General features: G+C 34.2%; 2 protein-coding genes and 1 pseudogene across 3 annotated transcripts in view; all 3 read right to left on the bottom strand.

The window, feature by feature from the left end:
- Nucleotides 1-1,167: 1,167 nt before the first annotated feature.
- LOC142628521 (putative disease resistance protein At4g27220) lies at nucleotides 1,168-36,526 on the bottom strand (annotated as a pseudogene).
- On the bottom strand, nucleotides 6,583-8,758 carry LOC142626892 (uncharacterized). The gene is made up of 2 exons (XM_075800602.1): nucleotides 7,905-8,758; nucleotides 6,583-6,929 (listed from the first exon to the last, which is right to left on the bottom strand). Exons 1-2 carry the CDS (start codon nucleotides 8,538-8,540, stop codon nucleotides 6,861-6,863), a joined length of 705 nt encoding a protein of 234 aa, XP_075656717.1. The 5' UTR covers nucleotides 8,541-8,758; the 3' UTR covers nucleotides 6,583-6,860.
- Nucleotides 36,527-55,830: 19,304 nt separating the features above from the next.
- The window catches only part of LOC142626679 (putative protein S-acyltransferase 17), a 5,683-nt gene continuing 565 nt past the window's right edge, over nucleotides 55,831-60,948 (bottom strand). The window contains exons 3-10 of one of the 2 annotated variants that reach the window (XM_075800386.1): nucleotides 59,783-59,877; nucleotides 59,513-59,680; nucleotides 59,360-59,432; nucleotides 59,194-59,246; nucleotides 58,663-58,754; nucleotides 58,515-58,567; nucleotides 57,011-57,136; nucleotides 55,831-56,386 (exon numbers count right to left, since the gene is read on the bottom strand). In XM_075800386.1, coding sequence (XP_075656501.1) covers nucleotides 56,111-56,386; nucleotides 57,011-57,136; nucleotides 58,515-58,567; nucleotides 58,663-58,754; nucleotides 59,194-59,246; nucleotides 59,360-59,432; nucleotides 59,513-59,680; nucleotides 59,783-59,877 — 936 coding nt within the window. In that variant the 3' untranslated portion in view covers nucleotides 55,831-56,110. The remainder of the gene's footprint in view (nucleotides 56,387-57,010; nucleotides 57,137-58,514; nucleotides 58,568-58,662; nucleotides 58,755-59,193; nucleotides 59,247-59,359; nucleotides 59,433-59,512; nucleotides 59,681-59,782; nucleotides 59,878-60,948) is intronic. The other variant, XM_075800387.1, reaches the window with a different exon arrangement.

Here is a 60,948-nt window from a genome sequence, read left to right as displayed (position 1 = left end):
ATCACCTCACACATTTTGAATCTTAGTGAGTCATCCTCCAAGTCATCACCAACATTTTCCTTTCCCATATCACTTGAATCTTAAATTGAGTCACCCTCCAAGTCTTCAACATCATTTTCCTCTCCGTCCTCCCTTGTGCTTGCATCAGTCTACAATAAGAGAAGTTCAAATTAATGGTCTACAATAAGAGAAGCTCAAATTAATGGTCTACAATAAGAGAAGTTTAAATTAATGGCTTAAACGAAAAACTAGTGCAAAAACAACCTGAGATGAAAGAGAAAATTAATTCCAAGTATACATGCAATTGATACCTAAGTCAGAAAATCCAACAAGCAAAAGAACAAATATCAAGTCTTTTCAAACCAAATTCCTGAGAAACAAACATAAGATAATTGAATTTGTGTTTCTATATCCGTGTAAGCAAATGATATATGTTTATGTAAAATAATCTTGGCAAAAATATTATTTTGGTTTCTACATTTTGGGGTTACTGTATATATAATTCATATATTTTGATATCTGTCAATTTGGTTCATGTTATTTTCAATTTGTGGTCAACTTGTAGGAAATTTTTGTTAATGAGTTAAACAGTAGGAACTAAGTTGAGGATGACCCCAAAATGTAGGAACCAAAATGGTATATATTTTCATCAAAACTTTTATCATTTTCTGATTATATATAATATAGGAGGACTTTATGGGGAGAAACAGTGAGTTCATACATAAAATGGAAATTTCTATGTTAGCTAGATGGTAAATATGAAAAATTAAAATTAAAAATAAAAAAATGATTTCCAAACTGGTGTGTGCTTTTGTGAACAACTTTTTCTTTTATCTTTGTAACATAGAACTAAGTAAAACTCACTGTTTATTTATTTTTTAATATAAAGCAATCCAATATTAAAAAAACTCCGATTGATTTAGATTTGATGTTCTTTACACAAATTTAATTAAATTAATTATAATCTCTTTTACGAATCCTCTAATTTAACATTTTATTTGTTAACACTTGATGGTTATATATGCATCAAAATTAACTTTTTTGATAGCTTTTTAATATTTCTAAAATTACCTTCTAAACCAATGCTCAAAGAGCATTCGGTCAACTTTTTTCTTTAAGAATTACATAAAATAAAAGCGTTAGAACATTACCTTCTCAGTGAATAATTTATAATTGTCGCACGCATGGATCATAGTTTTCCTCCCAATATCTTTTTATGGCTATATTCACATCTTCCTCCCATGACACTTCTCTTCGAACTGCCAACCAATAGTTTTCACCCAGTCCAACTTCCTTTAGCTTCGGCATGCTTAAGACTCCATTAGAGAAGATCTTCAATTCCGGACATCCAGTCACAGTTAGATTTTCCAGTGATGGGAATTTGATGATGCAATTGCCCAAGTGGAAGCTTCTCAGACTTGGTAAATCAAGAAGCAACAAATATTTCAATTGATTGAAACAAATTTCATCTCCTGCTTCACCTTCTCCCTCACTTGTGACTATTTCTCTCATTCTTTTGCACTCATATAAAGTCAATTCTTTGAGTTGAACCAAACTTTTGACTGTCGAGAAAGTTGCTAAATTAATCAAGCCATGACATTTCGATACTCTCAAAGTGTTTAAATTTTGGAAATACATTGAGGATGGCACTAAATTTTTTAATTTGCTGCATTGTGATACATGTAGAATCTCCAAGATTTGAAATGCCCTACCTTGTTGAGAGTTTTCCTTCCAAAAATGCATCAACTTGGGCATTTTAGATAGATTCAATTTTGTCAAATGTTCGAATGTCCCAGCATATTGTCCTTTGTTATTGACATGAAAAATTTCTTCGAAGATAAGATTACTAACGGAAAGATACTTAAGGTAGCATAATCCTTCAACAAATACCGAAGGGACTACTATCAATCTATCATCTTTGCCGTACAATCTGAGAACTTCTAGTTTGCAAAAGAACTCTCCATAAAGTCGACTATTTGTCTGATTCTTGGTATCATCCCAATCCAAATTCAATTTTTTCAAGTTAGCGAATGTATCCTGGGAAAGATTGAAGTATTGAACAAAAGAAAGCAAAAGTTAGTGTTGTCTAAGCAAGTCAGGGATGATCTTCCCATCAATTTCAAGTGGGACTAAATGTATATAAATCAAGTGGCTAGGAGTGGACTCTCAAAAAAAAAAAAGTGGCTAGGAGTGATGTGCATCAATGCATCTACATTTATTGTCTTGTGCAATAATTGTATATAATATCTTATGTGGACGTGAATCCCCATTGCCCCTTAATGCTGAAATCCATTCCTATGAGTTGAGAGCCTAATATATAGTTTTTTTTTTTTTGTTTTATAGTTCCTTTTCAAGTGATTTGGTTCCAATCAGGACCACTCAGGCACAAAAGTATTAGTACATGAATGCACTAAGTTTTTTTTTTTTTTAAATTTTATTTTATTCTTATTATTGTTTTAAGGAAAAAATAAAAGGTAAAAAAGGATCTGATTATCAGTTCATGATACTAATTAATTTTTAGTGTAAATACGTAGATTCAAACCTAGCGCTTTCGTCTAAGGAAAAAAGTTTTACAAGTTAAACTAATTGGAACCTACTAAAAAATGTCCTAAGCTATGGATATAAATAACCAAATTTGAAATTCTATTAGTTTGAAAGATTTATATATATATATATATATATATAAAGGATTTTATCATTTGAACATCTCAAATAAGTCATTCATAATTTTCCAAAAAAGAAATCTAAAAAATTATTTTTAGGATTTTTTAAAGATAATATACTGAAGGTCATATCCATGTTAACAATTAAAGAAACAACTACAAGTTCATACCTTTTCAATCAGAAAAAGGGACTGTTGAATTGGAACATAATGGCCTAACCCATCTGAATATGGGAAGCTTAATTCATTTATTGTGTTTGTGTTGTGTTTTAGGTTCAGTTCATTTTCCTTTCCTTTTCTTTTTTTTGGAACGTGTTTTCTGATTCTCAAACAGTGACTTGTTATTTTTAATCATTGGTCTTTCTTTTTTCTTTCTTTTATCAAACAATAGGATTTTTTTTTTCTTTCAACGTGTTTTCTTTCTTTTATCAAACTGTGGTTTTTTTTTTTAATCAAGTCTCAACGGTTGTTTTTCTGTTTAACAATAGCTTTTTTTTCTTTTAAACTTTTTTGAATCAATGGTAGTTTTCATTTTTTAACCAAATGATGGATGGCTCCTCTATAATTGTCATATATAATATAATGTAATGTAATAATAAAGAAAAATAAACCAAATTGCAGGAGTATAAAAGTAAATTTATATTAACTACTTTTTTTTATCCCAATTTTTCTACTTAATCAAATAAAAAAGTTTTTTTTTTTTAAATTTTTTTATCCTTTTACTTTTCTATCTTATTACTTTTTCTTCTCCTCAACCCGATAGACCCTAACCCTTTGAATATCAGAAAATGTAGCCCCATCCATTATTTACCTTAAACTAGCCATCACGTTAGTAGGGCTATCCATTAGCAGTGATGTACCCCAACATTAAAACATTTAATTTAAGTCTGGAGGCTTAATGATAGGATGGAAAGTTATTAAAAACAAGCATATTTATAAAATATAAAATAAAATTAAGGACACATATATTCCAAAAACATTCAAAAGAAAAAAAGGACAAATGAAAATTAAGAAATCAAACGACATATCTATATTTATGACAAAGGACGATGCAAACAGTGGAAGTGAAGACAAAGCATGAGCTGTAAAACAATATGATCTATCAAAGTCACACCCCAATCACACCACATTGGCAAATATTTTTCAGCAGCTACAATTTTCAAAATTTACATCTTAAACACAAAGCATGGAGGCAGATGTTTTAGTTCTGATATTTATTTAATTAAGATCAAATCATATTATATAATATAATATAATATATGCAAGACCTTAGACTTTAATTCTTTTTTAAAAATAACTCAATTTTCTCATTATTTGTCAAAAACTATATTATATAGGTTTTAAAAAAAAAAACTTTTGCTCCATAATTTTTACATAATGAGTGCTTTTATAGTTCCTAATATTTTAAATGAACGCTTTTAACCACTAAATTTTCAAAATGAGTATAATTGGTTCCTTTGTCTATTCTCTTTTGTTTTGTTGTCTCTATGTGCCTAATGTGTGCACTACCCAACCCAAATGATATGGATCCTCTTCCCCATTTGAAACCCAAATCGGTAACGAGTGCCCTTCAACATCACTACCATTGAACCTTAAACCCAAATTCGAATGATATTGCTCCTCTCCATTTCATGACACAAGACCAGTTTAAGATAACCCTTCAAACTAAAATCTTAAAATCATTATTGATTCTGCCTTTTAACTTTCATTCAATTTGACTGACCAACTAGTTTTTATGGTCGATATTTTTGGAAGAACATGAAGCTGCCAGTGATCTCTACTCAAGGTAAAATTACCCCATTAGTACTTGCTTTTGAGGGCTACTGCTAGCATGCGCCTTTGCTTCATTTTTAGCTTCCAGTCTTCCGCTGCCATTGCCACTGCCAAGTTGCCAACTTATGTACTCTTGTCACTTGAAATTGTATTTACAGGAAAAAGTGCTACAATAAGTTTTAGGGTTTTATTAATTAATTCAAGGCAATATGGTTGCAATAGCATCTCCATCTTCACAAATTAGTTTCAAAAAATATTATTAGAACAAATACCATATCAATGAATCAGAACATAAAAACAGTGAAGAACTAATGGTTTAAGGAAGGGGCTAAATAGGGATTTGGGTGCACTCATTCTTAAGGAAAGTGTCGTTGTCATGGTGTAAGCTCATACAGGGATAGAGTCAAAACTTGAAGTTAGGGAGTGGCTCTGCTGCTCGCTGTGTACAGCATCTCCGGCCTTTGACTCTCCTGCTTTATTACTAAGGATTTTTGTTCAAAACTTTTTAAGAGGCTAAATTGTTTGTCTTGGGTAAAATAAGTTGCTTGAGCTTAATTTTTTTTAGCTTTATTGTTAATTTTTGTTGTTAGGCTAATTTTTTTGGGCTTGTATATTTTTTTTAGATTTAATATATTAATTTTTTATGGCTTTTAAAAGGTGGAAAATAATAAAACTACAAAAATTTTCAAAATTGCTAATGTGGTGAGTGATTATTGGTAAAATAAAAAGTAATCCAAGTGTGCAAACGAATAAAAATTTGTTACCTCAATAGTTTATAAAAATGTTATAAAAAAGTTTGCGACAATAATATTACTCTTAAAAGAATTGTTTGCATTGTTAAGGGAGGGCAAAGTGTAATTTTATTGAACAAAATTGCTAAAATTAGTACCTACTAATATACTAATATTAAAAAAAAAAAAAAAACTTTAGGGGGCCATTACCCCGACCTAGTCCATAAATAGCTCCATCCATGAGCCCACATGTTTGTGAGAGGACCACTCCACGAAGAGATAAATTTTGGAGCTAAGGGGCCCTATAAATAGGGATTTGGGTTTGCCTATTTTTATAGAAGGTGTCTTTGCATTGTGTAAGTACAAATATTAAACACATATTTAATATATGAGAGGTGCTACCTCTACAACATTTTTACAATATTTTCATAAATGGTTAGTCGTTATTGGTTCAAATTTGAACTTAACACTAAGATTACTTTTTTGCCCCAACAATAACAACCAATAACAATTCGTCACTTAAAATTTGTTGTAAAAATGTTGTGAAAATATTGTGGATATATCATTCCTCTTAATATATAGCTAGGTTGTTAGTAAAAGGAAAAATGTGTTGCAGACTTGCAGGTAAGTGTTTCACTATTTGTGTTGTATCAGCATTGAGTAGCAATATGCCTACTAAAGGCCTTGTTACATTGTATTCAAATTTGGCACTCTTCTATGTCATTTAAAACATTACACTCTTAGAAATTTTGCTATTTTCGTCTTGATTAAGAGTGTAAAGACCAATCATTTAAGTAATAAGAAGATAGGGTACAAACTTGGGATAGTGTTAGGCATCAAAACCAACTTTAATTGAATGGGGTGGCCTCTACTTGTGCTACTTAACCATTTTTTAACATGGGTCACTAAGACCAATGATTAAATTCACATCCTAACAGCTTAATCTCAATTCTCACACTTGTTTTTTTGGCCTAATAGCACCTCGATCAACCTTTGTTGTGTCTCAATGTCTAAGGTATGATCCCCATTAATTCCATCTAAAATAAATAAATATAAACATACTAAGCAAGATCATTAGCAAAGCAAATGTAAAATAACTTAGAACCTCACCAACCCAAACTAAACGGTAGGCTAGTATTTGTTTTTCACTTCTGTTTTTTTTTTTTTTTTGGCTGAATATTTGTATTTCACTCCTTAGATATGAGCTAGGGATCCTGCTATATGGTTTTCACCTCTTAGAGATGAGCAAGGATGAGTACAAAATTTACCACTTGATTAAAGCAATCCATCAATTTGTCTATGAAACTACAGTTTCACAAATAAAAATTCATATGATTTCTTGGACCATATAATAGCCTTGTCTTAGCTCCAAAGCCCCATAACAAAGCTACTATGAGTCTATGAGTCTCATCCTTATCCGTAACACACCAATATATTAAGGCGAACCTTTTGGTCCATCCAATAATGTCTACCACTATAACATCACCTCCAAAAACAAAAAGCACTACATCACTCGTCAACAATAAAAGTTATATTGTTCTAGAAATCAATCATTAATAAATTACAAGATCAATCTTCCTTTGAGTCATTCTCGAAGTCATTTCAATCATTTTTCTCTCCATTTTCACTTGAATCTTAATGAGTCATCCTCCAAAGCTATCACCGGCATTTTCTTGTCTCCCCTTACTTGAATCTTACATTGAGTCATCCTCCAGGTCATCAACATCATTTTCCTCTCCGGCCTCACTTGTGCTTGCATTGGTCTACAATAAAAGATGTTCAAATTAACGCCCCAAATGAAAACTAATCCCAAAAAAAATAAAAAGATGAAAGAGAAAATTAATCCCAAAACAACATAACACTAGATCATGATCTAATCAACAATCTCATTCTTATATACAATAATAAATGCAGTTGATACCTAAGTCAGAAGATCCAACAAGCACAAGAACAAATATCAAGTCTTTTCTAACCAAATTTCTCAAGAGCAAAAATAAGAAGATTTTTTTTTTTGTCAAACCCAAAAAAAAAAGAATGATTAAATTAGTGTTTCTATATCAGTGTAAACGAGTGAGATATGCTTGTGTAAAAAATTCTTATCATTTTGCTGTTATATATAGGAGAAATGAGTACTTCATCACCGTAGAAGAAAAATGAGTTCATATATAAAATGGAAATGTACTTATGAGTTATGTCAGCTAGATGGTAAATATGATAACAAAACTCCCACACTTATAAAATAAAGAAAAAAAAATGTATACCATATGTGCATGTCTGTAGATAAATATATGAAAAATAAATGTATATCTTATTTATTTGGATTCAACTTGCCAAGAAACCAAAGCATAATACATGGCAGTCGAAGCAAATTATTCTACCAAAAGCCTTCTAAAAATGATTGCCAAAGTGGCATGTGTGTTTGTCAATAACTTTTTCTTTTATCTTTTAATTTAAAACTAGTTGAATTCACTTTTGTTTTAATGTATAAACTAACTCAATATTAAAACTAGTTGAATTCACATTTCAGTGCATCGCACCTTTTAACGACCAAGTAGTGAAAAAGTATATTAACAATTGCAAGTGTTATACATATTATTATATTATTAACGTTATGTTGCCTTGGGATTTAGGATATGTGACCATTGGGTTCGCATCATGTCACTTTCCTTGTGTTAACTCCAACAAAAATGCTTTTAAGAATTACATAAAATAAAAACGTGAGAACATAGTCAACATACCTTCTGAGTGAACAGTTGTCGCAAGCGTGGATCATCTCTTTTCTCCCAACATCTTTTTATGAAGGTATTCACATCTTCCACCGGGAACAGATCACTTTGGTGTACCGACCAACGGTTTCCATCCAGTGTAAAAGTAATTAGCTTCGGCATGCTTAGGACTCCATTAGAGAAGATCTTCAATTCCGGGCATCTGTTCACATGTAGAAATTGTAGTGTTGGGAATTTCATGGTGCGAATACCCAAGTGGAAGAAGCTTCCTAGAGTGGGTAAATCATAAAGCGACAAATAACTCAATTGATTGAAACAAATCTCATCTCCCGCTTCACCTTCTCCCTCGTTTGTGACTATTTCTCTCATTCTTTTGCATTTAGATATCGTCAATCTTCTGAGTTGGACCAAACTTTTGACTGTTGAAGAAGTTGCCAAACTACTCAACCCATGGCATTTCGATACTTCCAAAGTGTTTAAATTTCGAAAATACATTGAGGATGGCACTAAATTTTTTAATCTGCCGCATTCTGATACATGTAGAGACTCCAAATTTTGAATGCCCCTAACTTGTTGAGAGTTTTCCTTGCACAAATGCATCAACTTGGGCATTTTAGATAAATGTAAAGTTGTTAAACGTTCAAACATCTCAGCATATTGTCCTCCGTTATTGACAATTCCACATGGACAAATTTCTTCCAAGAAAAAATTACTGATGTCAAGCTCCTTAAGATTGTACAATCCTTGAACAAATACCCAAGGGAATGCTGTCCACCTATCTTTGCTGTACAGCCCGAGGACTTTCAGTTTGCAAGAGAACTGTGCTTTTAATCGATCATATGTCTGATTTATGGTATCATCCCAATCCAATTTCAATTCTTCCAAGTTAGACAATATATCCTGGGAAAGATCAAAGTATTGAACATAAGAAGGAAAAGTTAGTGTTCCCTAGGCAAGTTAGGATAATATTCCCAACAATTTCAAGTAGGGATCGAATGTATCTAACCAGTGGCAAAGCTAGGATATCAACTCTATTGGGGAAAGATTAAATGACAAGATTGAAAGTATAATTAAATTGGAAAAATAATAATGGTATGAATAACAAAATAGGTACACAATACTATGGTACGTGATTGTCATACAAATCTCTATGATATTGTGATTGTCGGAGAGTCCATCGACAAGCAAAGTCTATGTCAGCGTAGTCCTAGAGTCATCATGTGACTTGATGAGTTCGGTGCAAATGTCGCAGGGTTAAGGTTAAGGATGTTCTGTCTTTTATGCTTGAACATGTGGAAACACTTCAACATGCTGCCTGATGGACTTTTAGAAGAGATGGGGTTTAGGATTTTGATATTATTAGTTTTTAAATGAGTTAAAATTAAAAGGAAACAAAAGAGATTAGATGGTGAGGTGGCAGTGTCTCATTGGTCTCTTAGAGATTACCTAAAATCTAATTAGGTAGAAAGTGATTTCATTAAGATAAGAGGGGTGGTTTTGGTTTATGGGTGTTGAAAAAACACCTAAACCAAAACCACCCCACTTAAGTCTTATCTTAATGAAAGGTTTGGGCATTGCGAGATTTCTCTCTCTTCGTGACTTTTTGTCAGAAAAAGTTTGCATTATTCTAAAAAATTGAGTTAGAGTTCCAAACACAATTTTTGTGTTTTCAGCCCCTAAAAAACTAACCTGAAAACATGGTGACAAACTCACTTTTTGTATTATGAGAATTTGAAAGCAAATTTTGAATTTACTTTTTTGATGACTGTTTTCACATTGTTTTGAAAACAAAAAACACCAATACTCTAACCATACAGGAGTGCGCCCACTATGAAAAGACAAAAACTAGTATGATGATATTTGTTTCTTTCTTCGAGTAAAGGGGCTTTATGTATGTGTTATTAGGGGCAATTTAACATCAAATACTAATATTATATATGATTTTGGGGAGGTCATGAGACGATTGCTTATATATGATTTTCTAACATCAGATACTAATATTATATACGATTTTCTAACATCAGGTACTAATATGTCATGATTGATTATCTTGTGAAATGATTGCATGTTATGTTGTATATATAGGTATATACAAGGATAAGTTGTAATAATGATGTTTGAGTTTTGATAATATTGTTTCATAAAGTTGTTAAAGTGAAAAATCAAGTTCTGAAATTTTCTAAGTGAAAATTCGAAGTTAGTTTCAATCGGTCTAAACTTTGGCTAGATCGATCGAAATGGTAAGAAAATAATCTTGGAGTTTCTGGATGTCTCGATCGCTGCTCGATTCTTGTTCGACCGATCGAAAAGAGCATTTGATTGATTGAAAGTAATTTTCGACCGATCGAAAATCGTGAATTAGGATTTTCTGCAGAATTTTCAAATGATTGTTCAGAGAGTCTGAAGAGGTTCAAGCCTTGTGAACAGTTTTATGAAACATTTTAACTCTCCATACATGCCTTCTGATGAAATATAACCCTATGGGTATAAATAGAGGCTTGTGTTCACTTAAAAAAATAGCAAGTTAGAGAGAAACACAAGAAATCTTGTAGTCATTCTCCAGAATTACTATCTATAGAATCCAACATCTTAGTTGTATCTTGGGGACAAATTTGCGATAACCTTCTAGCAACAATAGTGTGGGGGGCAAATATTGTCTAAGGAAAACGATATAGTGCCTCCAAGTTATCTATTTTTTTATTTGTCTTTTGTGTTAACCTTGTTCTTCCATTATTACTTTGTATAATATCCCCAACATGTAACACCATTGCATGTAACACCATCTCACACTAGAGTAAACCCCACAAATGAACTACTAATCTATATGTGAGAGAGGCATAGTGTGCAACTTGAGGATTTGGTTTCAAACAAGATCACTCACGCACAAAAATTTGAGTACAAATATGTACAAGGTGTCTTTTTTTTTTTTTTTTTTATAAAGGAAATATAAAAGTAAAAATGATCCAATTCAACTAGGGTTTGCCACTTGTGGTTTTAAAGGTGTGTTTAAAAGTTGGATGATTTCAATTTATAGTATTGATTGCACGATTATAGTTCTTTATTATCAGGTCAAGACATCTAGTGATTTTTTGTGTATGAAGAATTTTAACCTAGATCTTTTTTTTATAACAAACTTTATCAGTTGAAGTAGTTGGAAACTACTAGAAAAATTGTAAGCCAAAGACAAAAATAACCAACAAAATATGATGTTAGGATTTAAATATCTTAGTTTGTATGAGAAAACATGTGAATCAAAGTTTGTCTTGTTATAGTTTTTAGAGTTTAAAGGTATGTTAAGACAGGTGCTCAAGGTTTTGTTTCTCAGCGTGCAAGAATGAAAATTCGATTCATTTCGACTGATAAAAAACTTATAGTTTTATCAATCGAAATGCGTTTTCACTAATTTTCAGCCTAGCAGCCCATCAAGTGATTGGGGTTTCATATTTTATTTTACTCAGAATGTAAAGAATACTCTAAAAAATGTTTTTAGGGACTTTGGAGTTGCTCATTTGAGATCTAAAAGATTTTGTGCCTACTAGGAGCAGCGTTAGCTTTAGTCTAGTGTGTTCAAATGAACCCCAAGAGTTGGCAAAGAAAAAAAAAGAAAAAATTCTTAATTTTTCTTTTGTTTGACCTTCTAAAATAAAATTGTGAACATCCTGAGTCTCTAGAGAAATGATATGTACATAACATTTTCACAACAAATCCTAAGTAATAGGTTATTAATAGTTGTTACAAGAGTGGGCAAAATAGTAATTTTAGTGGGGGATTAAAATTAGAACAATAACAACCTATTGCCTAGAATTTGTTGTAAAATTGTTGTGATCATAGCACTTCTCAACTCCTTGACCTTAAATCTTTTTTAAGTCCAACTGAAATAATTAGTTTGAATATGATCCTATTAAAAATATATTCTTGCAAATAAAAGTTACAATTAATTTATACTTTTGACCGAATTTGTGAGTGGAATAGCTAATTTTGAATTTGTTTTAATTTGTTATTTGTTTAGTGGGGACTCAGGCATGGGCTAGTCAATTCGTCAGTGATTAGCAAATGTTAATACTAAAAGACAATTAAAGAATTAGATAAGGAGTGATTCATTTCTTCAATGATGCTATTGATGTTTATCTTATTTTTAAAGGCTATATTTATAATAAATCTAATTATCAACTTGGCCTTAAATGTGATTAATAATCATATATATTTGACAGTGGTCTAAACCCAACATGTGACAAATCATATGCAAAATTATGGTTATAATGGGTCGAGATAACCATCAAAATTGTCCCATTGTAATCCATATGCGTCAACAAGTTTTTTAATAAACTAAAAAAAAAAAATTGAAACTATCACGAGATCAGCAAAACATATTAGTCAAACCCAAAATTCTGAAATTATTTTAGAACCAAACTCAAATAAAAGTTTAGAAAATTAAACAATAAAATGGAATCCAACCTACCAACCATAATTAATTTGAAAATTATCTTTTGACTAGTAAAATGAAAGGCTTCTCTATATAAATTATCAAACACAAAAATGATACCCTAATTAGTTTTAAAAAAGATGATTTCGTATAAGGTTTTAGTCAGTTGGATATCTCAATTATTTCCTTCATTTTCCAAAAAAGAAATCTAGAAAATATCGTCAAGGTAGTCACGAACCTACCCAATGTATCTAATTTCTTATTTTGAACGTTTACTTGTTAGTTCGTATAGCTTCAACACAGCTACGGTACAGCTGGAAACTGGGCTCCTAATCCCAGTGTTATTAAATCCGGCTCGGCCTGGCTAGTCGAACTAGTGACCTAGCGACCTGGTCAAAACCAGTTGAACCCAGTGGGTTTTAAGCAACCTGTGTGACTCGGTTGGGTTTTATTAACCCAGTCGAGTTTGTTAATTGTGTAAAATTACATTAATAGATCAATTTAATTGACTCTTTTATTATTTAAATGTATGATAATATAGTAATTTAAATAAGAAAAAACCTAAAAAATCCAAAAAAATGCATTGTTTCCATTTTCAATTTTCACAATTCTCAAAACCTACTGCTACTGTGCATAAATTTTTTTTATGCTTTGAAGTCTGAAGAGATGTACTTGGCAATTTAACATCAGATACTAATATTATATATGATTTTGGGGAGGTCATGAGGCGATTGCTTATAGATGATTTTCTAACATCAGATACTAATATTATATACGATTTTCTAACATCAGATACTAATATGCCACGATTGATTATCTTGTGAAATGATTGCATGTTATGTTGTATATATAGGTATATACAAGGATAAGTTGTAATAATGATGTTTGAGTTTTGATAATATTGTTTCATAAAGTTGTTAAAGTGAAAATTCAAGTTCTGAAATTTTCTAAGTGAAAATTCGAAGTTAGTTTCAATCGGTCTAAACTTTGGCTAGATCGATTGAAATGGTAAGAAAATAATCCTGGAATTTCTAGATGTCTCGATTGCTGCTCGATTCTTGTTCGACCGATCGAAAAGAGCATTTGATTGATCGAAAGTAATTTTCGACCGATCGAAAGTAATTTTCGACTGATCGAAAATTGTGAATTAGGATTTTCTGCAGAATTTTCAAATGATTGTTCAGAGAGTTTGAAGAGGTTCAAGCCCTGTGAATAGTTTTATGAAACATTTTAACTCTCCATACGTGTCTTTTGATGAAATATAACCTTATGGGTATAAATAAAGGCTTATGTTCACCCACAAAATAGTAAGTTAGAGAGAAATACAAGAAATCCTGTGGTCATTTTCCAGAATTGTTATCTGTAGAACCCAACATCTTGGTTGTATCCTAAGGACAAATTTACGATAACCTTTTAGCAACAATAGCGTGGGGGGCAAATATTGTTTAAGGAAAACGATATTGTGCCTCCAAGTTATCTATTTTTTTATTTGTCTTTTGTGTTAACCTTGTTCTTCCATTATTACTTTGTTTAATATCCCCAACATGTAACACCATTGCATGTAACACCATCTCACATTGGAGTAAACCCCACAAATGAACTACTAATCTATATGTGAGAGAGGCATAGTGTGCAACTTGAGGGATTTGGTTTCAAACAAGATCACTCACGCACAAAAGTTTGAGTACAAATATGTACAAGGTGTCTTTTTATTTTATTTTTTATAAAGGAAATATAAAAGTAAAAATGATCCAATTCAACTAGGGTTTGCCACTTGTGGTTTTAAAGGTGTGTTTAAAAGTTGGATGATTTCAATTTATAGTATTGATTGCACGATTATAGTTCTTTATTATTAGGTCAAGACATTTAGTGATTTTTTGTGTATGAAGAATTTTAACCTAGATCTTTTTTTTATAACAAACTTTATCAGTTGAAGTAGTTGGAAACTACTAGAAAAATTGTAAGCCAAAGACAAAAATAACCAACAAAATATGATGTTAGGATTTAAATATCTTAGTTTGTATGAGCAAACATGTGAATCAAAGTTTGTCTTGTTATAGTTTTTAGAGTTTAAAAGTATGTTAAGACAGGTGCTCAAGATTTTGTTTCTGAATGTGCAAGAATGAAAATTCGATTCATTTCAACTGATAAAAAACTTATAGTTTTATCAATTGAAATGCGTTTTCACTAAAATAGATTTTTAGCCTAGCAGCCCATCAAGTGATTGGGGTTTCATATTTTATTTTACTCAGAATATAAAGAATACTCTAAAAAATGTTTTTAGGGACTTTGGAGTTGCTCATTTGAGATCTAAAAGATTTTGTGCCTACTAGGAGCGGCGTTAGCTTTAGTCTAGTGTGTTCAAATGAACCCAAGAGTTGGCAAAGAAAAAAAAAAAGAAAAAATTTTAATTTTTCTTTTGTTTGACCTTCTAAAATAAAATTGTGAACATCCTGAGTCCCTGGAGAAATGATATGTACATAACATTTTCACAACAAATCCTAAGTAATTGGTTATTAATAGTTGTTACAAGAGTGGGCAAAATAGTAATTTTAGTGGTGGATTAAAATTTAAACAATAACAACCTATTGCCTAGAATTTGTTGTGAAATTGTGATCATACCACTTCTCAACTCCTTGACCTTAAATCTTTTTTAAGTCCAACTGAAATAATTAGTTTGAATATGATCCTATTAAAAATCTATTCTTGCAAATAAAAGTTACAATTAATTTATACTTCTGACCGAATTTGTGAGTGGAATAGCTAATTTTGAATTTGTTTTAATTTGTTGTTTGTTTAGTGGGGACTCAGGCATGGGCTAGTCAATTCGTCAGTGATTAGCAAATGTTAATACTAAAAGACAATTAAACAATTATTTAAGTAGTGATTCATTTCTTCAATGATGCTATTGATGTTTATCTTATTTTTAAAGGCTATCTTTATAATAAATCTAATAATCAACTTGGCCTTAAATGTGATTAATAATCATATATATCTGACAGTGGTCTAAACCCAACATGTGACAAATCATATGCAAAATTATGGTTATAATGGGTCGAGATACCCATCAAAATTGTCCCACTGTAATCCATATGCGTCAACAAGTTTTTTAATAAACTAAAACAAAAAATTTGAAACTATCACGAGATCAGCAAAACATATTAGTCAAACCCAAAATTCTGAAATTATTTTAGAACCAAACTCAAATAAAAGTTTAGAAAATTAAACAATAATATGGAATCCAACCTACCAACCATAATTAATTTGAAAATTATCTTTTGACTAGTAAAATGAAAGGCTTCTCTATATAAATTATCAAACACAAAAATGATACCCTAATTAGTTTTAAAAAAGATGATTTCATATAAGGTTTTAGTCAGTTGGATATCTCAATTATTTCCTTCATTTTCCAAAAAAGAAATCTAGAAAATATCGTCAAGGTAGTCACGAACCTACCCAATGTATCTAATTTCTTATTCTGAACGTTTACTTGTTAGTTCGTATAGCTTCAACACAACTACGGTACAGCTGGAAACTGGGCTCCTAATCCTAGTGTTATTAAACCCGGCTCGGCCTGGCTAGTCGAACTAGTGACCTAGCGACCCGGTCAAAACCAGTTGAACCCAGTGGGTTTTAAGCAACCTATGTGACTCGGTTGGGTTTTATTAACCCAGCCAAGTTTGTTAATTGTGTAAAATTACATTAATAAATCAATTTAATTGACTCTTTTATTATTTAAATGTATAATAATATGGTAATTTAAATAAGAAAAAACCTAAAAAATCCAAAAAAATGCATTGTTTCCATTTTCAGTTTTCACAATTCTCAAAACCTACTGTTACGGGCTGCTACTGTGCATAACTTTTTTTTATGCTTTGAAGTCTGAAGAGATGTACTTGGCCAACAATTAGCATGTAAGTATGACCATATAAGTCTATGCTACCAACTATCTTCTTTTGTTCAAGTTTTTTTTTTTTTTTTTAGTACTTTATTTCTTGATTGCTTTTTAGTTTAAGCATCTTTTGTTTAATTCAATGTAAGTGTGTGAGAGACTGAGAGAAATACGCATTAGAGTTTGAAATTTTCCTTTTTATTTATTTAATATACATAATTTTTAGACATGTAACAAGATTTTCTTTAGTAAAAACTTTGTTGCAATCTCATGACATTTGTTTGTTTTCCTTGTGAATTTTATAGAATTTCTAATGCTATTGCTTATGAAACATTGATTTTGAATTATAATGGCAAGTTTAATTTAGGCATATGTCTATTTTTTTTTCTTTTTCTTTTTTAATTTACATATTCAGGTTATGATTTCTCAAACTTAATTTTATATATATTTAATTTTTAAAATCTTGTTATTTGACCGTGTAGTTCGACCGATGACCTACTGGTTGAACCAATGACCTGGTGACCCAGCTCATAGACCAAGTCAACGTCTGGTCCGAGTTTTTTTTTTTTTTTTAGAGAGTTTCAACTTATAGTGTCCGCTCCTGATGATAGTATTTTATCTCAGACCAAGACACCAATCATTTTTTGGTGTAGGCGGGGATTGAACTCCAAATCTCCTATATAACCATCAGAGACTTTACTAGTTGAGCTAATTGGAACCCACTTTTTAAGTTTTTTTTAGATAACCTAATCGAACTACTTATATGTAGTCCCACTAGTCATTTTAGTATTAAAAATTTGTTATTAAATTTGTTATTTTTATTTTATGATAATTACACTAGCTAGTATCATATCCATGTTAACAAAGAGACCAGTACAAGTCCATACCTTTTCAATTGGAAAGAGACGCTACTGAACCTGAACATGATGCACCAACTCATCTCTTTCTTGGAAGCTTAACTCATTTGAAGCAATAATTTTTCACTTTGTTGCAATTGTATATCCTCAACCTTTTCAGCGATGGCCACTCTGAAGTGTGTTTTCCTGGATAGAAATACTTGAATTCTGGCAGTGATTCAAGATATAGAGAGGTTATTCGTGGAAACAAAGGCTTAATCGTTGTTTCCACTCCTTCCATGGCAACAATTTCCTCCAATCCACATTCGCCTATTGTTAGACTCTCAATTTGTTCACAACTTTTGGCCACCAAGATTGGAAAAAACATTTCAGACTTTTACAATTAGAAACTTCAACTTCACACAGATTTTGATATGTCAAAATTGCTTGGGGATCCAAACTCCATACATGCTCAAGCTTCGGAAGATTGAATAACCTCAGGACTCTCAACCGAGTGGATATCGTATCGCATATTTCATCAACATTTACCCCTCTAATGTCAAATACCTCTTCTACCAAATTGCAATCCCTTACCTCCAATTCTTCAAGATTCTGGAGTCTTCTCCACATATTAGGCGGAAAAATGTTAATTAGATTTTTACATCAGCTAACATGCAACTCTTTTAATTTGCAAAAGGAATCTGGAATGAGTTGATGATTGTGCCACAACATCTTCAGGTTATCCATGTCATTGATGGATATATCAGCCAAGTTAGAAAATCCAACCTACAGTTCTCACGTATTTATTGAGTGAGTCAGTAACATAGCCTTTATATTCCCAAATAATTGAGAAAAAGAAGATTTATGATGGGAATAAGAAATAGAGACAGACATGGGAAAAGTTAAAATTAAATTATATTCTAAAAAACCACGTGGCTAGTACAACATGGAGCAAACTAATGAAAGCATTGAGGAAAAAAGAAACAAAACATCCTTTACTTGAATAGAGATTCTGTGGGAGTACAGAGGTTAGTTTCTTCAAGTTCAATTCTTTATAAAATGTGATGGATGTACTCTCGAAATTCAGATAACCAAAAATATAAAAACAAAAACAATTGAATTGCTTGGTTTTTAATTTTATTTTTGAGAATCAATTCTTATTTTTTCTTTTTTCTTTTTTGAGAATCAATTGAATTGCTTGATTTGCTTCTGTAAGATCTCGTGAGTTTAGGGCAAATTATTTAGGTAAGAGATTCTATATATGGTATGAAGTGGCTTTAAATCACATAATGAGAAATGATTAAGCGGTCACAAATTTTTATAAAATTATTTGGGATATTGTTTAACAATTGATTATATTAGTACTAGTATCACATCTACTCTAAACAATAGTCTCTAATGCAATGAGTTCAAAATAGTTCAACGGGTATGAGTTAACCTTAACTCACATGATTGAAATGCATGATTTCCCCTATACTAATTTATTCTCCCTTTGTACATTGTATCCCTATCTAACCCTTAATAAGCTCTCAACCTTCATATGAGGAAAAAAAAAAAAACTATGTCCACAATATTTTTACAATAGCAATAAAAAAAATGGTATATTCAAAAAGAAAGGGTAAACAAATTAATGTAGAGCTATTATAGGAGTGGTGGTGCACATTAACCAACAAAAAAAGAAGGAAAGAAAGAGGAAGTCATTTTTAATGGAGGAAGCCTTTAAAAAAAAAAAAATCATATGAAGGAAGGATTTTGATTGTACTGCACGTTAGGATAGCTGTGAAAATTCGGTGGTGTAATGTGTAAAAAAAAAAAAAAAAGAAGAAGAAGATTGGACCAAGGACTCGGTGGTGCACATTTAAAGGGGGAGGGGGGAAGCATATTTAATGTAGGAAAAATTAAAGGCATGTAACCGAAAGAAATTGGTAAAAAAAATAAATGGAGCAGTTCAAAAGCACCCCAAAAAGAATAAATAAATAAATAAATCATTTTTAATATTCAGAGCTCCATTTAGATTTATATGAAGCATTTAATGGAAATCATTTTAACAGGAAAAAAAAATGTTAACCGAACAATGTCCATCAAGTATAAAAGCTATACAATTCAAACATTTTAATTTTGTTTTTAAAAAAAATATATTCAAACATTTTGGTGGAATTATTTGTGTACCTAGACTTATTGATTAACAAATTGTTATAGTATTAATTTTAATTTTTGGATAATTAAACAACTTATTTAGCTAAAACTGAAAACTTTTTGCTAAAAGTACTGTAAATAAAGTTAAAAAGTAACTGAAATAGTACAGTGTAACTCATGAGTAGTACCAAAAAATGCAATAAGACTCATGTATAGTAGCAAAAATAAGCTAAATAGTAAAAAAACTGACTTTTTCAACCAATGCCAAATGCACACTAAGTGTTAAATACTTATATCTATGTTAACGAATGAACAAGTACAAGTCCATACCTTTTCAATCAGAAAAAAGGGTTGCTGAACTAGGACATGATGGCCCAACCCGTCTGTATCTGAGAAGCTTAATTCATTCGATGCAAAAATCTTTACTTTGTCGCATTTAGATGTATACAAAAAATTTAGTGATAGCCATTTTGAAGTGTGTTTTCCTGGATAAAAACACTTGAGTTCAGGCAATGATTGAAGCCATAGATTGGTTATTCGTGGAAACACAAACTTAGTCACTGTTTCCGATCCTTCTTCCATAGCAACAATTTCCTCCAATCCACAATCCGTTATTGTTAGCTCCTTAAGTTGTTCAAGACCTTTGGCCACTGAGAATGGAAAAAGACTTTTCAAACTTTTACAATTAGAAACTTCAACTTCACTCAGATTTTGAAATGTCAAAATTGCTTGGAGATCCGAACTCCATACATGCTTAAGCTTCGGAAGATCAAATAGCCACAGGACTCTCAACTTGTTAAACACCGTATCACATATTTCATCAATATTTACCCCTCTAATGTCAAATACCTCTTCTACAAAATTGCAATAGCTTATCTCCAATCTTTTAAGATTCTGGAGTCTTCTTAGCATATTAGGCAGAAAAATGTTCATTAGATTTTTACATCTTCTAACACGCAACACTTTTAGTTTGCAAAAGGAATCTGGAACGAGTTGATGATTATGCCACAACATCTTCAAGTTATCTATTGCACCGATACATATATCCTCCAAGTTAGAAAATATAACCTACAGTTTTCACATATTTATTGAGTGAGTTAATAACATACCTTTATAATCCCAAAATAATTGAGAATAAGAAGATTTATGTTGGGATTAAGACATAGAGACAATCAGAAAAACATGGGAAAAGTTAGAATTAAAATTTTAATATTTGAAAGAATTATCATATTGCTCATGTATAATATCTATTATGTAGTAAAATATTTAGAGAAGTAATTTTAATTATATTATATTTCACCAAAAAATAAAATAAAAAATGTAAATTGTTAAGATTAATATAATTAAAATGCAAATATTCATTTATTTCTACTAATTTAAGCAGACAACTACTTTTTGTTTATATTACTGGTTGTGTTATTAAAATCTTTTTTGTCTTTTATTGGGTTTTTTTTTTTATAGATTATTTATTATATGTATATATATTATATGTCATTAAAATAAGTTAGGAAATGTAAATTCTTTTAATATAACAATTTTTTTGGAAAGACCTATTACTAAAAATATGAATATATTTTACTTTGATGAATTCACAAATATTTATATATTTTGGCGAAATTAAGCACACAATATTTTTTTTATTAGAGTATCATGTATTATTGTATTTGCCTTTTCTTTTTGATGATTTGGTTTCAATTCTTGCGAAAACAAATATACATGAGGAGTTATGCTATATTTTCAAATATATTTTTATACTAAGTACTCCAAATAAATTATTTCTTATATGAATTTCAAAAAATAAATATATAAATCTATTTATAAATAATTAGTGCCACATACATATAATATACTTGATACTCAAGCAATTATTCTAACAAAAAGAAACCACAACTATTAAAAAAAATCTAATATACAGTAACTTGGTAGAGGATTGGTGGTGACATATGGGTTAAGAGTGGCTGACTCAAGAATCAAGACTATCACTAGTATTATAGAACCTCTCTTCCATATGTCAAACTCCTCAGTTTCTTTTCGAAAGAAGAAAAAGAATTGCTACACCGAGGTCATGATCCTGGTGACATATGGGTTAAGAGTGAGTGACTCAAAAATCAAGATTATGACTCTTGTATAATCAAATTTAGGACAGGAATTGAATCTTTAAAATGCTGTAAATACAGTATCGATCTTCATTTTTATGCTCGATCATTTTACGAACGGTATGATGTAACCTTAACTCACATGATTGAACTGCACGATTTCCCCTATACTAATTTCGTCTTCCTTTGTACATTGTACAGTGAGCTCTCAATCTTCATTTTTCTCAATCACAAACAATTAACAACTGTAATATGACAATTGCAGAAAAATCTATAAAATAAAATAAAAAAAGAGAGTTGAAATACTATATCACAACTAAGAAAATTGGAAAATCTCAATGTATATGTTAATGATAGGATTCCAACATCCAAAAGGAAAAAAGGGGAAAAAAGTGAAATTCTCAATGTCTAAAATGATGTGTTATAGGAATCCTAGGAAAAGAGTGGAAGAAGTCATAAGATTTGGAAAATAATGGGATTTAGCTATATAACTATTTTCAAGCGCACGTCGATCCTGTAATGGACATGTGAAAGAATAGAGGGAAGGTGGGAAACTATACTCAAATGCAATTTCTATTGGTGGTGTTTCCATTGGTGCTTGAATGGAGATTCTCCAGTAAGCTAGATGAAGAACAGACTTGGTGAAGTTGGTTGCTAGTTGGAGTTTGGAGGGCTTAAGTACACAGTGAGAAATATAATTAGAGGGTTTATGTTTATTTTAGTGGAGATTTCCGATGAGTAGTCAGGGGAGAGGTTATTACGCGCTGGTGCCCGGGTTTTCCACTTCTTAATCATGTTTTGGTGTTTAGTGTGGTTTCCACGCTTTTACCTCTATTTCCTTTACACTACTATACTGCCGTACTTTGTATAGTGTAGCTTGTTTTGTTTGGAAATTGGTTAAGTCATTTACACTTGGACTAATATATTTAGTTTAGGTTAAAATTGGTTAAATCATAAAAGGATTGTTTTGAATTTTTTAAATACTTGCTAAAGATAATATAGCACATTTCTGTTGTATAAAGGTTGAAAATACGATAGTTTAAGCTTGACCCCCAAATAACATTTCCTTGATTTATCTCTATTGAGAGGTGTTACGTTCACAATATTTTTTTTAAAAAAAATTCACATTAAATCCTAAATAATTAGTTGTTATAATATTGTGATCATAAATGTTCTCACATTTATATTTACTCGCTATTAAAAATAAAACGTAAAACGACGACAAATGACCTCGTCCCAACAGCACACATTATCCAAAATGAATTGCAAAACAGAGGCTGAAGAAGATACATGCACTGAATGACGAAAAATAGAACCTTTTGCAAAGCTTTATCCTTTTATTTTTATTTTTTTTAATCATTCGAAGGAAGAATTTTGACTGTAGTGCAGTTTTGGATAGATGTAAAAATTGGTGGTGTAGCCGAAGTTAAAAAAGAACGTACGATTGGACCAAGGGGCGAAAAAGCGTATTTAATTGGAAGCATTTTTAGTGGAAATCATTTTAACGGGAAAAAAAAATGTCAACCGAACAATGTCCATCAAAAGTATAAACGCTATAATTTACTCAAAAAAAAAAAGTATAAAAGCTATAAAATTCAAACATTTTAATTTTTAAGTTTTTTTGCATCAAATTCTGAATGTATTTCGTTTTTAAGTGTTCCAATGAATGAAAATTATTTTAATTGGGAATAAATGCCAAAAAGTAATGGAAGGAGTTTTTTGTATTTAGTGGATATTTATTGTTGACACAGCAATTTTGTTGTCAACAAAATTGACATATACCAATTATTGCTTGCCATATGACATTATCTTTCCAATTCATCTAAATAAATGTAGAAATTTGCCACATGTCAAGTGTTGGAAGCTTCATATATTTCACAATGGTATAGCCATAGACTAGGCTTTTGTAATAATATATTATAGTGTGAAATACTATTTTAATCTCCAAACTTTATCCAAAAAAAAAAAATTCATCCCTAAATTTTAAATAGTTTGTTTTTCGTCTCTAAACTATTGAAAAATTCGACTTTTTTCCCCTAAACTACTAAAAATGTTTTACTTTTGGAACTTGAACTATAAAAAAGATTTTTTTTTTTCATCCTTAAACTATTGGAAAAAGTTTTTTTTTTTTTTCCATCCATATTTTTGCCTGTAAACTGTTAAAAAAATTACAAAGTTTAAGGATGAAAAAAAATATCTTTTTAAAGTTTAAGGATAAAAAACAAACTTTTGATAAATTTTCAGGATTAAAAAAGTACTTTACCTTATACTATATATTAGACAAGTTGATAACCCGTGCAATGCATGACAAAATTTAATAAATTGTAATTTTTTTCTACTATGAAATTTGATAATAATTATAGTAATTATTAATATGTATTGATTATGTTTATATATTGAATTATCTATTATACTATTTAAAGAAAATAAAATATGACAAGATTCAAATGCAGGGTTTAAATAAATTAGTGATTATTAGGTACTATCGAACAATGATAATGTTGTGCTTATTTCTTTCACATTCATGGTAGATCCTACTAATTAAATTCATAATAGGATCCATCATAAATGTGAGATGATAGTGCACCACATCACCATACTACAGGAGTACCTACTAATTTTTTTGAATATGTTAACAAACAAATTGTTATTAATTCTAATTTTCAGATTATTTTAGGATAATTGTCATATCCATGTTAACAAAGAAACAAGAACAAGTCCATACCTTTTCAAATAGAAGAAAGGGTTGTTGAGCCGAAACATGATGGCCCAACCCATCTGTATTTAGGAAGCTTAATTCATTCAAAGCAACAATCTTCACTTTGTCGCATTTGTGTATCGTCCAATGTTTCAGTGATGGCCATTCTAGAGTGTGTTTTCCTAGATAAAAACACTTGAGATTAGGCATAAATTCAAGACTTAGAGAGACTAGTCGTGGGAACACAAACTTAGTTATTTCTGATCCTTCTTCCATAGCAACAATTTCCTCCAATCCACAATCGTATATTTTTAGCTTCTCAAGTTGTTCAAGACTTTTGGCCACTGAAGCTGGAAAGAGACTTTTCATACTTTTACAGTTAGAAACTTCAACTTCATGCAGATTTTGAAACATTAAAATTGCTTGGGGATCCATAGACCATACATGCTTAAGTTTCGGTAGATTGATTAACTTCAAGACTTCGAACTGAGTGGATACCATATCACATATTTCATCAACATTTTTCCCTTGAACTTCAAATACCTCTACTACTAAATTGCAATTTCTTATCTGCAAATCTTCAAGATACAAACACTTGAGTTCAAGCAACGATTCAAGATTTAGAGAGAGTAGTCGTGGGAACACAAACTTAGTCACTGTTTCCGATCCTTCTTTCATAGCAACAATTTCCTCCAATCCACAATCCCGTATTGTTATCCACTTAAGTTGTTCAAGACTTTTGGCCATTGAGATTGGAAAAAGACTTTTCAGACTTTTACAGTTAGAAACTTCAATAGTATGTAGATTTGGAAATGTCAACATTGCTTGGAGATCCGAACTCCATACATGCTTAAGTTTCGGAAGATCGAATAACCTCAAGACTCTCAACTTAATGAATACCGAATCACATATTTCATCAACATTTACCCCTCTAATGTCAAATACCTCTTCTACTGAATTGCAATCCTTTATCTCTAATTCTTCAAGATTTTGGAGTCTTTTCAACATATTAGGCGGAAAAATGTTCATTAGATTTTTACATCTTGCAATACCTAATTTTTTTAGTTTGCAAAAGGAATCTGGAACGAGTTGATAATTGTGCCACAACATCTTCAGGTTATCTTTGTCACTGATGCGTATATCCTCCAAGTTAGAAAATGCAACCTACAGTCTCACATATTTGTTGAGTGGGTCAATAACATACCTTTATATTACCAAAAGAATTGAGAAACAGAAGATTTAAGTTGGTTATAAGACAGAGAGACAAACGTGGGAAAAGTTAAAATTAAATTATATTCTAAAAAAACCACGACGCTAGCACAACATGGAGCAAACTAATGAAAGAACTGAGGAAAAAAGAAACAAACCAGCCTTTAATTGAAGAGAGATTGTGTGGGAGGACAGAGGTTCATCTCTTCAGGTTCTTTCAAAAATGTCATGCCATTGCTCTCGAAATTGAATTTGGTTATGTAAAATTTTGTGAGTATATATATATATATATATATATATATATATATATATATATATATATATATATATATATATATATATCACATAATGAAAAGTTAATGATCAATATTTTTTATAAAATTATTTTGGTATATCATTTTTGAAATAATTATCACATCCATCTGAACATTTGTCTCTTAGACTTTTTATTTCCAGAAATTATTAAAATATGCTACTAACTCTACATCTTGAACCCTTTCCTTTTTAGATCCCCGAGCAATTAGTGTATGGGGAGGTATCAATTTAGCTCTAAACTCTAATGCAAACGCTTCAAAATCTTTTAAGAGTCTGAATTCGGTAAGGATGAGGTGTAAAACTCATATTTTACACATTCTAATAAGAGAATGTTACATCAGCATTTTGCTTAAAAACCAATATTTCCTACCATACTTAATAATATCTTAATAAACTCTCAATTTAGTTCGATTTATATATGAGTATTAAAATTAATTGGGTGTGGTTGTACTTATTCTTAAATATGCGATAAGATGATATGACATGTTAGGATTGGAAGGGTAAAATATTTATTTTACACCATGTTCTTACATAATTTAATCTCATCTTTTAATAATAATTTAATATTTCCATACGTTATATATACATCCTTACTAAGTAGATGATAATTTTCATTATTAAAAATTACTCCTCAGAGTTCATAAATAAGTAATAACTGCCCAAGTTCCATGCGATGTGTTTCTCAAATAAAATTAAAAAAAAAAAAAAAGTTCCATGTAATGTGCATTACATCTTTAATATTTGAATGAATTATCGTATTGCTCATGTATAATATCTATTATGTGGTATAATATTTAGAGAATTAATTTCAATTATATTATATTTCACTAAAAAAATTGAGAAAATGCAAATTGTTAAAATTGATATAATTAAAGTACAAATTCTTATTTATATCCACTAACATAAGCGGACAATTACTTTTTTTATATTCTTGGTTGTTTTACTATTTTTTTTTTTTTTACCATGAATTTTTAGTGAAGTTTGTAGTGTGTTTGTATTAGAACCTCTTTCTCTCTCTTGCATGTGTGTTTATTACTCAAAAAAAAAAATCTTTTTTTGTCTTTTATTGGGTTTTTTTTTTCTTTCAATTGTTGGTTATATGTATATATATTATATATATGTCATTAAAAAAAGTTAGAAAATGTGAATTGTTTTAATATAAAAAAAATTTATTTTTTGGAAAGGACCATAGTCCATTACTAAAAATATAACATTTTACTTTGATAAATTCACAAATATTTTTATATTTTGGCGAAATTAAGCACACAAATATCTTTGCATTGAAGTATCATGTGTTATTATATTTGCTTTTTCTTTTTGACGAGGATTTATGATATACTTTCAAATAGGGGTGGCAATTCGAGTTCGCGTGTCGGGTTCGTGTCGTGTCAAGTTATGAGTATTCGACTACATAGGTCAACACTAACCCGACATGTTTATTAAACGGGTCAAGATTCCTTAACCCTAACACGACCCATTTATTAAACGGGTCAGTCGTGTCGACCTGTTTATTAGCTTTTATCAAAATGAAAAATAATAATTAATGAAAAAACAAACAAATAAATATTTTTAATATAAAATTCAGAATTAACGAATAACTGCATCACAAATAATCATTCAAAATTAAAACATATCACAATATCACAAATAATTAATCACAATATGTCAAAGAAAATAAATCACAACAACAACTAATAAGTTTATATACCAAGAGTTTGAAGGGCATATTGGTAAAATATTATTTAATTAAACGGGTCAGACGGGTCAAACGGGTTCTATGTGTTCAACACTAACCCAACCCATTTATTAAACGGGTTAGCCGTGTCAACCCGAATATGACACGAACCCGTTAAGCCTCAACCCATAACCTGCTAATTTCGTGTCGTGTTGTGTCGGGTTCACGGGTCTTGTCAAATTTTGCCACCCCTACTTTCAAATATATTTTTATAATAAGTAATCCAAATAAATTATTTCTTATATCAATTTTTAAAAATAATTATATAAATTAATATAGTTATGAATAATTAGTGAACCTTATACATACAATTAATACATTGAAATAAATATATTTATCCCATTAACATATGGCAATTAATTAATGCTTTGTTATAAATGCAATATTTTGATGAGATGCATCGAAGGCTAATTGAAGAGAATCTCTTTATGTTTAAAAGAATGCTCTACATGGTACAATTGTAGATTGAGATAATTGAGTTTTGTGCAGTATATTGTTAAAAAATTTATTTGTTTTAAATATAAAGACTTTCTACCAATATATAAGACACTAAGCATATGTTTGGTAACAATTTTTATTTTCTATTTTCAAAAACTTGTTTTTGGGAATATAAAGAAAAACAATTTTCTAGTATTTTTTAAATAAAAAACATGTTTGGTTAGTTGAAATTAAAAAAAAAATAGTTTTTTGAAGAAAAAAATAGAAAATATTAAAATATGTTGTTACTAGGATTTAAACTTTAATGTTAACTTATTAAATGAGACAGATTTATTAAATTAAATGCATATTTTCATTGACTTTTGAAAATTAGAAGTTGAAAACTATTTTTCATGTTTTCAGTTTCCTTCACAAATTGAGTTTTGAGAACAATTTTTGTTTTCTGTGTATTTTGGATTACCAAACAAGTTTTTTAATTTCAAAAATAGAAAATTGTTTTGAAAACAAAAAATAAAAGGGATAAAAACAGTTACCAAATATATCCAAATTTTTCTTTTCTTATACTTTGCTAAAGATTCCTCATAATCAAAGAAAACATCACCCAAAAAATAAAAAAGTTAATTAATAACATTACTTGACCTTATATAAATTTAAGAAAATTTTTATGATCTCCCATTCACTGGGCTACCTCGGTTAATCAAGACTCCAATGAGCCATTCTTCCTTGAGTTATAATAACCATCTACTCTTTGTTGGTCCTCCATGTATCAATTCTTAATGATTTTCTATGCCTAAGAATATTCCTAGCTGTTACTATTGAATTTTGCTTTAAAATATACTCAAGCAATTATTCTAACCAAAATATATATATATATATATATATATATGTATATATATATATATATATATATATATATATATATATATAAATACTCAAGTAATAATTCTAACAAAAAGAAACCACAACTATTAAAAATAAACAACTTGGTAGGGGCATGGTGGTGACATATGGGTTAAGAGTGAGTGACTCAAGAATCAAGATTATCACTCATGTATAATAAAATCACTCTCATCCACATATCAAGCTCGTTAGTTTCCTTGCAAAAGAAGAAAAAGAATTGCTACACTGAGGTCATGATCATGGTGACCTATGGGTTAAGAGTGAGTGACTCAAGAATCAAGATTATCACTCTTGTATGATCAAATTTAGGACAGAGTGAATCTCAAAAATGCTGTAAAATACAGTGTCGACCTTCATTTTTATGCTCGTTTTACGAACGGTATGATTTAACCTTAACTCACATGATTGAACTGCATGATTCCCCCTATACTAATTTCGTCTTCCTTTGTACATCCCTAACTAACCATATATATAGTGAGCTCTCAAACTTCATATCTCTCAATCACAAACAATTGACAACTGTAATATGATAATTGCAGAGACTCCAAGAAAAAGCGAGTGGAAATACTATATCACACCTAAAATAATTGGAAAATCTCAATGTATATGATAATGATAAGATTCCAACACCCAAAAGGGGGGGGGGAGAAAGGGAGGGAATGTAAAATTTTATTGGCTCTAAAGTGATGTGTTTGAGGAATCCTAGGGACATGAGAGGAAGAAGTCATAAGATTTGGAAAATTATGGGATGTAGCTATGTAATTATTTTAAATCGTGCGTCAATGCTATATTGGAGATGTGAAAAAATAGAGGGAAGGTGAGAAACTGAAAAGTTCAAGATTAGAAAGAGACGGAGGAAGCAAGATTGCAAAATAGAGGCAGAAGAATATACATAAAAAAAATGATGAAAAGTAAAATGTTTTGTAAAATTTAGAGACGAAAAACTAAATTTTGTAAAAATATAGAGACAAAAATGATATTTTATCCTTTTATTTTTTATTTTTTAATCATATGATGGAAGGATTTTTTTTTTTTTTTTTATGGGAATATGAAGGAAGGATTTTGATTGTAGTGCAAGTTAGGATAGTTGTAAAAATATAAAATCAAAGTTAAAAAGAAATGATTGGACTAAGGACTCGGTGGTGCACATTTAAGGGGGGAAATTGTATATTTCACGTAGGAAGAATTAACGGCATGTGACCGAAAGATATTGGTGAAAAAAAAAAAATTGCAGCAGTACAAAAGCATCACCAAAAAAAAAAAAAATTAGCTTCATTCAGTTTTGTAGAGGTTAAACGACAGAGCTCTATTTAGATTTATATGAAGCATTAAGTGGAATCATTTTAACGAGAAAATAAAAAATGTCAACCGAACAATGTCCATCAATTATAAAAGCTGTACAATGCAAACATTTTACTGTTTTTTTTTTTTTTTTTAAATTCAAACATTTTAATGTTGTTTTTTATTGGCATCAAATTCTGAATGTTTTTCGTTTTTAAGTTTTCTACTGAATGAAAATTATTTTAATTGGGAATAAATGTCAAAAAATAATGGAAGAAGTTGATAGTGGTTAGTGGATATTTATTGTTGACACAACAATTATATTATTTTGGTCCTAAATTATTTAGTGGATATTTATTGTTGACACAACAATTATATTATTTAGTGGATATCTATAATAATATATTATAGGGAAAAATATTATTTTGATCCTAAATTTTATCAATTTTTCATTCCTAAACATTATAAAGTTTGTTTTTCTTCTTTAATCTATTGAAAAATTCGTCTTTTGTCTCTAAACATACTAAAAATGTTTTACTTTTAGTCCTTAAATTTATAAAAAAAAAAATTTACATCCCTAAACTATTGGAAAAAAGTTCTTTTTTCATTCCTATTTTTTCTCTAAAGTATTAAAAAAACGCTTTACAAAGTTAAGGATGAAAAAAAAAACTTTTGTAATTCTACAGATAAAAAAAACTTTTGATAAAATTTATAGACCAAAATAGTACTTTACCTTATAATGTAATTTTATAATAATAAATTGTAATTTTTTCCTACATATGAAATTTGATATTTGTAAGGACCAAAAATCGTCTAACAAACTGACCACCACAATACGTTTTATGATTAGAGATCCGAATACAATGAATTTTGTAGAGAGCGTAACAACAACAAAAGTCATTTCTTCTGTGTCTCTCATCTCTTATTTATACCCTTTGCCCTTATTATCTACACCTCTCCATCTACTCAATCCCTTATACTGACACCTGTCCAATCCTTTGTAGTCGGTAATAGAGAAAAGCTTTAGCTCTGTGTTTTGTACTGTTCAGGTCATGTCTACATTAATGCAGCGGACAAAGCTGATATTTCTTTATTTAATGCGGCCAGAATGGTTGGTACAGAACATTCAATGCAATGCTCATAGTTATCCAACCCCACCCGGATATTTGCAATATGTCTCATACATCGTCAATCTCTCTTTCATTCCTTACCCGTTCATCCCACTTTGTCCTCGGGGAGGTTCCTTTATTCTCCTCTGCTCATTATACCGTCCAGCCTGTCTCCGGGTCTTCAGTTCTTTGGATCCTCGGGTCTTCGGATCTTCGGGTCCTCACAATATTTATTATAGTAATTACTAATATGTATTTATTATGGTTATATTTATATATGATTTTATTTATTATACCATTTAAAGAAAATATGAAATGACAATATTCTGATGCAGGTTTTATATAAATGAATAATTATTAGGTATTATAGAGCAACAATGATGTGGTGTTTATTTCTTTCACATTTATGTTAGATCCCACTAATTAAGTTTCCATCATAGATGTGAAACGAGAGAGCACTATGTCACCAAGCTTCGAGAGCACTTAATAATTTTTCTAAATATAAATTTTCATTTTAAGTATTGACAAACAAATTGTTATTCATTTTAATTTTAGGATAATTTTAAGATGATTGTCATATCCATGTCAACAAAGAAACAAGTACAAGTCCATACCTTTTCAATTTGAATAAAGGGCTGCTGAATCGGAACATCATAGCCCAACCCATCTGTATCTGGGAAGCTTAAGTCATTCAAAGCAGCAATCTTCACTTTGTCGCATTTGTGTATCATCAACAGTTTCAGTGATGGCCACTCTATACTGTGTTTTTCTGGATAGAAACACTTGAGGTCAGACATCAATTGAAGACTTAGAGAGACTAGTCGTGGGAACACAAATTTAGTCACTGTTTCCAAATCTTCTTCCATAGCAACAATTTCCTCCAATCCACAATCATATATTTGTAGCCTCTCAAGTTGTTCAAGACTTTTGGCCACCAAAGCTGGAAAGAGACTTTTCATAATTTTACAATTAAAAACTGTAACTTCATGCAGATTTTGAAATGTTAAAATTTCTTGGGGATCCAAAGACCATACATGCTTAAGTTTCGACAGATCGATTAACTTCAGGACTTTGAACTGAGTGGATACCATATTACATATTTCATCAACATTTTTCCCTTGAACTTCAAATACCTCTTCTATCGAATTGCAATACCTTATCTCCAATTCTTTAAGATTTTGGAGTCTTCTCAACATGTTAGGCGGAAAAATGTTCATTAGATTATTACAACTTTCAATACGCAACTTTTTTAATTTGCAAAAGGAATCTGGAACGAGTTGATTGTGCCACAACATTTTTAGCTTATATATGGCATCGATGTGTAGATTCTCCAAGTTAGAAAATGCAACCTACAATTCTCACATATTTATTGAGTGAGTCAATAACATACCTTTATATTACCCAAAGAAGAAGACATATGTTGAGAATAAGGCATAGAGACAAACATGAGAAAAGTTAATTAAACTATATTCCAAAAATCCACAAAGCAAGTAAAACATGGAAAAATCAAGAAACTAATAAAAGAAAGGGGAAAAAGGAAAACAAACCAGCCTTTTAATGAAGAGAGAGTTGAGTGGAAAATGGTAGGTTCATTTCTTCGAGTTCTTTCTTAAATGTGATGCCTGTGCTCACAAAATTTAGATAACAATATTGCTTTCGAGAATAAATAAATAAAAAATTGAATTTTTAAAGTAAAATCTCACTTTGGAGCAAATTATTTAGCTCAGAGATTCTAAAGAGTAAAGACCACTTCAGCAACAATTTTTCTCTTCCCGTCCCGTTAGGTAATGGGCACTTGACCCAACCCAATTTTTTTTAAAACGAGAATGAGAGTTGAAAATGAGGGGTAGTTTCAGTTTAATTGAAGCTTAAATCGGCAATAAAAATACATATACAATATCCCTCTAGATTTCTATGGTTAACAAGCTTAGTTTGGACCTTAACACTAGTAATTAAACAAACTAATTTAAACATTCTAAATAAATTACAAATGATCAAATAAGTTAAGGAAATAAACTGGACATGATTGAAGTAATTTGACACGCACAAAGAAACTCAATTATTGACTAATAGGAAGATCGATGTGATATGTGTTTATCTAACATATTCCTTCATAAGGAAACTTTGTGAGCAAATTACATCAATCTAGTAATTTGTGGGAAGTAATGATATCAATGGAATCAATACTTTCCATCAAAATGAAAGTCATGATCATGATATAAGGGATTTGACTTTGCAATAATGAATAACTAGCAAGTAATTTCCATACAAGTGAAAGTCAAATTCATGCTCAACTTTAAAATGTGTATGTGTGAAGGTTATCACAATCTGTAGAGAATATAAAATCATAAGTCATAACAATACCTTTTTGTTGAAAAGTGGTTGAGAATCAACATTAGAACAGAAGCCCAATAAATTTGGTAATTTTTTTAGATTTAAAGAACGCAATTGAGTGAAGTCAATTGTATCCGTAATGATGTCGTCATTGACCTGTATCCCATGTTTTCTTTCCACTGCAACAATTGTACTCATTACCTTGCAATCCTCAATATCTATTTCTTGGAGTTGCGAAAAGCACTCGAGCAAGCTTAAGGAGAAGACAAATATCAAATTATCACATTTTCTCATTTCTAACTTTCTCAAGTTGTGGAAAGACCCCATTGCAAGTTGGTTATGACATATCTTTTCCAAATTAACCATATTGACCAGAGAAAGTAACTCCAAAACAGGAAAGGCAACACATTGAAACCCTATCGAGTCAATGATGTATTGAATCTCAACGCTGTTTTGAACATAAAGATGCTTCAATCGTGGAAAGCCTTCCTTATTAACTTCACAAAGAATATTCTTAATACCCTTCCCAGGGGCCAAATTGAGATACTCGCAAGTTTTCAATAAAATTTTAATTCCATCCTCTTCTTGAAATCTTCTATCAAGGTCAATTTTCAATGTTCTTGAGATTTCAAACTCAACATTACTATCCCTATCCCAATTCCCATACCATTTAGGGCCTATTAATATTTCATATTTTACCAGCTTACCAAAAAGCAAGGCTTTTGGCAGAATCTTGGGATTCGGAATATGTATACATAATGTGGTCAACTGTGACAAATGACCTAACTCTGAGACTCTAGCATTGCTTCTTTCTGTAATTTCCCCATCGACTTGCCATTGATTAAAGCTATGATTCATATGTATTTCTTCTAATTTTTTCAAATTTGATAGTACATTTGATGGAATGGCTTCAAGTTCAGTGCACCTTCTCAAATCCAACAATTGAAGTTGAGTCAATTGCCTTATTCCCATGGATAACTGCTTAATCTTGGAGTCAACTAGGACAAGAGCTTTCAAATTCTTCAATTCTCCAATCAAAGCTATGTTTTCTGACTCGCAATTAAGCAAAGCCAATGTTTTGAGGTTCGGAAGAAATGAAAGGGATGAGGGAAATGGGAGACTTACTCTCATCAAAACTAAAACTTTTAGCTCTTTCGCCCCTTCAAAAAAGTGATTAGGAATCCGCTAAGAATTTTCTTTATCACCCAAAATAATGAAGTTAAGACGTGGACATTCCAACCTTTCAGGAAGCTCACTAAACTTAGCTTGAAAAAGTGCGATTCCAATGGAATCTTTCAGTTTTCTCATATTGGACATTTTTTCCGAATCTTTCGAACTTCTTATGGTTAACATTTCCTTTTCTTTGTCTGCAATATAAATGGCAACATCACGAATGACGTCATGCATTTTAAAGGTACCACTTCCATATCCTTCTAACAGCAAGCAAGAATCCTTTATGGCCTGTTTGGATGTTTAAAAAAGGAGGGGGAGTAGAGTAGAAGGAATGGGAGTAATTCAATTACCTTGTTTGGGAGTTTTTTAAGGAAGGAGGGGGAGGGGTTTGGAGGGGTTTCAAAGGGTTTCAATTACCTCCAACCCCCTCATTTTTAATTCCTCCAAATTGGAGAGATTTGGAGGGAGAGTAGAGCACATAAAATTATTGCTAAAGTAAATTACCTAATTTACCCTTATTATATTTATAAAATTACAATGTTAAAAACAAGGGGAAGGGCTAATTACTCCCTTCCCCCTTACTAATTATAAAAACATCCAAACAAGGTGGAGGGTAATCATTTTCCTCTACTCTCTTCCTCACTACTCCCCTCCCCTCTACTCCTCTCTACTCTCCTCCCTTTCTATACTCCCAAACAGGCCATTAGACTTTCAACCAATGTGTGAACCCTATTTCTCACATCTTCCATTTTATAAACATCTTCAAAGAAGTCCAAACCCACCAAATATCTCCATAAGAGATCTATTTCTATGACCTCATCTTCTTCAAATGAACTGCAAAAAAAGAATAAAGATTGCGCTTCCTTACTTAAAAATTTGTAACTAAACTTTATACTCGAGTATACCTTCTCATGCATCCCTTTGATCTGCGTTGGATTTGCCCTTTTTAATTGTCGCAAGGCATCCTTCCAAACATTTGGGTTCTTTTGATTTTTCAGTGCATTCGCAACTGTTGTAATGGCAATCGGTAAGCCATCACATTCTTTGACAACCTCAATCATGGTAGATTGTAAATTCAAGTTTTCAGCTAAATCACCCACTATCTTCGAAAACAAGTATACTGATTCATTGTGTGACAGAACTCCAACATAGAATATCTCTTGAGCATCCACATACATGCCTAATACATCTCGAAATCTAGACGTCAGCAATAGTTTGATTCCTTTTGATCATCCCCAAAAGAAATTCCAAGATCCTCCAAGTCTAGCTCGGCCCAAATATCATCTATAATCAAAAGAATCTTCTCTTTCTTCAACCGCTTACGTAGCAAATGTGCTTTTTGGAAATCAGCGTCCTCATCTTTAAACTCCGATATTTGTAATTGTTTTGCAACGTCTTTCTGAATCTGTTTCAAGTTAGGAGTTTGGGATACAACTACTGTAACAATCCTTTCAAATAACTTGTCTACTTTGGCTTGTGTTGCAATTTTTCCAACAAGCATGGTCTTGCCCAAGCCGCCCATCCCACAAACCCCAATGGCAGGAATATTTTCATCTTTTAGAGCCTTCATAACTCCGTCAAAAATTGATTTTCTTGATTCAAAGTCCTCATAACCTTTAGTAGAAATAGTAGTATCCCCTTCTATAGGGACACGGTGGCCTACTGTATGGAATGTGTCTGCCTTATCCTTGAGTTCCTTGACGGCCAATCCCATCTTGTGTGCTTTTTTTCCAATCTGATAACGGGCCTTCAAATTAAAACACTTCAACTTTGCTAGGCCTTCCTTTTCAACAAATTCTTGTACCTCTGCAGTGATCCCTTGAACACGTGTCTGCCACCTCTGGACGTTAGGTTCAATTTCTTCTACATTGAAAGTAGCAGCTTGAACCTTACGCTGCACGCTATCTCTAGCATCTTCGAGATCGCCAACTTTGTTACTGAGATTGTCAACATTTTTTTTGTAGCTAATCAGATAATCCAGTTGACTTCCGACTGCTCCAATTGTGTAACCCACAATTTTTTCAACGATCACTTTAACGGTCTCCGTAAGAATCTCCATTTTTGTGCTTCTGATTGGTCTGCTTTTTTGGGCTGGGCTGATATCCTGAGAGTAGAGGCAAAGAAAAGCCCAATAAAAAACGATGACAACAACGAAAGTGTAATCAAAATTGAAGGACAAAAGAAGCCAATGTAATGACATACCTCTGTCTTTGGAATATTAATGAAGACAGTTAGTCTTCTACTGTCTTCACGCGGGCATACACAGGAAAGCTGAAAGCCGACAATTAAATTATTAAAAAAAAAAAAAAACTAAACCAACTTAATCTAAAATAAAATAAAATGATGTTTGATTATTTTATTTTAGGGAATTTTTTTGGTTTCTAGTACTAAGGTCGGAAGCAAATAGCAATGAATTATTGATGGTAGGCAGTAGGCATCTACCTTGATCAATTTCTCACTAGTTTCATTATAAGGGGAAAATTGCACAATTTTATTGTTTTGTGGAACTACCTGGTATCTCATGGAAGAATTTGATTTTTGATCCTCAATTCCTTCTCTCCAAAAAAAAATAAAGAGCACAGAAGTTCATTTTTGTCTATGAAATGATGTTTGATGGGGGAATTTGAAAGATTTTCAAAATCATACATTCCCTTCTTTATGTCTCAAGGAAAAAAACATATCTCAAGCTTCCAAACTTTCTTTCCTCATTTACACTTTTGCCTATTTTTTTCTTTTCTTTTTAAGGGCAACTATTACAACCATAATTTAGCAGCAACTTAAAAACAATTATTAGAACCACAATCATAGTTCTCAGAACGAGAATCGATTTTTTATTTTAATGTATAATGTATCTTAAGATACACAAACCTCTAATAAAATTTATACAAAAAATTATAAATATACATATATAAAAGGTATATTCATTATAAATTTGGAATATAGTGAACTATGACTAATTTAATTGTCACTTGTGTAATAATATTTAACAAAGCTAACTAGATAAATCAAATAAGCATATGTTTATAACATTACATTCAGGACATCATATCCAGGGTTCAATTCCCCCTTTCCATTGTAACTATCAAATTATCAACCAAAAAAAATTATTAAATTTAAAAGTGTTTATACATGATATATGAGCCAAAATAATAATTTTATTTTCATCATATCCATCATTTTACCTAATTATCTCCATCAAAGTCAATGTTATCATCATGTTCATCATCTTGCAAATTTATTTCTTTATTAACGTAAAACTGTGATTTTCAATTATGTTATGTTGGCTTTAATTCTGTGTCAAATTTGATTGTATTTCCTCAATCATTTCCATGTATGTTTGTGGGATTCAATATAAAAGGTTAGTGTATGAAATTGGTGAAGAATTGTGAAGAACAAAACAACTTGCGACTGACTCGCAAGTGGACAACCCGCAAAAAGTCACGTGAGAAGCACATGTTGGAAGCTGAAGAGGCAAGTGCCTAAAGGCATCTTGCGACTCATCTTGCGACTTAGCCAACTCGCAAGATGACCCGCGAGATACACTGCCAACCTGTTTTGTGTGCTTTCCTCATTTCTTTACCCACACTATGTAAGCCCACATTACCCATGAAATTGTAAGGAGTTTTTCAGAGAGAAAACCCTAGAAATCTATTTAAGAGTTAGAGATTTTACACCCACAATCCTCTATACATTTCTCTTAATTTTCCTCTACTCCTACCTCTCCAATTCCAAACTCTTTGAGAGGTTCGTAGCCCAAACACATACCTCACCCAATCTGAGTGCTGTGAGTTGTTTTGGTGCTTATAGGAAGCATTGGATGAAACTATTCTTTGGTAAATGTAATTGGAGCTATTTGCGAGATCTAGAGAATTAGTGAAGAGATGACTCGGTGAAGTCCGTTGGGAGTTGGAACTTGGAGGGTTCAAGTACTTTGGGTATATTAGGCTTGGAGGATCTTTTCGATATCCTTGTACTCCAACTTTATTCACTAGTGGATCATTTCAGCTTAAAGGGCCGCAGAGAGGTTTTTACACTGAGTACTTCGGTTTTCCTCTTCGATAACACATCGCCATGTTATGTGTGTTTGCATCTCTCTACTTTTACTCTTTGTGCTTTTCATTTAATTGTTTATTATGTATGCCCATGCACTAGAGAGTAGTTCCGGTTAATTGTGTTTTGTTTACTCTTATTCTGCACTTAGTTAAGTAAAGTAAAATCCATTAAGCTGTAAGTTTTAATTTGGGGGCCTAATCAAGATATAGTGGTTTTGCTATTGAGCTTTCAAATGGTACCAGAGCAGGTACACTTTTTTTTTTTTAAATATCTAAGTGTGATCCTTGACTCCTCTTTGAGATGGACCAATCTTAGTCCCTTTATGCACCTCCCTTCTTCGATGGGAACAACTATGCATTTTGGAAGGTTCACATGCGTGCGTTCCTATGTGCTATCGACGAGAGTGTTTGGGACTCTGTTGAGCTTGGATGGGTTAGGCTTGAAACACCCAAGGCCATAGTAGCTTTGGCCAATGCCAATAGCAAGGCAATAAATGTTATTTTTTGTGGTATGTCTACTAATGAGTTTCATAGAATTTCACATGTGCAGACCGCCAAAGAGACATGGAAGATCCTTGAGACGACCTACAAAGGAACCAAGAAGGTCAAGGATACAAAGCTACAAATTCTCACTATCCAGTTTGAGGAAGTGAAAATGAGTGAGGATGAGTCATTCAACTCTTTCTATAGAAGATTCAATGAGATTGTTAATGCTAAGCTAAATCTCAGGGAGAAAATTGAAGACACTAAAGTGGTGAGGAAGGTGTTAAAGTCTCTACCCGAAAGCCTCCGGACAAAAGTCACTACCATTGAAGAGAGCAAGGACTTAGATGCCATCAACATTCAGGAGCTTGTTAGGTCACTACAAACCTATGAGCTTGGATTGCCATCTCACAAAACAAGCAAAGTCGTTAGCTCCAAAGACCATAAATGAGAAAATTGACGACTCCTCAGATGAGGATGGTGTAGAAAAAGAAGTGGCTTACCTTGCAAAGAATTTCTAAAAACTTCTCAAAATGAAGAATAATGGGAAATTGTTTGGCAAAGGAAATTCATCTTCCTTCAAAAATGACAAGAAAGACGTCAAGTGGAAGGATACCAAAGATTCATCATCATCTCAAGGAATAGTTTGCTATGAATGCAATAGGCATGGACACTTGAAAAGAGAATGTCCAAACTACTTAAGAAGCAAGGGTAAGGTCCTTACTACCACCCTTAGTGATTTCGAGAGCTCTAGCTCAGATTCAGAAGATGGTTGTGATGGTGATGGAAACTATTCTGCCTTTATGGAAATCACCTCTATGGATTCAAAGGAAGAATTAGATGAGTTGAATGATGAACTTGGTGAGCACACCGATGTAGAGGTGTTGAAGCATCCGATGATGAAGATGAATGTTTTGAAGAAGGTGATAGAAGCCTTCAGGATGTATATGATGATTTTCTTGAAGATTGTGGTAAATATGCTAAAGTTGCAAAGAATGTGGTCAAGAAGATGAAGAAAATTGAAGAAGACCACAATTCTACTCTTACGCAACTAAAAGGTGCCAAATGTGAAATTGAGAATTTGAAAGAAGAATTGTTGAATGCCTATTCCAAGATCAAATTCCTTGAACTTGAAGTGATCCAAGCAAGTGAAAAGGTTTAGCGCATATCAACCAAAAAGCTTGACAATGTTTTAACATCTCAAAAGACCTTCTCGGACAAGACCGAATTGGGATACATCAGTGAAGGAAGTTCAAGTGCTGAACCCAAGAAGGAGATGAAGTTTTTGTCAGCTAAATTTGAGGAGAAGCCCAAGGTTGAGGGTCCGGCTGATGAAAAGAAGGTCGTTGTGGCAAAATCCAAGGTAAAAGGAAAATTATTGCCTAAGAATCAAAGAGGACCTCAAGTGAAGCATTTTTGTCATCATTGTGATATTCGTGGTCACACTAGACCAAAATTGCTTCAAACTACATGCACTCAAGAGAGCCAATTAACAAAATGTTCTTGGAAATGGTAAAGGAAAACAACAAGGAAAGCAACAAGGAAAGCAAGATAAAGGAGGAGATGGTGGTCTTCTCATTGATCATGTTGTGGAGATGCTCTCTAGCATTTCATTATGCTTGGCTAGCTTTTCCCCAAGGTTTGAGCGTTTTGTTCCTCATACCTCCCCCTGTTAAGGATCTCAATCACAACACCCGTGCAGTATGGGTGAAGAAAGGTACTCATGCATCAATTCTTTCAATGATTCGGGACATAGTTTCATGCATATTCTCATTTGCATTCTCATTTTGGAATATCACTTGGTCATCATGCTTTCCTCTAGCATGTTTCTTTTACTTGTTTTTGTTTAAAAGAAATCTAGAATTCTATGTTTGATTGTTGTAAGTGGATCTTCAAGTTTGTCATGCATGTCTAGTCAATATTCTTGATTGATCTTAACACATTTGTAGACTTGATCATATGTATCTCCTCACATTTAATTTTCTGTCAAAAAACTCTTCAAACATCAATCTCTAAAAAGAGAGTGCTGAAAAAGTCTTGCTTCGAAAACTAGTTAGACTAGGAAAAGGTGGAGCAAAAATGTGTTCAAATGTATGATGCCAAAGCCAAAGGCTTACTCTTCAAACAAATATCAAAGATTTCAAGGCAACGATGTTAAAAAATTTGAGTTGTAAAGATCAAAGTATGCAAATGGAAGCCAAATGAAATGCTTTCAATCAATGTAAACGCTTTGGTGAGGAGTCATATACATTCATTTCTATTCACGAGATAGGTCTCTTGATTTAGTGCTATTTGTGTATGACTTGATTGAATTGATCATTGTAGCTTCATTCTAGACTATGGACTAATTCATACTAGATACTCACACACAACGCACAAGTCTAATGTTCAATGAATATCTATTTCATTTGTGTGATTGTACGTTTTTTAATGTGATGTGTGTAAGCTCAATCATTTGTGGATCAAACCAAAAAGGTTTTTGAGTGTTTTATTTGTTTTTGGAAGTAATTTGTATCACCCTTGTTTCCAAAGTTTTCTCTTAAAGTTAATTTTTTGTGTTGAAAAACTTTGTGTTTAGCAATCTAAACACCGCATTTTGTATCCCTTACGACTCGGGCCCCCATTCTCTAATGATGCTAAAATTCTAAGACCCAAGGTTGGTTTAGAGCCTAATCACATGTTAAATTGACTTGAGCAATGTTAAAATAAAAAATATAACTTTTAATGAGCAAATAAATCTATTTTTGGAAAAGCAAAGCCAAGGAAATCTTGTATAAGGCTCACTGGGCCTGAGCCCATCACTTGTTTTTGGGTCCGGGTACAAATTGTGCACTTACAATTGGCACCGTCTGTGGGGAATCTAGCGTTGAAGGAATTGGAACATCATGGCAGGCTTAGGTTCACATTATGCAGAATCTCAGGGATCCCAGCCCGAAGATCTTTTTGAGCGTCGGAAGGATCGAGAGGGAAGTGTGCATACCGTATATCCTAGCGCAAGTTATACGCGTGGTGGAAGTAGTACCACCCATGAGGATGATGCCAAGGCCATGCAGAGGGAGATTGACCACCTCAAGAAAAAGCTACGCCGTGTCAGACGAAGGTGGGCTTCAGCCCCATCTAATCCTTCCTCAGAGGGGTCTCGGGGAAGCAGTTACAATTCAAGGTCCATGACTCCCCCTAACAAAACATTCTCTTACGAAGGGGATGACCTACCAGGTCGTAAGCATAGGAAGCTTCTCACGCAGGATCGAGAGGGGAAGGCTCCCTAGAAAGTTCACCCAGCCCACTTTCACTATTTATAATGGCTGAACAAACCCGGTGGAACATGTGAGCCACTTTAATTAGAGGATGGCGATGCATTTTCAGTATGAAACCTTGATGTGCAAAGTCTTTCCTTCTAGCCTGGGACCTGTTGCTATGAGATGGTTTAACGAACTAAATTCGGGGTCTGTCGATTCGTTCATGGAACTTACTAAGGCATTCGCGTCTCGATTCATTACATGCAGCAGGGTCCCTCGACCGTTGGACTCGCTATTATCTATGGCCATGAGGGAGGGTGAGACATTGAAAGCATACTCCGACAGGCATTGGGAGATGTTTAATGAGATCGATGGAGATTTTGACGAAGTGGCGATTAATACTTTCAAAGTGGGCCTTCCCACTAATCATGATTTAAGGAAATCCCTAACCAAAAAGCCCGTACAGAGTGTACGTCGCCTCATGGACCGCATCAACGAGTACAAAAGAGTTAAGGAAGATCAACAACAAGGTAAGGGTAAGGCGAAGGTTATCCCGCAGGAGAAAATGGATTTTAGGTCGGACAGGTACCATAACAATAAACCGAGGAGAGGTTACTCTGGGTAGTTAATACTGTATTCCGAGAACTAGTGCACCAACTGCTAGAGAAATCCGTAAGAAACCCTACTTCAAGTGGCCCAGTAAGATGGCCGGGGACCCCACGAAGCGGAATCAGAACTTTTTTTGTCAATATCATCAGGATGTGGGTCACACCACTGAGAATTGTCGGACCCTCTAGAACCATTTGGAGCAGCTTGTTAGCGAGGAAAAATTGAAGCAACACCTGTATCAACCAAATGAGCAAGGCAGTTAGTCAGGTTCAAATAATTAGAAGAACAACTCATCTCGGCCGTCCTTGGGGACGATTAACGTCATTTTCGCTGCACCTGGCAGGACCGGTTCCTGTCCTACCAGGGTGATGGCAGTGTCACACTCCCAGGCCGAGGAGTCAGGCTCGAAGCCAAAGAGGATCAGAGGGTGTGTGCCTATTTTAGGATTCTCTGATGAAGATAAGGTTGGGACTATTCAACCCCATGATGACGCCCTGGTGGTCACGTTGAGGATAGGGAATTACGACGTCAAAAGGGTGATGATTGATCAAGGCAGCGATGCGAATATTATGTACCCTGACTTATTCAAGGGGCTTAAGTTAAAACTGGAGGATCTCACTCCCTATGACTCGCCATTGATAATTTTTGAAGGGAAGGCTATTATACCAAAGGGACAGATTCGATTGCCCGTACAGTCTGGCTCGGAAACGGTCGATGTGGATTTCATTGTGGTTGATGCATATTCTCCATACACGGCCATCCTTGCCAGGCCTTGGCTGCATGCTTTGAGTGCTGTCTCCTCAACTTTGCATGTTAAAGTAAAATTTCCTTCGGGGGAATTCATTGAAGAAATTCTTGGCAGCCAATCAGTGGCAAGGCAATGCATCTCAGCTGCAGTACTGCACCAAGCCAAATCAGAGCCTTCGGCCTCAGTTGTGGAAGACTTATAGCAATTAAAAACTCTGAATGCGCCTAATGCGGTGACAGCAGAGGATTCCATGTGTGAAGATTTAGAGAGATTTCTCATAACCGATGATTCCGAAAGGTTCTTCCAAGTTGGGATACGATTACCATACTAGGAGAAGATGGAATTTGTGAAGTTTTTGAAAAACAATATCGATGTCTTTGCCTGGGATTCTTATAAGGTTTCGGGGGTTGACCCAAGCTTCATTTTCCATCATTTGAACGTCAACCCTGCCGTTGTTCCTAGGAGGCAACCACCTTGGCGTTCTTCGAAATAGCATTCCGAGGCTGTCAAAGAAGAGGTGCTCAAGCCCAAAAGGGCTGGTGCTATTAAAGAAGTTTTCTACCTGGAGTGGTTGGCGCACACAGTTGTAATGAAAAAGAAGAGCGGAAAGTGGAGAGTATGTGTGGACTTCACAGACCTGAACAAAGCCTGCCCAAAGGACTCGTTCCCGATGCCACGCATCGATCAGCTTGTGGATGCTACAGTCGGGCATCCTCGAATGAGTTTTTTAGATACTTTCCAGGGTTATCACCAAATACCATTGGCATTGGGTGATCAGGAGAAGACTGCTTTCATTACTCCAACAGGGAACTATCACTATAAAGTAATGTCGTTCTGGTTGAAAAATGCTGGGGCTACTTAACAAAGGATGATGACCAGAATATTTTAATCGCAACTTGGAAAGACCATTGAGGTGTATGTGGATGATATGGTAGTGAAGAGTAAGACAGTACCTGTGCATGTGAAAGATCTGGACAACACCTTTCAAATACTTAAGAAGTACAAGCTGCGCCTTAACGCCTCAAAGTGTTCTTTTGGGGTGGGTTCCGGAAAGTTCCTAGGCTACATGGTGATTCATAGAGGAATAGAGGTGAATCCGGCATAAGTCAGAGCCATTCAGGGCTTGCAACCACCTAGGTTTCTAAAGGAAGTTCAGAAATTGACCGGGATGACTGCTGCTCTCAGCAGATTTATCTCTCGGTCAGCTGACAAGTGTAGACCTTTTTTCCAACTATTAAATAAATGGAAAGGATTCCAATGGTCTGATGAGTGTGCTTTAGCTTTCCAGCAACTTAAGGAATATCTTTCCCGGCCACCCATTATGTCTCGGTCGGAGGTCGATGAAATCCTGTTCGCATACCTAGCCGTAGCTATCCATGCAGTCAGCCTGGTTCTTATAAGGGACGACGGCGGGGTACAAAGACCGGTTTATTATGTTAGCAAATCTTTGAATGAAGCTGAGGTGCGTTATTTGCCTTTAGAGAAGGCAATCCTGGCTGTAGTCCATGCCACGCGAAAGCTTCCTTACTATTTTCAGTCCCACACCGTTGTGATTTTGACTCAACTGCCTCTCAAATCAGTGTTACGAAGTATTTTTCGTGGATTTGGTGGCAGAATTCGCCGAACCATCGTTAGAAGAAACTGCAAAGGAATCACACATGAATGAAAAATCAGTTGGCATGATCACGAGCAAAGGACCTCTGATTTGGAAAGCGTATGTCGATGGGGCGGCCAACCAGAGTGGATCTGGCGTTGGAATTGTTTTGGTATCCACTGAGGGAATCATCTTTGAGAAATCATTGATATTGGCGTTCTCGGCCACTAATAACAAGGCCGAGTACAAAGCGGTCTTGGTCGGTATGAGTATAGTACGGAGAATGGGGGGAAAGGCAATTCATATATCCTCAGATTCTCAATTAGTTGTGGGTCAGGTGACGGGGACCATAGAGGCCAGGGATCCAAGAATGCAAGAGTATTTGACCCAGGTCAAATGTTTACAATTTGAGTTTGATTCTTTCATCATTTCGCACGTTTCTAGGAGTGGAAACACACATGTGGATTCATTGGCCACTTTGGCAACATCCTTGGCTCAATGTTTACCTAGGACTATCCTCGTCGAAGACTTACTGAAACCAACTCTAACCACTTCAAGTGCCGTCCATATCCATCTAATAAGGTCCAAACCTAGCTGGATTGACCATGTGGTTTCTTTTCTAAAAAATGATATTTTGCCCGAGGATAAGTCTGAAGCAGATAAGATTCATAGAAAGGCGCCTCGGTTCTGGCTGTCCAAGGATCAGAAGTTATATAAACGCTCTTTTTTCGGACCATACCTACTGTGTGTACATCCTGACGCAACGGAGGCACTTCTGGAAGAATTGCATGAGGGAATTTGCAGAAGCCATACTGGGGGAAGATCCTTAGCCCATAGGGCTCTGACTCAGGGATATTGGTGGCCCAATATACAGAGGGAAGCTCAAAACTACGCAAGAAAGTGTGACCAATGCCAAAGGTTTGCTCCCAATATTCATCAGCTTGGGGGAGTCCTTGGCCATTCGCTCAATGGGGACTGGATATAGTTGGGCCTTTTTCGAAGGCTGTGGGAAACAAAAGGTGGCTACTCGTGGGAACTGATTACTTCACCAAGTGGGTCGAAGCTAAGTCTTTATCAAATATTAGGGATATCGACTCCAAGAAGTTTATCTAGAAGAATATTGTCACTAGATTTGGGGTACCTCACACACTTGTTTCAGATAATGGCGTACAATTTGATAGTAAAGTTTTTAGAAAATATTGTAATGACTTGGGCATCACAAATAGATACTCTAGCCCAGCTTATCCTCAGGGAAATAGGCAGGCTGAGGCCGTTAACAAAGTCATAGTCAGTGGACTTAAGAAGAAGCTGGATGATGCGAAGGGTAGATGGGTAGAGGAGTTACCACATGTTCTGTGGACATATCGGACTACGCCACGAAGATCCACTGGAGAAACACCCTTCTCCATGACCTATAGGGCCGAAGCGGTGATACCTTTAGAATCTGGTTTCCCCACGTTAAGGACGAGTTCTTTTAGCCCGGGAAATAACGATGGCCTCCTTGAAAAAAGCCTGGATCTGGTTGAGGAGCGGCAAGAAGCCGCCATGGTCTAAATGGCTTATTATCAGCAGAAGCTTAAACGAGGATATGATGCTCATGTGAAGCTAAGGCCACTAGCACCTGGGGATTTGGTGTTGAGGTAAGTTATGGGTACTGCCAAAAACCCAGCATGGGGAAAGCTAGCACCAAATTGGGAAGGACCATATCGGATCATCTCTGTAGCGGGCCTAGGGTCATATCGATTAGCTGATCTAGATGAAAAAATTATACAACGCCCCTAGAATGTAAACAACCTACGAAGGTATTATTATTAATAAAAATTATTTTTATCATTCGTTGTTCAAATTATCAGTATGTACTTGGGTTTATCTCTCATTATTTCTAAGTATCAAACAGAAACTTGGACATGCATGGTCCTCGGACCACATGCCTTGTGGAAATTGATATCCTATTGTTTGTTAAGCAGAACCTTAGTTATGTCGGGTCCTCAGACCTTCTACTTTGGGGAAATTAACATTTCAAGTTACTATTTCTAAGTATCAAACAGAAACTTGGACATGCACGATCCTCGAACCACATGTCTTGTGGAAATTGATATCCTATTGTTTGTTAAACAGAACCTTAGTTATGTCGGGTTCTCAGACCTTCTACTTTGGAGAAATTAACATTTCAAGTTACTATTTCTAAGTATCAAACAGAAACTTGGACATGCATGGTCCTCGGACCACATGCCTTGTGGAAATTGATATCCTATTATTTGTTAAACAGAACCTTAGTTATGTCGGGTCCTTAGACCTTCTACTTTGGAAAAATTAATATTTTAAGTTACTATTTCTAAGTATCAAACAGAAACTTGGACATGCATGGTCCTCGAACCACATGCCTTGTGAAAATTGATATCTTATTGTTTGTTAAACAGAACCTTAGTTATATCGAGTCCTCAGACCTTCTACTTTGGGGAAATTAACATTTCAAGTTAATATTTCTAAGTATCAAATAGAAACTTGGACATGCATGATCCTCGGACCACATGCCTTGTGGAAATTGATATCCTATTGTTTGTTAAACAGAACTTTAGTTATGTTGGGTCCTCAGACCTTCTACTTTGGGGAAATTAACATTTCAAGTGACTATTTCTAAATATCAAACAGAAACTTGGACATGCATGGTCCTCGGACCACATTCCTTGTGGAAATTGATATCCTGTTGTTTGTTAAACAGAACCTTAGTTATGTCGGGTCCTCAGATCTTCTACTTTGGAAAAATTAACATTTCAAGTTACAATTTCTAAGTATCAAACAGAAACTTGGACATGCATGGTTCTCGGACCACATGCCTTGTGAAAATTGATATCCTATTATTTGTTAAACAGAACCTTAGTTATGTCGGGTCCTCAGACCTTCTACTTTGGGAAAATTAACATTTCAAGTGACTATTTCTAAGTATCAAACAGAAACTTGGACATGCATGGTCCTCGGACCACATTCCTTGTGGAAATTGATATCCTATTGTTTGTTAAACAGAACCTTAGTTATGTCGAGTCCTCAGACCTTCTACTTTGGAAAAATTAATATTTTAAGTTACTATTTCTAAGTATCAAACAGATATTTGGACATGCATGGTCCTCGGACCACATGCTTTGTGGAAATTGATATCCTATTGTTTGTTAAACAGAACCTTAGTTATGTCGGGTCCTCAGACCTTCTACTTTGGGAAAATTAACATTTCAAGTTACTATTTTTAAGTATCAAATAGAAACTTGGACATGCACGGTCCTCGAACCATATGCCTTGTGGAAATTGATATCCTATTGTTTGTTAAATAGAACCTTAGTTATGTCGGGTCCTTAGACCTTCTACTTTGGGGAAATTAACATTTCAAGTTACTATTTCTAAGTATCAAATAGAAACTTGAACATGCATGGTCCTCAGACCACATGCCTTGTAGAAATTGATATCCTATTGTTTGTTAAACAGAACCTTAGTTATCTCGGGTCCTGAGACCTTCTACTTTGGAAAAATTAACATTTCAAGTTACTATTTCTAAGTATCAAACAGAAACTTGGACATGCATGGTCCTCGAACCACATGCCTTGTGGAAATTGATATCCTATTGTTTGTTAAACAGAACATTAGTTATGTCGGGTCCTCAGACCTTCTACCTTGGGAAAATTAACATTTCAAGTGACTATTTCTAAGTATCAAACAGAAACTTGGACATGCATGGTCCTTGGACCACATTCCTTGTGGAAATTGATATCCTGTTGTTTGTTAAACAGAACCTTGGTTATGTCGGTTCCTCAAACCTTCTACTTTGGGGAAATTAACATTTCAAGTTACTATTTCTAAGTATCAAACAGAAACTTGGACATGCATGGTCCTCGGACCACATTCCTTGTGGAAATTGATATCCTATTATTTGTTAAACAGAACCTTAGTTATGTCGGGTCCTCAGGCCTTCTATTTTGGGGAAATTAACATTTCAAGTTACTATTTCTAAGTATCAAACAGAAACTTGAACATGCATGGCCCTCAGACCATATGCCTTGTGGAAATTGATATCCTACTTTTTGTTAAAAGGAAGTTTAGTTATGTCGGGTCTTCGGACCCTCTACTTGAATAGCTTCATGCCCCAAATTGAATTCTAAGTCAAGTTTTTGATTGTGTATTGCTGTGTCACATATGTTATGCTCTTGAGGCATGATTTACAAGTATAAGCTAAGTATGTGTACTTTTATTTAAAGTTATGGCAAATTGAAATATTTAAAGGCATGATGAGTATTTTCATACTAAAGATTGGAAGTCAAATGAAAATCAAACCAGTCAAAAGTTCTCATTAATTTCTGTTAATATACATGCAAAGCAAAAACCTTAAAATTTGTTACATAACAAAAAGCGAAGAAGTCCTAACTAGCCTAAGCCCTAAGCCTTAGAAGGGGGTCCTGCTCGAAAGTGCTAGCAGCCTCTGTTCATTTCATCTCTATTTCAAATAAGGTCTGGGCTTGTTTTCCCTTATCTGTTGCCACTGGTGGAGGGACATTGGGCTCAGCACTTTGGCTCGCAGTCTTCTCGGTGCCATCGCCCTGTTCCATCTCTTTGTTGGAACCCTCAGGTTCTTTAGGAGTTGGAATGGGCTCTGGAATCATGGAAGGGAGCGTGGAAGATGCTGTCTCAGGGGCAGGTGCGACAGGAGGAAGTTCTTCTATCACTTAGATGTCTTGGGGGAGCCAGATGTTTTTAGGTTTCCTCAACTCGGAGGTTGAGGGAATCCCTGCCACATTTAAGGCTTCCTCCTACACTTGTTCACAATATTCCCAGCACAGCTCGGCAAACTCCTCAGTTAGTTGGTTTTCTGTCGCCTCCACCCCTTCCTTGTAAGCAACCTTCTTCGCAGCCTCCATGGAGTCTTGAAGGTACGAGCCTCATCCCTCATCCTAGCAAGCTCCTTCTTCAGGTCGGAGTTTTCTTGTTGAGCTTTGGATAAGTCTTCGTCCTTTTGACGAAGAAGCTTGCGTTGCCCCTCCACCTGGGTCCCCATTGTCTTCAGGCTGGCCTCGACACCGTCCCTTTCCCTTTTTAGCTCTGCCAACTGTGTGGTTAGCTTCTCATTCTACGTAAGAGCTTGGCCTAAGGACTTCTCGGTCTCCTGCCTAAGCTCCAGTTCAAGTGCAGCTTTCTTCCGAGAATCTTCCACCCACTTCTCGGCAGCAAAGACTTCCTGAATAACCTGTGGTGAAATATCAAAATGAATGCATTATTAGTAGCACGAGTCTAAAGTACATAAGAATGTTTCTTTCGTTAAGGTGTAATAAAAGTAATAAAGTGAGGATAAGACTTAGATATCCACCAAAGCCAATTCCCTTTTTAGTGAACGGAACAGATGCGGCTGGCTCATCTTGTCCAGGGCGTCCATGTCCTTGGGCAGAAGAAGAGGATGTTCCAAGGCGTCGGCCAGGTGGTGAGCGTGCCCTTGTTGGAACGCCCTAACACTAGATTGGCAGAAGATTGGTGCCCCATCCAGTTTCAGCTCGGGAGACCAGTTAGCAGGTGTGCGGCATACCTCGGCAAGGTCCCTGTTCTCCCCGCTTTCCACTGAAGAGGCACGTCCCTTGCCTTTGCTAGGTTTCTGTTGTTGTTGTTCTTGTTCTTGTTCTTGTTCTTGTTTCAGCTTCTTCTGCCTTTCCGCATCTGCCTCCTCGGCCTCACTCTTCCTCTTCTTCTTAGGCTCCGGAATGAGAGGCTTAGGATCGGAGGGAAGAGGGGGTGGTGGCAAGGACGGAGGGACCTGCGGCCCACCCGTTCTCTTTTGAGAGACTTTCGAGCCCCTCTTATTCATCAGCTTCCGTAGAGCGTCGATATCTTCTTCTTCGGAGCTGGAATCAGGTTGTGCAACTTCTAGACCTTGTATGCCCGAAGTTTCGACGGGCGCGTGTTCTTCGTCCGAGAGGATGACGAGTGGATCTTCTCGAGGTCTCTCAACTTCCTCGAGTCGAAACTGGTCGATCTCCTTGTCTAACGATTGTTGCGAGGACCCTGGCTCTTCTCGAACGGCAGTTGTCTGGGAATGTGCCGAAAGAGGAATCACTGCAATCGGGCGAGAGTATAGGATGATGGAGGGATCTTCTGGGAGTTCGCGGTTAGAAAGGAAGCCGGGTCGTGCCACATCTATCCTTCTGCGTCGCTTGTCTCCCGCATTGATCGCGTTGGCAATTTCTTGGAAGTCCACTGATAAAGGATCGTATCCTAGTATCAGGTGGGCAGCTCTCACTTGTAGGTCTTCACTGACAAAGACTTCGGAGCGAAGGACACGATTTAAGTCTGCGACGTTGCAAAAGCTTAGACGCGGACGTACGTGTTGTTTATCTGTGAAAAGAAACGTTCGAGAAGACGAGCATGGTTGGATTAGTGATAAATATCAAGAAAAAAAGAAAACAATAATGTGCAATATAATTCAAAAATGGCAAAAGTAACGGGATTGAGTCATGGGTTAGGAAATCTAACTCCTATGGAGTCACACCTGGCTCTCCCCATTTGACTGGGCAGTGAGGACCGTCAAACCAATTTCCCGAGGCGATGAGATAGTCGTCTTTCATACCTTTGTTGGATTTGGGAAGACAGGATATCAACCTAACGATGCTAGACCTGGATTTAATGTAGTATCCTACACTTTTGAGTTTATGGCACTCGTACATATAGACAACATCGTGCCATATGAGGTTCAAACTCATTTGCTCGTTTAAAGCATCGACACAACCTAAGACCCTAAATACGTTTGGTGTGCACTGATCTGGGCATAACCTATGGTTACGTAGGTATTCGCTGGTTACGTTTTTCATGGGGAGGGTCATCCCACCTTCTATGAAGGCGATCATGGGAATGATAATTGCTCCCTCTTTCCTAGCGTCACCTATGGCTTCTACTAGGCAATATTTCAAGCCTACGTCGTGAGGAATCTGATATTTGGCCCTAAAACCCTCCATACCGGTGTCGGTATCAACTAGATACTTAAATCTACCCATTTGGTGGGAATGAAACGAAAGTTTAAAGAAGGAAAGGGATCTAGATGGTGGCCGAGGATAGAAGCCGAGAAGGAATAAATAAAGAATAGTGAGAACTTACGGGAGTTGATTAGGCGATTCTTCACGAGCTTCTTGAGAGAAAAGATAATAATTGGCACTTAGATTTGATTGATTTCTGAAAGAATGGATGGAGATACGGGTTCCCATGCGTTTTGACGTGCGGGAGGCGGCCTCGAAATTAAAACTTTTCCGCTCAAATTTTTAGAACAAACCTGGGCCATTGGATGTGTATCCCACCATTAAACGTGGGGAACAGGATGTAACTTGCGGTCATAAATACGCTCGTTCCAGGTTTCGAAGCATTAGAGACCTTTTCAGGGAACGAAAGGACCCCTACACGTGTGGCGGTTTGCAAAGTGTGTGGAGGGTGCGCTGTTTGGTTCAAAACTCTATTTCTCCCCTCGGATGGGAGGGAAAAATAAAGTTTTGAGGGGCTATTGTGGGGGCTAAAAGTGTTTGAACAAACGTTTGGGCTTTGGGCCTGATTAATTGATACAAGTCTGTTTGATCAGGGTCTCTAGGCCCACAAGTCGGTCCGCATTATAGTGGTCCGAGGAGTTGTCCGAGGAGGAGTATCTCCTCGGACAGGCCCAGCAATGGCCCTGGAACTCGCTAAACGGGTTAGAGGCAGAATTTTGGAAGAACTGGTGGGTAAAAGTGTGATCCAAGCACCCTTTAGAAGTAGGAACGTGTGAAAAATATCTGAGGAAAAAGCTACTACCACCACATTAAAGGCCCTGTATCTACCTCCCTGGCCGCATTAATGGAGAAATGACCTCTGAACAGTAGGATTTAGCCTTCTTGCTATTATTTGAAGACTTCAAGAAGGTGGTGGATGGGACAAGTATCTAAGAGAAAGATTTGTGTGACACATGGATGAAACAGGGAAGAAGAAGACGTGTATAAGAAAACAAGAGAGGAAAGAAGAGGGGGGACCTTCTTCTTAGCTAGAAAAGAACTTAGAATTGTAATCTTTGGCATAGAAAGAGAAATACTATACAAATTGTCATCGGCTTACGTCCGATGAGGTTTCTTTGTCATATTTATTTATCACTTGCATAGATTGTGGCACTCTAGCCTGTTAATCAACTTCCAACATCCCAAACCTAGGTTTCAAACCCATACTCTACAAATTTTATTGTATAAAGCTCATTGGGCCTGAGCCCATCACTTGTTTTTGGGTCCGGGTACAAATTGTGCACTTACACAAACTTAAAAGTAAATTGTACAATTACTTAAATTAGCCACACACGCACAATGATTGATCTTTTTCCAAGCAACCAAACAACAATGATCAAGTAAAAGAAACATGGGAGAAACCAAAAAAAAAAAGAATTAAACAGTAACATAAGAAAAAGAATATATAATCAAGATATAGCTATGTCCAACATATCATTAAAATATAGTTAATTTGTTCCATACGCCAAAAAATATTAGAACATTGCATAATGATAATAGTAATAAAAATAAAGCATGAGGCTTTCTCATGAATGTCATGGCGAAGTTTGGTTTTAATGAAAAGTTTCTTAATTTGATTCACCAATACATATCCACAATGAACTTTACTTATTAATAGAAGCTCGGTTTTGAAAAAAATTTCCCATCAAGGGAACTCATACAATAGATATAATAATTATTTAAACACAACACAATTCATATTAATTAACTTATTTATGACTTCACTGGTTGGACTAAAAAACTGGTAATTACTCCCTTTTTTGATTCTTTGACATAGATCCATTTTTTACAAAATTTTAGAACTTTATTTATTTATTTATTTATTTATTTATTTTATAAGTGATGGTGAACGATAAATCTGACCAACTCCATGTCGTCCAAAGAAGTCGTCCAGAGAATGAGGATGCATCACACAAGGCCCTCCATGTGAGGATAACCGTCCGTGGGAAGGTTGTCCTTATAAGGACAACCTGCTGCGAGAACAAGTTGTGCTCGTCGGGAAAGCCCCTAGACAAGCCCCTGTTAGGAAATATAAGGAGGTCGTCCATGGAAGGACAACCTTCCCTAGGAACAGGGTACGCTCATCCAAGAAGACTCTTGGACGAGCTCCTGACACGAGTGAAATGCAAGAGAAGTGCAATAACCCCTTATCACATGAATAACTTCCAGTGACAGTTATATGAAGAGTGTAACTTCTAAACGGTTATGGAAGTTATCCTTGAACCCATAGACCTCCTCAAATATAGGGGAGGTTACAAGTCTAATAACCGCCTCCATGGTGTACTATATAAACGTCCATTCAGACCAGACAAAGGTACGTTTTACATTTCCTGAAAAGTTGGAACTCCAAACTTATAGAGAGAAAAATTAACTTTGTCATCGGAGGGTTCTTGGCCGGCAGCCACAGTCACCTTTGATCGCAATTCTTTATTTTTCAAGCCATCAAGACAGTCAGTAATTATTTCTAACCCAAAGCATCCAACCTACTAATTTTCTTCGCATCATCAATAAGTATAGTGTTTCTTATAAAGTTATACTAAGAAATTAACAAAAAGATCCAAAACAATGTGTATTCTAAATTGCAACAATCAATTGTTTTTTAGGAACCTGCATCCCATTCCACTAGCCCCTTTCACCCTTGCTTTCTATCTTTTGGCTGGGATAAGTGAGAGAGCAATCCACGTGGACCACGTGCTTGAGTTAACTTCTTGGCTTCTCAAAGAAATATTATAATATTTTATTTTTATGAATATCCAAATTATAAATTTGGATTCACCAAACAGATGAAACCGTTTGACAAGATCTAGTGATAATAGTAAGAATTCAAAGCACTCAAACGATGCCATTTCCACAAGTCCACCCTTTAGAGAAAAGGATTCAAACGGTGTCATTCAATCCTCCCACGCATGCATCACTTAATCAGACGCTGTCTTTTGTATAGTAGCTATTAGTTCAGAAGCAGTTACGAATTCTATTACGGAGCACGTGAGAAAATTCTGAGTTTGTTACAGTGATCTAATTATAATGTAAATGATTGTATCAATGATTAACTGTGAGTGTTTTGTACTATACATTGAGAAGTGTATCTGATCTGAAATTAATGAAAAAAAAAAAGATAAAATTTTCAGTCCAATTCTAATCTCTCTCTTTCTTTTCTTCTCTCTCTTACACTTCTTGATATTTTCTCTTGCTTCTTTTCTTGCTCATCTGTGATATAGAGTTGATTAGATTCAATCTTTGTCTTTTCTCAAAGATCAAAGATTCTTTCAGATAGGACATGTTCCATAGTTGATTCTATTGATGGTCAAGCCATTTTGGAGAAACCCACACAAGAACGCTACAGCAGCCTGGAGAGCTGAACTTAACGCAATATAAGTTTCTAGTTGTACTACCACCATAAAAAGATTACAAAACATGAAGCTTGTTCATTTTTTAAATTAAAAATAAAAAAACCCCTTTGACCAGTTTGCATGAAACCTCCAATGCTACTTTTATTTTTTTAGGTAGAACCAAGCTACTATTTAGTGCTACCATTCAAACGAAATAAATCTTTCTTTTCTAGAGAGTTTTCCATAAGTAGATCAAAACTTACATAGTGCAGTGACATGATACTTCCTCCTATCACATAAGTAAATTTCAATAATTAAATTTATGATGAGATTTTCTGTATTTCACTACCAACAATTTTTAGCATGCAATGGACCATAGCCATAGATTATAGTTCCAATGATAAGTAATGCAGAAAAAAGCTTCTCATTTACAATCGTCCCTCTGAGCTCTTTAGCCAGCCATCTACAACAAATCAGCAATTTCAGGAACAGGCTAACCAAGCCACCAAAGCATCTTAAGAAAACCCAGCCAAGCAAAGCAGTAAAGGCAATTCAGCCCGACTTTGATTTAGATTGCAGAAATGAGGATCTCATTGAGGGGGGAAAGATGATCTCATGAAGATTGTGAAAAAATCCTTTATCATAAATGTTATTTTTAACAACCTGCACATCTTCCAATGGGGATTTTCGAAAGAAGGCTCTCCATTTGCTTTCTGGAGGCTTTCCTTCGGTACTCATCCCATTGATACTCGCTTTGAGGGCTGCAGCACTTGCCTTTGCTTCATTTATCTTTCCCTGCCAACTTATGTACTCTTGCCACTTGAAAGTCTGCAGTTCCAAGGAAAAAGTGCTACAGTGAGTTTCAGGGTTTCCAAGAGAATATGATTGCAATAGCATCTAAATCACAACAAATTAGTTTATGAAATATTACAAAACCATAACTTAACAGAACTGACGGTTCCCACTATTCTGTCTCAACTAATGATTAATCGCAGGAACAACCCAATTGGGTGAAACAATGAGAAAATGATATCACAACAGCAAATGGTATTCATCTCTTGGAATCTTTGTTTCCAAGCTACCTTCTTAATCAAGCTGATTTCTTTCCTTTTCCTTTCTTTAGTATTATTAATATTATTATGTTTTTATAAAATCCAAAAATGTCAACTAGGTTTTGTTCCTAGGAATTCTTCTTATAAATTAAGTGATGTTCTTCAGAGATCAAGCAAAAGTCGTGATCAAAATGAAGAAAATTGCATGTCTAACCACAGCTATAACAATTTGAAGCATCCTCAACCCACCCAAGCCATGGGTAGTGATTCTGTAGCAGCAATGCAGCCTCATGAGCTTATCCTATATGATTACTTATTCCCCACATCCCTCCCCTTCCATGATTTTATAAAAAGAAAATAGATAAAATTACTGAGAAATATCAAGGTTGAAAAATAAAACCTCATTTGTGGTGGTATTTGTGAGACAAAGCTTCGCATGATAGCTAAAGAAACCCGCCAATAGCAGTGAAACAATTGCAAGAAACACCATAAGAAGTATTTGTGTATTGTAGGAGGCCAACAACCACTGTTAAAAAGAAGAAAACAATTAAGCAAAAAATCATAATGAAAAGAGACAAACAAAAGCAATGAACCATGTAGTATAATTAAAGACTTAATAAAATAAAAAAAAGCAATTTGATTAAAAAAGAGTAGATAAATAGAAATTCTTTAAAGCCCACCCTGATGCACAGAAAAAGGTTAAGCACACTATCATAAATGGCTCAAGTATGGAACTTCAACAATGTGCAGCTGTATTATTGAATGCTCAATTTAGTAGGATGGAAAAGTGGGAGGATAAAGAAAGTAGGAAGGATATAAAAGTGAGAAGAGGTAGAAGATATCAGCTTTCCATCATGTGTGTTTGGTAGAGGGATGAAAATTAATATAAAATTCCATTGTTATTAAAATGAAAAAAATTGGTCCCTTGTGCAATGCTAGGTTGATCTTTCTTCTGGAGAATTATCTAAAGTCATGTATTGATATTCTTAGAAGTTAATAGGAAAAGAACGGAAAACACAGCTGCTGTTTGATGTGTGATGTTCAAGTACCCTTGTGCAATGCTAGGTTGATCTTTCTTCTTTTGTTTTCTGTAATCCAGACCCTTAAGTCAGATTATTATTTATTCCAGCCCTACACCAATATGCCAGCCCTGAACTCAACCAACAAACCTAATCTGTACAGATCTGCACCAGATCAACTGGTTTCCTCTCAACCGTTACCAGCCCCAAAATTCTTAGATTCTCCTTAGAGTGTTAATTCCAAGATCCTGCATCATGCAGCCTTAAAAGAAAGGCTACTTGACTCACACCAGAAACATGGTAATAGCTAAGAGTATGGTCATGATAAATCTGCTTCACACCAAAATATATATATATATATATGTTGCATAACATGTTGAAAGTTATAGCATGAAAACTAAAATCTTTAACTGAAACTAATAATCAAGTTATCTATTTACAGAGAAGAATTCAAAAACGCCTTTAAAGTTTATTCTCCCTTTAAGTTGCTCCGACGCAGACCATCAGTCGAGGAATAAAAAGATATCAAATGAAAGAAGAACAAGGAAAAAGAAAGCACTCATCTATAAAAAATGTGGAGCTAAACTATGAAAAGAATTTTCAATGCCTTTAATCATCAATCATCAGCATGACAACAGTAAACCTTTACTGAAACCTTTTTCTTTTTTTTTTATTGCACCCAGTGGGTCTTGAACCCATGAACTCACCCTCCACCAAGAACTTATAAGGGGGGAGGTGCTAGGTGGCTAGAGAAGAATTCAAATATGCCCTTAAAGCAGTTAAAGATTATTCTTCCTTTAAGTTTCTTCATAGCGGACTTTTAGTTGAGGAGGAATCTAAAGATATCAAATCATGACAGAAAAGGTAGGGAAATAGAGCACTCACCTGCACAACATGTGGAGCTAAACTTAAAAAAGAATTTTCTACACCATAATAAACTGCAACAAATAAACGGGGAAAAGGATGTCACATTTAGGCTCGGATGCAACTAAGCCATAAACTTGAAATTATATAATGCAAATCAGAATTTTACCAGTTAGAATATATATAACTCTTAATTCTTTTAATCGTCCAGCAAGAATCAGCCCAATGGTAACTGCTCCATATATGCAGAGAAGGAAATGCCTGCAAATCGTTAAAGAAGCATGTAAAATAAATAGAACCTGAAAAACAATCTTAATATAAAAATCAGAGAAGAACAAACAGATACAACATATTGCCTTACATCTCAAATAAAGTTACAATAATTGATACAAAAATATAGAAGAAACATCAAGGAAACTTCTCACTGATTGACGCTATTTAAAACTTGTAACGAAAGTTAAGAAAATAGTTTGGAACTTCTCCACTACTGTGCCATGAATTTCAAAAGTTTTATATAGCATAGATAGTATGTCTTCTTTTTCCTAATCACCTCACAAATTTGCTACCCCTCATTATCAACATCTTCTAAGCAGGAGGCACTAACTAAAATAATGAACTATTTTATGTAGCCAGAGAAGGCTATTTACCATAGCATATATCTAGAAAGTATAAACTCTGTTGCAAATCAGATATTACTCACCACAAAAGAAAAGCCATAAAGTAGCCAGTGTTTCTCTCCCCTATACAATTATTCTGCACCAATGAAGAGCTAAGTAGAAATTGAAAGTAATATTTAACAATTAAAAAACAAACCATCTCACTACAGAAGATTAAAAAATAATAAACAAAATAGTTTGATATTTTACCATCCATCCACAATGATGATCAAAGCGAGCAACACAGCGATCACAAATGCTGCAGTGCTTGGACCTGGCAGGTCTGAATCAAAGGAGGAAACAATCATTATTAAAAGAATTAAATAAAAGTTTCCAAAGAAATCTCACCAGGTAAAAACTCACTTTGGTATTTTGCAAGTTGAACATTCTTTCTCAGAATATATAACATTATCGTAGGGATAGGCAGAGATATATTGAGAAACATTCTCAGCCTTCACCGTTCCTGGATCAGAAAAGCTAGTCAATAGAAAGAGTAGTACGCCTATACCAACAGCCAACAAGCTTGTATACCTGCAAGAACAAATAAAGTCTGAGAAAATTTAGGATGGAATTATGCTGAAAGAATACAAAAAGAGAATAAGAGAGCAAGTATGCAAGCTCCTTCCTACATACCTGTGCACTCCACTCAGATAATAGCCAGGAATATAGCCGAAGGAAGACTTTGCAACAAAGTAATAGGTTCCTCCAAGTATTGCAAAATATATGATCTGAAATGATACAGAATATATAAATAAATATTAATTCCCAACTGAAAAGAAAGGGGCAATCTGTTCTAGATCAGATCAGCAGTAAGAAGCATAATTGTTTCAATAATTTGATACCTGAGAAAGAGGTGACATCATTTTCGTATTGCTTATTTGCAACTGCACATTAATAGCTAGATAAATACTTTTTAAAGGTGTTTCCAGATTACATGACTGTCCCACCCACCTTACTACATCAAAAAAACCACAGCCATTGGCTGTCCTCCTGAGGAGTTGACAAACTTCTCCAACCCCTAGTGGGAAAAAATCAACTTATCTGAACACTGAACTTCATCACAGTAAGCCTTATATCTAGTTCTATTTTCAAATAAATTAAAGGAAAAAATGAATCCACACAAACCAGACCACCATAGTTTACATGGCTTGACCTTTGGCACACATCCAAAGGCCCAAAAATGACAACATGTAAGTTTCAGATATGGTAGTGCCCTATCTCTGAATCACATCCTTACCACTAGGCTCTCTCTAAAACACATAAACATGCTCACATGAAAAAACCTTTTTTTTTTAATTCACTAGTTGGGAGTGGGGGCATTTGAACCCTAAACATCTCTATTGGAAACACCAAAAGGCTTCAATTGAGCTACAAAGCTCTTGGAACCGACATGCAAAAACCTAAGGAAACGAACTATCAAACAACACAATGAACTGAATTTTATATAATCCTCTATACCAAAAACAAATTCATTCCATTTCCTTGAATCATTGAAAATGCCTAGCAAGCACAATCTGAATTCCCACATGATGCAAACCATCTTAAATCTCCACATAAATATCTATAAAAAAAATAAAATTCTGTAAGGTCTCCAAATAACAAGTCAACCATGACCACCACATCCTACACCACAATGCATCCTACTATATGCTATCCTTCTGTTAAAGATCACTTTTTTCAAAAGCTTAACTTGTTAGGAAATAATAGAAAACAATCCCATTTCCCAAAACCACAATCCAATTCAATGCAAACCCAATTCTTTCTCATTCCTTCGTTAAAATTAAAAACTTTAAAAAAAA

Source organism: Castanea sativa, chromosome 3 (genome assembly GCF_040712315.1).
Source record: "Castanea sativa cultivar Marrone di Chiusa Pesio chromosome 3, ASM4071231v1".
Classification (NCBI taxonomy): domain Eukaryota; kingdom Viridiplantae; phylum Streptophyta; class Magnoliopsida; order Fagales; family Fagaceae; genus Castanea; species Castanea sativa.
The sequence above is the reverse complement of the archived record's forward strand: the minus strand, read 5'-3'. Positions and strand labels throughout refer to the sequence as shown.

What these genes read in the sequence shown, in the direction of transcription:
- LOC142626892 (XM_075800602.1), bottom strand. Translation starts at nt 8,540, where the DNA reads ATGTTTGAACGTTTAACAACTTTACATTTATCTAAAATGCCCAAGTTG. An exon ending in GACAACTGTTCACTCAGAAG is followed by an intron (nt 6,930 to 7,904) that starts GTATGTTGACTA and finishes CTTTTATTGTAG; the next exon opens with ACCAATGCAAGCACAAGTGA.